At 39.9% G+C, this 67695-nt stretch overlaps 1 protein-coding gene across 1 annotated transcript; it reads right to left on the bottom strand.

Moving 5' to 3' along the window:
• Positions 1-13455: 13455 nt before the first annotated feature.
• Positions 13456-63885, bottom strand: ntf3 (neurotrophin 3). The gene is made up of 2 exons (XM_042511514.2): positions 63728-63885; positions 13456-22484 (listed from the first exon to the last, which is right to left on the bottom strand). Exons 1-2 carry the CDS (start codon positions 63743-63745, stop codon positions 21600-21602), a joined length of 903 nt encoding a protein of 300 aa, XP_042367448.1. The 5' UTR covers positions 63746-63885; the 3' UTR covers positions 13456-21599.
• Between the last annotated feature and the right edge of the window lie 3810 nt (positions 63886-67695).

Below are 67695 nucleotides of genomic sequence, written 5' to 3'. Positions count from 1 at the left end.
AGTAAATCAATAAATTATGTTGACTGATGATCTCAATTAGACTGAACAGCGCATTTTGTTCCTGTCTGCAGTTCTGTAAACATTCTGCCTGCCTGAAGTTTGATCACAACACAAGTATCCAATAAGCAGGAAAAATGTTGCAGTACATTTTAAAAACATAGTTACACTTGCGGTCACAAACCACAAAGGGTACTTATGGCGTCCACATGTTCTCAAAAACACAGACAGGAACACACAACCTACAGTCTTGCATCACTTCACACAACCTCTGTACATTCAGCACTCTCAAAGCAGCCAACAAGCTGTGATCTTTGACCTTTGGTCCCTGAACGTCCCTGATGCCCTGAAATCACTCATCAGCCTGCTCATAACAGGAAACAGTTCTGGCTTGTCAGCGCTTCCCCCAGTGAATACATGAAATAACCCTTTAACAAATGCAAAACAATTATTATACACATAATTTTAACACTGGAGGGATTCATTACAAGTTTTAGTTTGTGTTAGTTTGTGTAAATAGGTGACTTTGGTGTTTTAAAGGGGAATCACCTAAGTCACATAATAAGATAAACATACTACGGAGTAGGACAGTAGTAGATCAGCAGTTTCCATGTTCAGTGAAGTAAAATTACTGTTATGTCCTGTAGGGTCTGACTTTGGAGAGAGCATATATAATTTCACTCTCCATTCAGTTCCCAGGAAAAGGCTGTTTGTTTTGGAAGTGATCAAGAATTTTCTGAGTTTTTGGATACTTTGTTCACTGTGGAAGCACAAGTGAAAAACAAAGCTTTCCTCATGAATTCAGTATAACACGGAGTGGGCAAGGGACACATCGCCTTCGCTGGTTGAAGTATTCCTTGAAGCTCCATATATGGTCTTTGTATTCAGTCACCATCGTTGCTACCCCTTGGACTCATGCTACTGTAATCCATTTTTAATAGCACAGCTCTTAACATGGTCTTATTTGGACATGTGGGACAAAATGCAGATAACAGCGATGCTTCAGTTTTTGCTTCATTGCTACACCTCTGCTGCATCTTTAAATTTCTATTAATTTTCGTTTCTGCTGCACAGTGGATGCCTGAATCTACTGACTTTTAATACATTTGAGTACCACAGTGTGAAATGTTCTTTAGCATATTGGTAAGTTTATGGTCGTGAGATTGCTTGTGTATTTTGAAAAGAAAATGACTCCAGGCTCAAGTCAGAATCTCAAAGTGCCACTGGGCTTGAGTTATACTTTCTATCCATCCTTTTTTGACAGTTTGTGTCACAGTGGCAGCAGGCTAAGCAAGGTATTCCAGAAGTCATTGTGCTCTGTCACATCCTGCAACTTCTCCTGGGGGATCCCAAAACATTCGAGACTGTCCTTTAGAGAGGAACAACCAAATCAGTTGTTTCGACAAATGGCCTAAAAAGACGACAACAATGTAAATGTTGCATGGACAAAGCCCTGTAGCTGTGCAATAATGTAATGCAAAGGAAAAAGTCAGGTGACGACAAGTGACAAAATCTGCATTGGTAGGAAGTTGGAGTGCATAGATGGGTTATTGTAACCAGGATGGCAAAGTTCCCCCTTACCTAAACCGAGTACTTATTTGAACCTAAACCACTCTTTCCCTAAACAAAAAAAAAAATGGCGTTTTGTGCTTAAACGGGACCAAATCATAATCATAGCATTGTCACATCATAAAACTACATTTGTTTTACAGTGATGTGCAACAGTTTTGAAAGTCAGATGCCCCACCAATCAGAGCGTCAGATCAGAAAATGACTCAGTTGTTCCAAAGGACTGTTACGTATGTTGATGCTTTATGCAGCACACTTGTTGAGACCCTTCTAGACTATATAATCCCTCCAGCATGCTAGGGGTGAGCGTCTTCTCTCCTGGGAAGGAGTGTCTTCTTAGTTGGCATGCCCGGTAACCCTTTAAAGAAAAGAATCTAAGGAAAGCTCTTTACCCAATCTCCAAATGTGAGGGCAGCCATTAGGCATGGGCGGTATCATAGTATTACAGGTATACAGAAATCCTGAAGGTGTGGTTTTCAATACCGACAAAAATATGGACCCTCATTTTTTTCTATTAACTTTGTAAATGAGAGGTTGAAATTCTAGGAAGGTATGGAGGTATGAAAAAAAGATACTGCCCAAGCCTAGCAGCCATCCTTCAAAGGAATTTGGCTTGCTTGTATCAATGAACTCATTCTTTTTTAGCAATACCCAAAACTCATGATCATAGCTAGGGTTTGGAAATTGATGGACTGGTAAATGGAGAGCTTTGCCTTAAGGCTCAGCTGCCTCCTTGCAGATCCACTTAATTCAGTTTGGCAATTTTCTTCACTATGGATGTACTGAGGTACTAGGAGAAACATCTACTCTTGCTCCTACCAAAGAGAGTGGAAGTACTTTTATCTACTGTGCTCTGACCTTTTTAATGGCTCGTCCTTCTCTTGTAATCAGGGTAGGCACAAGAATATAGGGCTGAAGAAAGATTATTTAAAGTTCTGTTAGTTGTTTTATGATGGCCCCCAACAGCTACCGATCAACTTTGACAGCTGTGTTATAGATCAGACGAAGAGTACGACAAAGTCTTCCTAAGTGCAAATATCAGCCGAAGTGACCCAAGAGCAAAGTGCATCACAGCTGTTGCACGGTGCCTGCGTGACATCACATCCTTTTCACTCCAAAGATCTAATTCGATGACTGACATCAGATGTGAGCTGGCTGCTGTTTGGTGACCCGGAGTGACTTTGTAAAAGCTCTTGTCATGAAGGATTCTTAACACGCCTTGTGTCTTAATGCCTGATCCCTCGGCCGCTAAGTCATCGACCGCAAGAGGCTTAACTCCTCCTCAGTACCCATTGTCCAGCACGGTTCTAGGCCTTGGGGAACTCGGCTCAACGCCCGGGACACTCATTATAGTGCAAGTGTACGTATGTGTTTGGGTGTGTGAGCCCACAGATGGGGAACATAGGGTTCTGCAACTTTCTTCTTTGTCTTTTTTAAGGCATGTATGTTGTACATGTGTGTTTGTGTGTGTATATCTTGTTTTGTTATAGGAGATAGAGTAATGTTGTGAATGTTGTTGGCAGTGACAGTGTTCGGACAGTCCCCTGACCTCAATCTCTCTTGGGGCAGGAGTGAGTATGGATACTTGAATGTAGTTGTATGTATGCTGGATGCTTAAGGCTGTGTTGAACATCATCCCAATCCCTTCTGAAAAACTGGATCTGCACCAAAGATGCGTGTGTATGGGCTTATTTTTTGATCAAGACCTTTCATTACATAAAGAGAGTATGATTTGGGTCTTGAGAGTTCCTTATGACTGCTCAAACTAAAATATTCCAACTTGAGGTGGAACACAAGACTAAACACACCTGAACATGTCTAATTGGGCTGCCAGCTAAATAATTTCTTCAGGTTATGATCTTCTTATGTGCATGGCTTATTAGGCAAAGTTTTAAGAGGAACACCTCTGGCAACAGCAATTACAATGTTGGTAAATGGAATTCTGTTCATGATGCTGTACAGCCATGCTAGCTGTTCTCTGTGGCTGTTTTAAGGCACAGTAGTGCTTGGAGCTGAATGCTACAACAGCAATATAATGTGCTCACAATAGCAATGCAAATATGCTGATGTTTAGCAGGTATAATGTTTAAATGTATTGTGGATATGTCTTGTATTTATTTTATAGCTTTATCACAGAGCTAGCAGTAGAGAGAAAGCTGGAAATTAGTAGAGGCACCTTAAACCCTAGGCCAATAAGCACTAAACACAAAGTACTATAACGTAGGCTGATGGTAATTTTATTAGCCACTGGACATTTTGTGATTACGGAATTGTAATACATTCACTTTAGGAAAAAAAGTTGCCCTGTTTTTCTGAATTAACAAGATTATTAGCCTATGTCAGGATTTTGGGAAAATTTTAGGGAATAAATAATTGCTTGTTTTTCCAAATTAACAAACTAATCTAGTTAATTCAGAAAAATTAGCATCTAAGCACCAAAGTATCATACATTAAGATTTACCAACACGCCAAACAAGATCCGCCTGACCTGTCAGTCATGGTGGAAAATTCTCTTGTTGTGGAATTAAGTAACCCATTAAAACCAAACTTACCCGAAAAACAATCACTTCAACAAGCTATCTTAAATGACAGAAACCACCTTTGGGGAAAAATATATGGAATGTACTTGGAGATTTTAGTTTGGCCCAGGTGGGCTTCATGGTCTGTACTGCAGCCAGACACCAGGGGTGATCCAGATGTTTAAGCTTCACTTTGAGGATGCAGTCATGTCGTCCATTTTTATATACAGTCTATGTTTTGATGTTGGGCTCTCTCTCTCTTTCTCTCTCTCTCTCTCAGTGCGTAAAGTTTGTTCTTGATACCTCTCCACAAAACTACATAAAATGAATGATTTGTGGGTGATATGTCATTTGCCTAATTCTTACACAAGTATTATTAATATTGGTTTAAGTAAACAATTTGACAGTTTCACATCTTTGCTGAGCAAGAGTTTTGGGCAAAGACTTTAAAGTAACTCAAAACAACATATGTCAACCTCATGATAACGCTAAAAGAAAAATTGGGGAATTGTATACTGTCGATATGATCCATCCTCCGGGAACCAAGAGTGTCTTTACCAAATTTCAGCCCAATCCATCCCATACTTGATAAAAAAATTCAGTCTGGACCAGCGTGGTGGACTGACAAATGATATTGCCATTCCTCGAGCCAGGCCACTAGCATGGGTAAAAATTTAAAAGTGACGTATTTTCCCAAAGGTCTCCTGGTTACCCAAGATGATCCACAGACCTTGCCATAAACAGTTTTCACAGTACCTCTTTCCTCTCACTTTCTACCAGAGAAATAATCCCAATAAAAACTGACATTGTGTACCGTGGAATATCAAGAGCCACAGGGACTCCCTGTAAAACCATTTTGTTGATAAGATGTAGCTCAACAAACATACTTTGTATATTTATGCTTTCCAAAAAAACTGTTTGACCACCATAAAAATTTTCCACTTGCGTGTAAAAAGAAGGAATATACATTTTAGTCATGTTTATCTGGTAGCCAGACTACGTGATTAATGACATCGTCCCTCGATGAGCTGCAGTTAAATTAATTATATTTCTTGTGGTGATTCATCTGCTTCAGAGACCGAGGTTGCCGTTTTTTGTTACTTTAAAAGATAAACATGAGTTTTTATGACCAAAACTGGGGCACTCAAGCTGTGAGAGAAACAGGCAAGGTATTATTTAGAGTGACCGGGTTATGACACTACTTTAACAGGGACTAAAATAACATTATGTCAGAGAGTTATGGGAACAGGAGTGCTGTGGAGAGGATCTCTGTCTCTCTCTGTTGAAGCTGGGAGCTCACATTTCCGTTTCACACCCTTGTCATATCCTAGACATGGGAAACGGACCAGCACGTAAGACATGACACACTGCAAAAACTCCTCAAGGTTTTTCTTTGTCAAATCCCACTGCCGAGCTGTAAAGAATTTAAAATAACAAGCACAGAAAAAAACTATTATATGGAGTGTAGAATATACCATTACAAGCTTAAGAACTTGATGAATGATTCCTGTAAAAACAATTTACCATATTTAATGTCATTTTTGAAGGTAAGCTGAGAAGTCGGAGGACTCGCTTAGGCTTTTATGCATATTATGAAAACTAGTGTTAGACATTTATTCCCCACGCACCATAAAGTAGTAGCTTTTACGAAAGTCCACCTGGATGTATTAGCCTTCATCTGTCCTGCATTATTGCCATCAGACAATCTGTCATACCGTCCTCTCTTTGCACACAGACTTTTTCACATTTCTCATTATAGGGACAAATCACCACCAAATTAAAAAAACACATTTTTCCTCTTACATGTTATTATGCTATGCTAGAATGATAAATAGTATTTATCATTCTAGATTGTTTTGGTGTGAGGTGCCAAGTGTTTCAAGGTATCGGCTTTAAGGATTTTGACCTCCCCAATATAATGGAACTAGGTGGCACTTGGCTTGTGGTGCTCAATGCACTAAAAAATCGTTTGAAAAACCAAACAGTGATGTCTCTTTCCAGAAGTCATGACCTGATTACATGTAAGCAGTTTCATTTCTTTTTACTGAACTACACCGGCCAAACCAATCATCGTGCAGAAGGAAGCAAAGAAGTTTGTTTCTCCAAGCTCTTCAAGAAAATTCAATTCATCAAATACATCAAATATAGAAGGAGAGGCAGTGATTGCTACAATTAACTTGAAAGAAACAAAAGTGTAACCCAGGTCATTTTTTGTAGCTACGTAATACAGAGGACACCTAAACATCTCAAATGTGGACTAGCCATGCATATTACAGTTTTATCAAAGTTCCCAAAAGCAGTGGTTCCCAACTGGTCCAGCCATGGGGTCTAAATTTCTCTGTAGTCATTAGTTCAAGGTTCACATGTAAGATAAATTACCACACACTCAGTTTCATTGCAAGAAAGGTAAACAACATGTGGGCTTAGAACACAATTTACTAAAGTATATTGAAATAATGAAGTGCAGTTACTAAAACTTAGTAAATAAATAGCTATGCAACCAAAAAGTGCATATAATTACTTCAAGACCAGTGACATAAAAATGCTGCAGAGGCGCAGCATGTTATTCGGCCAAGTAATACCAAGAACCGAGCACAAATGTAGTTGCTGTTCTTTTAAAAAACAGGTCAGCATGATAAACGAGGCCCTTAACAGTTTTTAGGGCTGTACTACAAAGTAAAGTGTGTTTTTTACTAATCTGACACATTCACGAGTCACTTGCAGTCCATTCAGAATAGACCCACGACCCACTTTTAGACAGCGACCCACTAGTTGGGAACCACTGCCCTAAACGTCTGATTTGCATGTTAGTGCTGCTGGTAGCAATAGGCATTTGTTATGTCTAGCAACATCTTATTAGCCTGTAGACAAGCATGTTACATCAGGCTACTCTTTTACAATCAACATTTCAACATATTGTTCTAAGTTGCTAATGATTCACAGTCAAAATTAGCAGAGGGAGGCACACAGGTATTGCTCAGGTATTTTTCGAGCGATGCTACTATTCAGATGGGATTTCCTTGCTCTTTAAATGTTGCTAAAATCTAGGGTAATGACCAGCAATATATGCCTACAGCACCTGTAAAGTGGAGTAATACATGGTTTAAACGTCCCAGTGAAGTTGTACTGTATATCAGCACTCATGGAATGCCTTTTGAATTTTGAAAATTGCTTGGTTGGAACTAACTGTTGTATAAGAATCAATATTGTATTGAATCTGGACCCAAAGAATTAAAATCAAAATCGAATTGTGATATACCAAAAGATTCCCTAATATATTGATTCAAATATTTGGGTATTTGTGGTAAGCACTATCGCCTCACAGCAAGAGAGTATTGGCTTCGAATTGGAAGGCCTTCTTCTGCCCTTTTCTGTGGAATTTACTGTTCTCCCCATCCCAGCGTGGGTTTTTTTTTTTAGCTTCCTTCTCTGCAGGTTTTGGTGACTTTGGTGACTCTAAATAAGCCGTAGGTGTGATTGTGAGCATGAATGGTTGTCTGTCTGCATGCATCAGTCCTGTGGTAGTCTGGCAACCTGTCCAGGGTGTACCCGCCTGTCGCCCAGTCACAGCTGGGATAGGCTCCAGCCCCCCTGCAACCCTTAACAGGATAAGCAGTTACAGATAATGAATGAATGAATGTTTGACACAAACAGAAACGGACACTGTTACAGCTGTGAGGGAAAAAGTGCTGGCTCTTGTCTGAGAGGAGCGTTCTTTCAAGTTTCAGTTGCATTATTCACCAGAAAGAGGACATTTTACCCTTAGAATGGAGATTTTACTGGCATCCTTCCCGGTTGTTCTTATTCCTCCTGTAGAGCTTAGAATATTGAGTGATCAATCAGAGCTCTGCATAGTCGATCAGACATGGGTCACTTTACATTTTGAAATGCTGAACAGCAGTGTGAACTGAACACACCTTCAAGTCTTTGCCAGAGGAAAACAAAAGCATACAATCTGTATGCTCTGAGGATTTCTTACCATAATATGACCCTGGACATTCAACACATACAAGGATTTGGATAGTTGTGAATCACCAGCCAGTGAAGTACTTAAACACACTAGTGTCAGCTTTACTGAACAACAAACACCACACAGAAAAATACTAAAATAGAGACCTGTCATATTGCATTAACACGCATAAAATTCGAAATGTCTGGGGGGTGATGAGAGAGGGGTGAAGAGGGGAACACACAAAGAATCTTTTGATTAGTTTTTTTTTTTTTACTTTTGGCACATTCCTCTGATTCTGTTGGTCTTTGAGACACATTTGGTAAGAAGAGGCAGGAGACATCCATTCATTGCACTGGAGTAGGATCTGGAGGCGTGACTGATGGTTTATAGGCGCAAAACAGTGCTGGGGTAACTGTGTATCTGCAGGGATTAATGAAATGTCCAGTGGGCAGGCAGAGGAGGTGGCTACTGGGGCATCTTTCTGCAATACCTTTAATACCTTACATTTTTGGTAATTTCTTTTCATTCTTTCGGACAGGACCGGTAAATCCGTGGAGCAAAAGTTCTATTACTTCTCTATTAGTAATGCTATTTTTGCCAAGTACCTTACCTATATTATGTAACTTAGAAATAGAAACATCAGATGATTTTAACCTCGTTTTATGTGGCAGGAGGGGACATTTCTCTAATAAAGTTCATCTAAGCTTAGCTTAGCATAGTTTATCTTAGGTTAGCATAGCTTAGTTTAGCTTAGCTTAGTTTATCTAACCTGGCTGGAGAACTAAAAGATACAAAATGGGACGTAGCCTCTAGAGGGTGTTTTTTTTTTCCCTTGGCAACTTTGTTTTTCCACTATGATGTACAGATTTTAGGCATCCCATGATATCAAATGGTTTGAAAAAAAGAGCATATAGCTGTCATAAATGAAAATAAAAAAGCATACCCCTAGGTTTAGGTTGGGCCCCAAATGTTTACAATGTCGTCTCAGCCCTTCCATTAAAATTGTAGATGAAATACAATTTAACACTGTAACATAGTTAAATTACACAGCCAGCAATCAGTGATCAATTGTTGGCTTAATCAATGATTGAAATATAATTGTAAACATATATGAAGATTAACAACCCAAGAGGACGTTAAACAGGCCCCCAGGAAAGCAGCTAAGCCTTGCTTTCAATTTTTTTCTTCAATGGCCACTCATGGTATTGAAGTCAAAAGTACCCCTACAGCCTGAAAAGCATGTTCCCATAGACCACCAGAAGAGACATCTGTAAAACTGTTGACAGGACAGCTCGATTTGCAAATAAGTTTAATTATGACTTTCTCTTATGATGTTTTGAACCATGGAGGTTTTATATTTTCAAAATCTGTCACGATGTAAAGTCTGTGGGTCTTTAATGGGCTGCATGCCTTGGAGGTAAACCCAGAAGCTAGAAACTTTTTTGGCATTTGTGCAAAGCGAGCAGTTCCAGTGAACTGAATAGGTGCCATCTTGGGTCCGGTATCTAATTATCGTTATACATCTATGTATCAAAAAACAGACAAGACCTCCTCTCCTACATGGAGACCTGGACAGACCTGAAAAGAGGAAACAACAAAGAGGTAATAAAAGTTACAGAAGAGGTTTTGTAGGTAATGATTACTGATTTTAATGTCAGTCGAAAGCGAATGCTGTAAAATTTATTTTTTGTAATCCACATATTGTAGCAGTTAGGTCAAACGAATATATCCAATGGGCCATCTTTTGAGAAATATTTGTAGTTTGATCACCACCCTTTCTTTGTTTTTCTTTGAAAGGATTTCATTAGGAATACAGTCATCGAAGTTGGTCAACACACAATAATGCTTATTTCAAGTAAAAACAGGAAAATTCGCCCCATATTATTTTTTTTTCTACAGTCACAGTTATATGATCTCATAGTTGACAAATGTGTTTGCACTTTGCATTTTCTGTGCTGTCAATTTTGGGCAATGAGATTTTTATTTTATTTTTTATGTGGCACTTTTGAGCGTTGGGTGTGTTGTGTGTGCTGATTTTGGATGGCCCAAACTCTTAAAAAGTTCATTGTCCAGCTGTGTTGTTTTACTGTCACGCTGTATATTGCTGGATTGTCTGTTTAAATTAGATGTGACAGTTTAAAATTGCAACATATAGGTGGATATTGTTAAGGAGACCCCAGGGGCTACTTATGTGTGTGTGTGATCACCTCTCCTCCAATAGGAATCCATAATTAAAGGAACAACACTCCTTATGGTCTCCACGCTCTAAAAAAAGCCCTATACATTGCTATACAAAGCAAAGCTTCTCGCCCCCGTGCTCCCTCTCTCTCTTTCTCTCTTCCCCATACACACACACACACACACACACACACAGACAGACACAGACAAACACAAACACACATAGACCCACTTACACATATGCACACAGACGCAGTGGGTGGTCAATGCTGCATTTAACACCAGATGTTCACACTGCAGATTAGCTAAGAAAAGGCCTCACATCCCAAAATTTCACCTGTCAATCATCTCACCGAAAAGCACCTTCTCATTTCCTCTATTTCCTCTTTTCTAATCCCCTGATGTGTGTGTGTGTGTGTGTGTGTGTGTGTGTGTGTGTGTGTATGTGTGTGTGCACGTGCATGCATGCACGCTCACCAATATGGACTCACTCTCTGCCGTGTACATAGGCCTCCCATTTTTACCCAATTAAATGTCTCCATGTGGAACGACTTCTCTCAACCACTGCCTGTGTCAATATTAAATGTACTGTAGCTTTAAAACCCCTTAAAACTTTGACGTTTTCCCTTTCTGATCAAGCATTTGGCAATGATTCTGTTTTTCTTTTGCCTTCCAATGTCAGGGAGCTCTGACAGCACTAACGCTGTGTGACATGCTGATTGAGAGGAAAGCACATTACGGGATCATTATTGTGTACACTGCAGCTTAAGAAACATGGCTCAAGTTTTGTGTGCCACTATAACACCAATGTGTGGTAGTTTCAGTTTTCTTAGGGGATAATTCTTGATTAAATAGGTCAAAATGAACAGTTCCAAGTATGGAGAAAAAAGTGAATCAGTGGCAGGAATGCATTAGCTCCTGCAGGAAATGTCACAGTAAATATGTTGCTGTACAGCTTTGCAAACTCAATTTGTAAATTAAATTGTATGCCTGGCTTTAAATATGTTTATGTCTGCAGCCTTCAAATGACCTTAAACCTAATTTAATTAAGTTGCCTCTGTTTTGCAGCATAACGGGTGACTTATCTCACCATTATAAGCATTTAAAGAATGGCTCAGCATACATAGATAGATTTAAAATGTATAGCAGAACATGCCTATTTTGGGCAATACTGTGAGTTGACCCCCCTGAGGACCATATTAGGACTTGTGTCTTGGAATACTTGGGAGTTTAAAAACATGGTATTAGTGGATCCCTCAAAGCCGTAGTGTGGAATGTCTGATGTTGAACGAAGCACTTGCTCTGGGTATGACCTGGTCCTGTAAAGCACTGCATAATCCTTGGAAATTCAGAGCTTTTGGCATGAGAAATATAAGTTTGATAGGGCTCCCACACGCAATGAAAATCCTTGAATGTTTGAGGGTTTGAGAGCTAAAGGTCACATCAGCGAACCAAGATGCTCACAAAGCTTTGCATCACATTAATATCTGAAATGACCATGACGTAGCAGCAAAAGGGTCCCTGGTTCGATCCCGGTTGGGATGGGGTTCGGTCCATGGGCGGGGATCCTTCTTTTCAGAGTTTGCATGTTCTCCCTCTGCCTGCGTGGGTTCTCTCTGGGGTCTCCGGCTTAATCTGGGATTGGCTCCAGCCCCCCCCCAGCGACCCTTGTGAGGATAAGCGGTTACGGACAATGATTGACTATTAGCGTCGCATTACATGGTGGTGGCCCGTAATGTGTTTAAGTCAATGCTGGCACCATGAAAACGATGCCAAGAGAGAGTCAATTAGCCCTCTTTGAGGAAGACAAAAAATTCCTGAACAGCTTCATGCAGTATAGGTACTATCATGGGTGCAAGCTTGTTACTCTTCTGTGAGAATTGCTGTTTTGAATCCAAAATAGGTCATTTGTGTGATTCCCACAGATCTGATGAGTTTTTGTAATGGAAGGGGGATATGGTGGGAAGGAATGAGGCCAGGCTGCTGTAATAAACCTACGTCACTGCAAACTCTCCTCACTACAAAACAGAAATTGACTGATGGTGTTTTGTTTTGCATTGACTCTACTCCGCTGTGTGGCGGAATGCAATGTATGACCATCAATAATAACATTGCAATTCTTTATTTGACCCTTGCTTTCCACAGTCGCTGCAATGAAGTTTACTTTATCGAGTGTGCTGCTGGCTCACTTGTCAGTGGCACTGGTTGCCTATGTGATTATTATTATGTGATGGCACACTGCTAAAGTTCAATTACAAGTAAATTTACAAAAAATCAGCACTTTTCAGATAAGTGGGTGAGGAAAGATTTACAGCAATGCCAATGCAATGAGTGGCAGCATGTTCTGCAGGTAGCTGTCAAGTAGGCAGTGCTGGATGCAGTATTCAGATCTTGTACTGCAGTAGAGATAGGCTACTAATAATACCACTGTGAAAATAGTGAACTGCAGGGGGAAGTCTTGAATTTTAAGTCATAATTTGGTAAAAGTAGGCCTAACATTTTTTTTCTGCAAAGTGCAGTCTACTGAAACGTAAAAGTACTCACTGTGCAGAAAAATGGTTCCCAAGGGTGTTTCATTATTGAATCTGATGTATTTCAATTGTTCCTAGTTGACTTTCATTGGCATTGATTCTATGGTGCCAGCATATAATTTTAACACTTTACATGGCACCACCACATAATGCATTGTTAAGAGCTCATGGTCATTTCACATATTTCTATGACATTAGGTTGGCTGACAATGATAGTGTTAGAATGTTGATGTTTAGCAAGTATAATGTTCACCATTGTTGTTTTAGCATGCTTATGAGCACTAACCACAGTGTAGCTGAGGCTGATGGAAACATCATTGGTTTTGGCCATCAACTAAAGTATTTTTACAACATTTTGACCTGATGATGGCACTAGATTTAAGGTTTCACTCCTCAAATAACTTCTCTTGTATTTACTTTCCGTATAAATCATGCAGCCTCCTTGGAGAATCTCCAAATCCAGTAGCTGATTTTATTGCTCAATCATTTATCTTTTTCCATTGAAAGTTCATGACTTCTAAAATATGACCGGAAAACTTCATATCTCAGTTTTACTCAGTAGAGCACAAATGTTCTGTATTGTTGAAAAGTTCTCAAAGGCCTTCAGTTTCCATAATGGTCTATGTTTATTTTCTAACCTTTGATTTGCTGATAAAATAAGCCAACGCTCACACTTGGCTTGGAACAATCACACCACCACTAAACCTCATACAGCAAAAAAAATATGTGTTTTATTTTGGAAATCACCAACATCTTATCAGCAAAAACACCAAATTCCAATCGTTTTTGAGATGTCTTGAAAACAGATAAATACGAGTGAAAACAAATCTTCTTTTGAACATTTTGGCAGAGGTCTTCAAAGTTTAAGTTTGTTGGCTTAGAAGCAGTTTACTGGTTTTAAGACCTAAAGGACTGCAGACAGAAATACAGTAACAACAATGAGCTTGACTGACAGTTTCCAAATCTCATCTACACCTCTTATCCTTGATGTGATCCTGCCATCTGTAAATACTTGTGACCCCTGACCTTCAGGCTGTCAGCAGGCTCTAGGACTGTATCAAAACCCCCAAATAGCTTTCAGTGCCTTAGTTCACGACAGGGATCTCACGCACTGCTCAGCATGAACAGCCTGGTCCAGGACACAGAATACCCTTCTCTCCAAATCCCCCCTACAGGTACCAACACAAGACTGAAAAAAAAAAAACCTCTTGAAGTTCAGCAACCCCTCATACCCACGTTTGTCAAGCTGGTTTTGTCCAATGCTGAAAGAATCCTATGTCCTGGCTGTTGTCTAATGTCTGTTCATGGTTGTCAAGCATGCAACAGGGATACACGTTAAGACCCTTACAGCCAAGCTAAGCAGCTGTGCTGTCTGAAGGGGTATCTGCAATAGGTGGGCTATATGTGGACAAGAGAGGGGAGTTTTTTGCAATAGATCTTTTCCTTTTGATATCTGATGACATAGCTGGGTAGTTGGAAAGGCACATCCCTACATGAAAAAAAAAAACAACAAAAAACCCCCAAAGAGAATATTAACTCTTTAAAACCATTTGAAATGTTGTCCAGGATGTTTCCTTGAGCTTTTAGACTCAAATGCCCCTGATTTTCTGATATTTCTGTCAATGAAAACATGTAAAAGGAAGGTTTAGGAGTGATTCTCTCTGGTTACAAGGGATATTCTTTCAGCAACGCCTCTCTTTGTGGCTATGTAATCTTTCTGGCTGCTCTTACAATCACCTTTGCCATGTTCCCCTACTAATACTGTCTGGAGCTGTACGTTGGTGTGACATCACAGATTAGACGTGTTGGCCGTGTCTGCACTTTTAGCCCTGGCAGTAAGAGAGCTGAAAGAGCCACTGAGAGACAGAAGGACCTAGTTATGCAGGTTTTTGGAGCGTACTTAGGGTTTCTGTGTGCAAAACTGATACATTATAATCCCTAATATTTGGCAGCTAAACTCTTTGGGCAGCTACTCTACTCTCAGGAAGTAGTGGACCAGTTGAGATTTATGAAAGGCAAAATTGATGTCAACTTCAATATTTTCTGTCAGTATTACCAAGATGTTTATTGCTGCTCAGTCCTTACCCAGGGAGCGCCAGTCCGCCCAAGGGTTTAGTTTCTGTCATGCGCTAAGATTTGCCCTTTACACCTAACACACGTTAAATGTAAGCACACATTCAGTCAGCACACTGATCTGCTCCCCTCTGCAACCTGACAAGTGGTAAGCTTCTCTTAGAATAGGAGATTACTGCTTCAAATCCCAGCTCTGCATGTATGTACATCTCCTTAAGTCAGCTTTACCCTTCTGTAAAACCCCTGGGTCATTAGAGACGGCACATTCTGCTGCTCCCCTCCTACCCTTTTCCTCACCTGCCTTACATTGATAACAAATCAAAGACCCCTGTAGGTTCTGCATGAATAGGCTTCAGAAGGGGTGCGTGTCTATTCACACATCTAGTTGGGGGGGACAATATGAAGAAACTGTCTCTTGCCAGAGGGCAATGGGGTTGGTGGGAGACAGAGAGGGGTGATGGATAATCATGGGAGGTCTAATTGATGTTGTCACATTTTGTGACAAGCTCTGGTGAGAGATAATTAGCAGTGGATGACCTCATGACATAGCTGACATCACTGCCAAGCTTCGTGTCTGTTATCATTTCCATCAAAGTCTGTCAGGAACAAAATATGCCGCAGTAGAAACTTCAAAAGACAAGAATCTTCTGTGTGAATACTGTCTCATCTGCGTAAATCAACCAAAGTGGAGGTAGAAACGTGGTTAAATTCATGATCACAGTACATTTTTCAACAGTACATGTTGGACTCCGTTGGGTTGTCTCAGTCACGGTACAAATCTGCTTTGAGTTCATCAGTATACAAAAGTAACACCACAATTTCCTACTGTTGGATGATTCTGCAGAACTCCGGATTATTTTCAATAAGAATGAGTCAATGATTTTCACATCCAATGCAGATGTTTTTAAAATTCTTACCAGTTAGACCTGCACACAGAAATTATGGAAGGTTTCATAAAAGAATATGATTATTGATGATTATTGCAGATATGGCTATGGTAAAGCTCCCAGTGTACTTCATCATAACCACTAATGTGATGGATGGCTTTGGAAACCTCCTTGCTCCACACCTATTTGATGTTGTAATTTGATTGGCAGGGTGCTTCTTGTCTATTCATGACCCCAAACTTCATAACCTTACTTTCTGCCTTGCTATAAGGCACTCTACTCCTTGCATTGGCACTGAACATTAGCATCGGGCGTAAATCACAATGTGCAAAATCATCCAAAACTGACGTACTTTCCAGAATCCTTCAAACTAGACTAGCAAGAACTGATTCTCTGCAGTTCAAAATAACTAGCAAAGCAGTACTGTATGGCAAAACATATGAATATATTCATCACTCAGCACCCAGTGCAACCAAAGGAAGAGATGCCACACTCTCATTCAGTGTTTTTAATCAGTAAATATGGAAAACCAGTGCTTCAGAATGACTGAAACCAGTTCTTTACTTTGTTTTACAACCAGCTGCAGAAAATATGTATGTCTGCTCTGAGTTCACAAAGTTCAGTGTCTTAATAACCAAACGCCTGGAGCAGACACTTATAGAACTTAATAAAAGTTGCATAAGAACTTTATATACCTTAATATAGACTGTACAGTATCTGTATGTTATGGCACAGTCTGACAGATGCAACTGTACTGCCACTTACAGATGCTGTTGGAGTTGGGTATAATGAAATGGACTAATGTGGGAAGGTAAAGTAAGGCACTTAAAGGGAAAATCCACCTTCAGTAGTTAAGTGTGTTGTTGACTCCATTTAGGGCTTCTTTGTCACTTCCTTGATCATTTTTGAATTCCATTAATGCATTTTCTGAATTATTGAATGTTATCTGATCTGTAATTTATTTATTTCCCATTAGCATTACCCCTAAATTGTTTTTGTGCAGCTAATAGCCTGTCAGTAAATCAAGCTTTGGTGGATCATCAGAGTATTTAGTAGCAATGCTAGCTCAATGTCACCTGGCAGCAAACACATGGTTGTGGTAATGGTTAGTGGAGTTTGAAGCAATTGTGCTTCTGTACTTTTCTGAAGTAATTTTGGGTTTTAATTTTACCTTTTTTTTATTGTAGCCTACCAACAGTGTGACCTGCATCAATTTTTGAATTACTACATAATTTCCTAGAGAGCCTTTCAGCAGCCCCATAACATACCAGAACTTGTTGAAATCAGATCTAAGAATTGTGTTGAAATGAGGAAGACAAATCGCAACACTGCATTGTTACCTGGTCTATTTTGTTCTTCTTTGGGTGTCTAAATGATGAGTACCTTTTTGTAGCATAGATTTTTCTCCATGGAATTGCTAACTATTGATACATATCCTCAGCTTTAGAAAGAAGCCTTTACTTTTTAAATTTTCAAATCTTCATTGGAACTCTTGGAAACTTCTGGACTGGATGTCACACATTTGACTAATGGTCCATGACCAATAACCAATTGTCATTAACTTTGCGTCATTGCGTTTAAAGTGGATTTTTCCTTTAAAACCCAAAGATTCATTGACAAAGATCAAATGCATACCAAGCTAATTCCCCCAAGATAATGGCTGTGTTAGCCCAGCAGCGGTCTCTTCGAGAGATTGTTTGATACTGTATATTCATTTTAAAAAACCTGTATTCCTGGAAATCAATCCATTTTTGCAGCAATACCGTGGAGTCTTAAAAGTGACACTCACTGCTTTGACTGACACTCAAAATGCCTCATACCTCATGGTAACCCCAGACTGGGTTGCTGTCATGCTAGCATTTATTTCCTTCTTAGTATCTTCTGACTGAAATCTTCCTGAAGCCTCACATACCATCTAATGCACAGCATACCTTTACTCTTAACCCATACAGCCTCTGATCTGCAGTGACCTTTTTTGAGGGATTTGACAATGACTGAGTCATATCTTTGTCAATCACATTGCCTCTGGCCTTATTCTGTCTCACTGCACATTTGGGGATTTGCTTAATTAGATTTTTCAGTTTCTGTTTTTTTTTCCTCTGACATTTGTCTGATGTGTCTCTTTACATTTATGTTCTCTCTGTTGAGCTCCTACTCTACTCTTAGACAGTTTTACCATGTTGCTTCAGATATGAGGACTTTTTATAAAGGCTGCAGGTTGTTGGCATGAAATCAGATTTGTTTCTGAGCTCTGCTAAATTTCACATTAATTACCCTATTTTTACACATTCTTTTTCTCTACTTAAGATTTTTGTGAAACCTCCTCCTCTGAGGCAAGGTTTGTTCTGTTTTCCATGTCTTGGGCTTGATTGGGACCTATTTTTATGTAGTAGCAGTTAAACAGTAAAAAACATTATGACTCCGGTTGGTTTGCTTCTGAATTTTACCCTTAAGTTCAGGCTTTGAACCAAAAAGGCTTCTGGGTTTTCAATACTCTAAAACTGTGACTAATATCAGATAACAAGGATGCCATGGCGATAACCATCACTGCAGTTCAACTTTGAGGTCACTGATTTTAGCCCACATTAATGCTGCACACAGTGGAAACCATTGTAGTAGTTGTTCTAGAACAATACATACTGCAATGTGAGAGAAATTATGTGACGAAGCAGGGCCTTTGGCTCTAAAGCACACTGTTATAGACACACGGGTTCCTTCCCACACACTCCTTACCCCTACCACTTAGCCCTGACCCCTCCTTTTTGCCTGTTCCTGTCTAAGGAAGGATATCCCAAGCATTGTTGAGATAGAGGGGTTGGGCAAAGTGTGAGAGCTACATGGCTACAGGCTTTGGATACACACACAGTAGAATGAACAGTTCATTGTTGGTCTTTTCATGGGATTTGTTGATGATAAGAAAAACATACAATATCTCAAGTAGACTTGGGCAGTATGTAATACTTCATACCACACACCTTCCTGAAATTTCACCGGGCTATATGGCGGCAAGTACACTACTTACTTTCAGCTTTTTCAGACTAATAAATACACAACAGTAACCCACAAAATGTTAAGTAAAGTTATATTCTCACTCATATTTTCCTTTAAAAAAAAAAAAAAAAGAAATACATCTATACACTTTTTGAATTCAACTTTGTCTCAGTCAGGAAAGACTGTTGATGCTTTTCTTGTTTTCTCTTGTTAGTAATCGAGTTAGTAAGTCCACTGTTTGGTCAAAATAAATCAGTCAGTTCCCCACAGCCGCCAGCTGTTTACAGTCCTGTAACTTATGCCTCCATAAATAGGTGTCGTGGTGTCTTTCAGCTCAACTGCCTGTTCCACCAGTAGAGACCAAAGACTGAGCTCTGGTGGTACGTGATGTGCAGTACATACAATGAGTATAATAGAAAGAACACCTCTTGACCTTTGGTATTTTTGAATACCCTGGTATTCTCTAAAAACCAGGATACCGCCCAAGCCTAATCTTCAGACTTTTGAATTTTCCATAAACCATAAAAATAATTGAGCTGCTTACATAGGAAAACCTCACAATTCCACACAGCCTGACTATAGTTCAGGGAGCTTAATCTTGGCTCTGATGTAAAATGCACATGTAAAATAAAAACATTTCACGGTCACAAATCCTGTAGCAAAGCTTTGTCACAGAGATGGCAAATTTTACAGATTACACTTTTAGACACAACAGCAGGATTAACCAAACTCCAGTTTAAAGAAGCAGAGTGAGGGATTTCTGCAATAGCTGCTCCTGCACACCAACTAATTTTTGGCTGTGTAAGGAAATGTGTCTGCTTTTACCCTTTGTACTTCATCCTGGAAATGATAATGCAAGGTCGAAAGCAGTTGGTCAAAATATATTTTGGAGTACAACTGCATGACTTATTTAAACTATAAAATATTGACTGAACAAAAATTACATGCAACACTTGTTTTTTCTCCCATTTTCAAAGCTTTAAGTTAAAGATCTAAGCTTTTTTGATGCACTCAATATTGCTCCAACATTGCTCCCAAAATGTGTACACAAATCTGTTAAAATCTGTGATAGTCAGCAATTCTCTTTCACAAGATAATTCATCTACTGACAGGTGTGGCATATCAAAATGCTAATTAAACACCATCATCACTACACGGGTGTGTCTTGGGATGGTCACAATCAAAAGCCACTCTAAGATGTGTAGTCTGATCACACAACACGATGCCACAGATGTCCGAAGTTTTAAGGGAGGGTGCCAATGGCATGCTGACTGCAGGAATGTCCTCCAGAGCTGTTGCCTGTGTCGTTTCCCCTGAGTTTGGCAGTGCATCCAAACGGCCTCACAACCACACAAGTTGGTTACAATTAAGAACTGCTGTCAGGTCAGTACCCTGGTGAGAACGATGAGTATTCAGATGAGCTTCCCTGAGACAGTTTCTGATGTTTGTGCAGAAATTCTTTGGTTGTGCAAATGTGGATGTGGAGGTCCTGAGCTGGTGGGGTGATATATGGTCTGCGCCTGTGAGGCCGGTTGAAAGTACTGCCAAATTAACAGAAACAGCAGTTGAGACAGTTTATGGTAGTAAAATAAACATTCAGTTCATAGGCAACAGCTTCACTGCACACTAATGCAAATGGCACGCTCCCTAAAACTTCAGACATCCATGGCATCAAACACACAGTAATGATGCTCTTTTAATAGCATCTTGATATGCCACACCTATCAGACCGTTGGATTATCTTGGCAAAGGAGAAGTTCTCATTAACACATATTTTAATAAATTTGTGACCAAAGTTTGAGAGAAATGCATCTTTTGTGTGCATAGAAAAAGTTTGAGATCTTTAACTTTCACCTGCAAAAACAAAAGTGTTACAGTTGAATTTTTGTTCAGTATAATGTCACTAAAGTAATGAAAACTTTGTCACCATATTGCTTCTTTCAAAATTTGTAAATGGTATTTGTTAATAAAATGTTTCCAACTTTAAGAAATATATTTTTTTTATTTATGGGAAGAAACAAAAACAGCTCATGATAACAGTTGAGAGTTAAACATGGTGAACAGAGTCAAGGTGGTCTGATGACCGTCAGACACTGCCAGCAGATTCCACAAGACAAATTCTTTTTTTTGTCAAAACTGTCTCCCAGAGGAATAAATGGACTTGTGGTGTCTTACAACATACAATAAAAATATGGTAAATTGTGGGCGCCGTGAGAAACCTCAAATCCGTGTTTTTGTTCATAGGATGCCTTATATCTCATTAAGGGGCAATGCTAAAAATTTGGTCCGCAGGGCAGGACAGGTCCCAGTCACTTTTTTAGGTTTGCCCCCAAAACACTTGCGGCAACTGTTGCCTGTGAGTTACCATGTCCTATCTTTCTGCTCTGCAGCCACACTGGTCAAGGCACATGTAAAGTCTTACTGTGGAGCACCTTTGCAGCCCAGCTTAGTGTTATAGTCTCACAATGAGTTGTTTCATTCCTTTTTTATAAACATTTTCTTCCTTTTGAAGAAGACCTCTTTCAATAAATAACACAATATATTCATACATCATATATAGATAGATAAACATGTAAAAACTACATGCATTTCATATAATTTAAATAATTTATATATACAGTCCCCCCTCACACACTCCCTCCCTCCCTCCACAGTCCCTCTCAAATGAGTTCTGCGATAACAGCGGCGCTGCACCGGCTTGTGGATTTGCAGCACATTAATGTGAAATATCATTTAAGTGGACCCAAGATTTCTTCAGTAGAAGCATCATTTTATAGCAGAGTGTTGCTTTTCACTACCATGACGCATAATCCTGTGGTGGAGAGCACTGTCAATAGGTAATAAAATCCTATACAGGAAGTAGAATCCCAATCAGGTAGTCCCCTGGCTTGTATTGTTTTGTTTATGTCCTATGACGTTTCCTTGACAACGCACAGACGCAGGAAGTGTCTATACGTATCCACTTCCAGGTCACTAAATTGCCAATCTGCACTAGCGCTCGAACGTATGTCTGCGTCGTCTTGCACTGCGAGTTCCAGTTCTTGTCATCAATGCCCCTGCAGCCGCCTTTGAAGGGCCGGGGGGTCCGACAGCGTGTCTCATAAAAGTACTGTTTTACGTCCCTCGTGGGACTAGCTTTAATTATGCCCAAAACAGTAACGGACTGCCCCCTGGTGTCCACTGCTTGGGTTTTATCTGTCACCCACTGGCTCTCGCTGTCGCACACAGAATACTCCCCACGATAGCTCCTGTGCTCAGCGTGGCGCTTCTTTCGTGTCTTGTTACCCGCTGCCCCACCATCCAGTCCGCTGCTCACGTAATCGTCCGCGGGGTACAGCGGCGGCGGCTGCAGTGGTGGCCGGTCGCTCAGCAGCACCCGAGGTGAGGTGTACCGCTTGTGCTGCCTGAGAAGGTCTGAGTTCAACAGCGTCAGCTGCTGGTCCACCACGCCGTCGCTGCTCCCGCCACTGCGACCTCCTGTTCCCCACTGCTCTGCATCACTCTGCTCCTCTAGAGGAAAGTTGTCACTGAGGAGAGGAGGAAGCGTGTCCTGAGGCTCGGTGTCCCTGCTTTTCCCCTGTTGGCTCTGGTTCCCCCTAGTCTTCCCCTTCATCAGGTCGGCCTGAAGCAGCTGGATTATAAGTGAGTTTAAGGGGTCGGGACTCGGCTGCTGCTGCTGCTGTTGCCCCTGGCGACTGCTGTCCATGTTGGTTGCCTGGATACCATAGAGGTACACGAGGACCATCACATACAGCAGGATGGACATCACTAGATTCACCTGTAAAATCTGCCAAGACAGAAAGAGAGAAACTTATAAGATATGCTATACATGAATTCCATATTTCCCCACACATTCAGTTATTCGTGGCGGCCCGCCACGATTAATACATCTGCCGCCACATATTGGTTTTTCTATTTTTGGAGCTGAACTGTCATTAGAAGCACTATTTAAATATTTATACCATTCAGTTATTGATTGCTGTAGTTAGGTCTGCCGATTTTGCCACTTACTAACATGGTCAGCAGCTGCTGAGTAAAAAAATGTTTAACTTCAGAACTTGCCTGGGAATCATCAAGTTTTCCTCAGCATCAAAGATCCACTGATACTTATCTGTACATTCATGTTCACATGACGGAGATCTGTAATTGCTAATTCAGCATATGTTTGTGGCTTTGTGGGAATGCAGTTTGAACTCAGTTACCACATTGTAAATAAAAGCAGCAGCATGTGTGTCTTGATAGGAATACAGTTATGGGAACTAACGTGCTGCTACATGTACAACTTTCCATATGGCTATAAAACAGTCATGATTCTGTTTGGCGTTTTCCACAATAATGCATCAATTATTATAATTATATAGGCTCCAGTATCTGAAATGGACCATTCTGCATGATAAATACTTCTACCTCTACCTCAGGTATTTCAACTATGCTTGAGCTTTATGTTAGTGTTATGTTATATGTTAGTATTTTAGAATATTAAGTGTCATTTTTCGCTCATGCAGCCTGTTTTCATACACAGTTGATGCAGTGCAGTGCGTGCATTGATCACTTCTCCATCATCTGCAGCCGCCTGCCTGTTCCTCTCTCTTTGCTGTCACGTTGAGAACAAAGTCAGTTCACACACAGAGTTTTCTCCGATCGTACAATGAATGTGTGAACCAGCTCGTTTTGGGTAACGTCATGTAACGTGACTTCTGACAGAAAACGTCAGAAGAAAACACTGAACACTCACGACTCTTGTCTTGCTGTCTGTGAAATTCTTGGTATGTACTTTCCAAAATTATGGAAAAAAAAACAAAACAAATGCTTTTTTGCAGTACTTTTGGAAATATTGGTCAGGAATGCATCAGATCACCACAGCTGCTTTGCCATAGCTCTTACTAGTTCCTGCTGAAGCCAAAAATGTTACAAAGACAAGCCCTGCCTGAAGTGTCTATTCTTACTAGAGTGTATCTTGGCTCAGGTTATGCTTTGAGCCCTGGTGCCCTGAACAGTAAGATTTACTCAGTCATCTGCTCAAACCTGAATGAGCTCCAGCTTTTTCAGTTTGTTTGTGTCTTTTAAAGATGATCACTCCCAGAAGAGTTTAAAAACCCTGCAGTGATCAGTAGGAGATCTGAAATTCCAAGTATACAATCATGTCAGTGAGGAAATTTCTCTGATGTTTGTGTATGTCATGCACACAATAGCAGATGTTTCAGCACCACATGCTCTTTCCCAATCAGCATGAGTCAGGATGTGCTGGTGGTGAACACCTCAGGGAAGAGTTATTACCACTTCTTAGGGCTCAGAAAAGCTGTTTCTGTCCTTGTTTTTTGCTAAAGCTGACGGGCCTCATTCATACAGTTCCACATATTAGCCCCTAACTGCAGCCACTGTCTTCTATTTTTGGCAACTGAACAGTTTGACTAGGGGGATAGTTTTTGGGAGGAGCGTGCTCTTCATTAAATTCAATTGGCCAGCTTTTCATAGTCAGTCTGTATTTCTCTTCCACCTTTAAGCCTGCAGTCACTGATATTTCAGGCACTGGGCGCAGTGGAAATAAACCGTAAACACAACACCAACTTATATTCACATGAAAAGTTCATAGGGTAAACTCTTTTGCAAGTATCCTTACTCGAGCATCCAGCAGACACAGAGCAAAATTACTATGCGTTTACAGTGATGTTTGTGGACACCTGACAAATGAAACTCCAAAATGCACTATCCTTTTGGCTCTATTTTTGGTCCCCGCCAACTCCTGAGGAAAGGCACAATAAACAAGTTTGGTAACCTTTGTCTGTGACCAAACTGACAAATCCTCATTCAACTTAGTCAGTGTTTTCGTTTGTGGTTTGTGAGAATGATGTCTGTTATGTTGAATGAAGTAAAGCACACCTGCCTATGTGCAGTGTATTTACAGCTGTTGTACATCAGCCTGGTTTGACTCCCAGGGTGTTAAAAATGCAGCTTGGGCAGTGGCCCTCTGTGTCCAATATGGACGTACAATGCACCCTTTAGCCTCAGTTAAAGATGCAGTGTAAACCCATCTGAATTCAGTGACACAGATGTAGCATTAAGCGCGAGAAAGTCCACTTATGGTGGCTGGGAGGGGAAATGGATGGTTCAAACAAGCACAGGACTTTGACCTAGGAAACCAGGGTTTGTGTCTCTATGAAACTAAAAGCTGATGTTGAGTTATTTTGTCATGTTACTCAGTGTTGAGTTTTTTTTTATCTTTCCTAACCCTTATGAAGTAGGCCAGATCTGTCACTTAAATCTTACTTGCTGAGTCCTTGCCTTAAAGGCTGCCCCCTGCATCACTATAATGACCCAGGGGGCAGCCTTTTGTTTGGTATCTTGGCTTTGGCCCAGGCAACAAAATATAATGAGTAGGGATGTGATCATGTAAACGTGTACATGTAAACTGCCTTGAAGTAACTCAATTTCTCCACAGTAGTTTTATCACAAAGATGCTCCACTCTCCCCCATCAGAAATATTTGAAAAATTCTCCTCAGCTGTTGCAAGAATGATTCTCTTCCTCTGACTTATGCAATATGAAACCACGCAACTCTTTACTCCAACTTTTCAGGTGCTTTACAATCCTAAAAGATGAGTTGTTCTTTTGCTGTAATGCAGCCAAAATGACTAGTTGGTTTGACGCAGTAGAGTGTTGTGTAACCACAGGGGTTTCCCAGCTGTTGTCAGGAGTGGGCCACCTCTACTAAGTTAACGATAACCTCAAATTTGTTTTATTTTGCTGTCAACTACGACAAAAAAGACAAGGCTTTTCTGTTTCTCACAGGACAGGTCATAGGAGGCTTTAATCTAGGAACAAAATTAAACACGAAATTTAAGATTTGCTAATCCTAAACCATAAACAAAAAGGTTTACTCAGTGATTGTCTGAAGAAGGACCGATTTTAACTCTGGAATCTGTGTAATGTGGACAGCTGAACATCAGCAGGATTGTGGTTATGTCAGGCAGCTACACGAAGTGAATGTGTTTGTGTGAATTTGAAAAGTATTGCTCAAAAAAGGAATGTTACACACTATTTCCTCGCTTAAACACTCATTTAAAGAACATACCAATATGTTCTTGCTTTAATAAAGTTTTTTAAAAATTAGCTTTTAATCCTAGTTTGACGTAACCTGTCGTCATGACTAATAAACACCTGCATTCCCCTTCAAGGACAATGTTTACAATTTATGACAAAGTCAAGAACAAAATGATATATTAGCATACTTTTCTTCTGTGTAATGAGTAATTATAGTATTTCCAGAGATAAACAGGTGCTGATGTACGTTTTACGTTTGAGGGAAGTTTTTAATGTTGCCAGCCACAACAACATGTTCACTAAAACTCTCTGCACGAGTAAAGGTCTACATGTCTTTCAGAGAGAGGACAAACAGACAGCTGCGAACAAAAAGGTGATTTGTTCCCATCAGCGATGTTATAGCTGGATGATACAGCTGTTGCATGGAGGGAGAAAGGGAGGGGCATCTGTTCAGCAGCAATGTCACCTTACAATCAACGGCTCAGAAAAGACATGAACACACACACACACACACACACACAGGCACGCACGGCTCATCTCATCTCTCTGTGCTTCAGTACAAAAAGAAGTTTAATGAAATAATGGAAACTCTGCACAAAGTCATGCTCTCACACACACTGTCACACTCATTAACATAAAACATTTGTACATACTCTAACACTGTCAGTTCGTCTTAACCCTCAAATAACCCCAGTGTCATAAAGCTGTCAAATATGAATGCACAGACATAATACACACACTGCTGGAATGTTCACTTCAGTTCAACGCCCTTAAATCCACTCTCTGACTCACAAATGACAGTTTAAAAACTACAAGGATCAATGCAGCAACACCAGAGATAAAGTTTCTTTTTTGGACCCACAGTGCAGCTCAACCACCAGCTGAATGTATTAGGGATTAACTCATTGTTGCTGAATTATTCATTCATCTATAAGTGGTAATGAGCTAACACACAAAACAGCCTGGACAAAGATACTGGCACAAAGTTAGCAGTGGCACTAAATCGACAAGAATTTAATTATTTTGAAAAATATGAATTAAAGAGTAAAACATGCAAAAAACAACAAAAGAAAAAAAACCCACACCATCTGCCTTTAAAGGCCTACTTCAACCAAAAAAAGACCATTTGTATATCAATTAGTCACCCTGTGTTACATTGAATTTGTGGACCAAAAAAGAAACCCTTTTTTTCTCGCTTGCCTCCACCCTGAATGAAGAATCCAAAAACTGACAACATTTTTGATAAATTGAAGTAAAGGGGGTCCATGTTTAACAGCAGCAAAACTACATCAAAACTTTGTTTACAAACTCTCACACAACTCGTGTAGTAAATGGATGCCTTCATATAGATTTGCTGTTGTTAAAAATGCCCCCCTTTAATTCATTGATAATTTTCTCTATTTTTGGATTCTTCATTTACCGTGGAGGCATGTAAAAAAAAACAGTTTTCTTTACAAAAATCAATGAAGCAGGGTGAGTAATTGGTAAATACATGGTCATTTTGTGGGTGAAGCACCACTTTAAAAGCACATGTGGGTGCTATAAACTTCTGCTTGTTCCCTGCTAATCTGCTCGTCAGCTTGAAACAACCTGCCCTCAAGAGAAGCAGATGTGATTAGCCCCTCGTGGCATTTTGACAATGTGATATTAACCACTTACTGATACTGACACAACCACGTTTTTACTGAATTTCTTTGCCTCTGCTCTGATGATTAAATCCAAATGTACGAATAAGGATCTCTTTGTAAATCAGGCGCCTGGCCCATGAAAACTGCATCTAGTGAGACAAATTAATTTTTCCCTCCTGCTGCCATAATCAGTGCCATAAAAGCCTTGACTGTAGTTTATGATGCTGACATTCAGACTCGCAGAGGCTAACGAAGCAGTCAGTGGGTGAGCGATAACTTTCTCAGTGGGCAGGGTGACAATGAGACTGTGTATTTGTGCTGTATGAATGCCTATGTGGGAAATGAGGAAACACCTCCCCACTGAGGACTCTTTGCCCGTTCTCACCTCTGCAAGAAGTTATTTTAGGACAAGGACTTGAGTTTAGAGTTAGGCTTATAATTGGGTGTTGGTTTAAGGTAGGTGAAAGTCAAACTGCGCGTGTGAGAGAGAGAGAGATAAAGGAAAAAAGAACAAGTCTGACAGATGTTAATGCTCCCCAAAGATAAAATGCAATAAAATATATCGGTGTGCAGCCACAGATTGTCAAGATATTATGAGTCCACCTGTTTCAAAGGCATCAAGGCGAATCTATTTACAGACACTCTGCACTACATTTTGTGTAACCATAGGTAATGACTGACAAAATCTGCTTGTGTCCCTGTCTTTCAGTTGGCCTGTGCATAAGACTCTGATCTGGAGGCAGAATGAAGACGGATAACGGCACATGTTGGTGGAAGCACAACAAGGTATTTGGAAAGACCATGCTGTGATGTTGTTAGCTACGATTAAGAAATGAGTATGCTTCACATGAAGTGCTTGTTGGAGTGTCTGAGAAAGTGTCAGGTGCACTACCACCACCCTCTGGATTCAAATAAGATTAGATAAAATTAGAATTGTTGTGCAGCAGTTTTAGTACAAAGAAGGAAAGAGTGCAGTTTGAGTAGAAATATAAAATACACAATAAGGTACAATTCTAAAATGTAAAATGTAAAAAAAAATAAAAACAGGTTTACAGTAAGAATATACATATGAATTTACAACACCAAGTCTGACCATCATTAAGTGTATACGGAACCAGTCATATACAGTACCAGCCCAGTCTCAGGTGGGTCCAGGGACATTTTAGCTAAGCAACTTTCAACTAAAAGAATGCCTAAAAAATTGTTCATCATTTAGATATAATGTTGTGGTGGTTAGCACTGTTGCCTCACAGCAAGAGGAACCCAGGTTCAAACCCAGGGTGGGGGGTTTGCACTGTGTGGGTTTTCTCCAGGTTCTCCAGCTTCCTTCCACAATCCTAAGACGTGCAGGTTAACTGGTGACTCTAAATTGGTTGTAGGTGTGAATGTGAGTGTCAGTGGTTTTCCGTCTCTATGTGTCAGCCCTGTGGTAGTCTGGCAACCTGTCCAGGGTGTAGTTGCCAAGGGAAAAATAAATGCTGTAGAACCTGCCTCCTCTTTAGTAACTGCTCTTGGACTGTCTTCTTTATTCTGAATCTATAACACAACGAATGTTGAGGATGGATCATTTTCTTTACGTGACATAGGTAGGGTACAAATTTGGTACACGCAGCGTTACTTACAGAGAAGTAATCGAACTTTTGCTCCATTGATTTATTAGTACTGTCGAAGAGACTAAGACTGAGGGACACCCCTGATTGTGTCCGAAACTGGAGCACTGGTTCAACTTAGTACCGATCTTGATTTGTACATTGTCCGTGAAAACCGAGAGGGATTGCAATCAAAGTTGTAATTTAGCGAACATAGAAGCATGAGTAAACAAAGGCGTTTTATATCACATCTGGATTTTATTCGAAAATGAGTCTTGAAGTGTTGTTTGTTTCAAGTCTGCTCAAACCTTTCCCCACTGCAATTGTTGACCTCGCTGTCAGTTGAAAGCTGATGAGGTTTAAGCCTGGGTGACATCTTTGTGACTCCAAATTGTTGAATTTCTTAGAAGTGATAAAAGCAGCATTGCCTCAAGCTTGAGGTCTAAGCAAGTTCCAGATTTTCTGGGGCATTGATATTAATCCAAAAGAGGTCAGAACCTTTTCTCAGCCCACTGAGGTCCTTAGCTGTGGCAATCACCAAAACGTTGCCTCCACTGAATCTGATTCAGAGCGTGTTGGCTACCTGTGCTGAGAAAATAGAGTAAATAACTACAAGAGCAGGTTTGGGCAAGAAGCATCCGAACCCTCAGGTATCTCAGGATTCCTCACATTCACCTACAATCGATGTTTCAGTGTTCAGGACAGGAAATGTATAACTCATTACAAGCCTGTTTTAGGGTGAGGTCACCGTCAGTCATGTCTTTCCCTTAAACTGACTTCCCCCCCAAACAAGAGGGGATTTGACACAGTAAGCGTGTTGACAACAAATTTACCATGCCCCTCAGAGCTTTGTGCTTCACACTCAAATGGGTAATTGCTCAAGGAAAATATATTTTTCATGTGACATTCAGATGGTACTGCGGCCTGAAAATAGGCACAGAACTGGATGAAACTGGAATGCAGGGTTTTGGGGCTTTGTCGCTTTGCACCACCACCGCAACGCCCCATGTGACTGCCGATACTTTGACATGAATATTGGCTAAAAGTTTTTTTAAATCGTTATATGTAATTCCATGTTACGGAAATGGTATACTTGGTGGTATATGGTATTTATACGTATGTCACCATACAGTCATTTTTCTATAAATTCCCCTGACAATGTAGCAGTATAAAAACGAGAAGCGTCATTAGCATAGTCCTGTGATTGGGCGTGGCCTCCGCTCTTCCAGCGGACACGACCCCAGCGTTTCAGATCAGAGAATACTGTGCATTTTTCCATAATTTGGGATCTTCTTTTACATACATTTCAAATTTTTTGGTCATTCAAATTTGGTCAGGTGTTTAATAACACATCTCTTTGTGATGTGACAAACTCAGAACACATTTTAATTATCACTTTACCCGAATTTTAAGACAGGGGTCCTCATTGTTTTCTCAGGCCAAGGACCCCTTAGCTCAAAGAGACTCGCAGCAGGGACCACATACTACATATACTGTGTGAAACACACTTGAGATAGTTCTTTGAATATTTTCAAGTCTTCTCGTGTTTGTGCTTGCCTGTTGCTGCAAAGACAGCAGCACTTGTGGCATGGCTAGGTGCATTAGGCTTACCCTGTGCACTTTTGGTTTTTGACTTGGAAAGTGCGTCAGAGTCTCTTTCTCTAAAAGTTACAAAACAATCCATTGTGGCCCACAAGAATGTCTGTATACTTGAAATAAAGATACAGCTACTTGGCTAATATGTAAAAGAAAAAGGTGCTGCACAGTAATTAAGCTAGCTCACATGATTACCACAGTGCTGTGTGATGTAAATGAAATAGGTTTTATGATTAGACCAATATATCTTTGATAATAATTTGTTAGATTCATGTCATGGCAAACTGCGGTCCTGGTAACACCAATTGAAACAGGAACTACTGTTTTGAGTAATTTGCCAGGTGATTGTCTGTCTGTGGATAAAATTTGTCAGCACAATAGTGTTGCAGCTGCAGCAAGATGCAGTCACAAAGTGTTACAGGTGTGTAGCTGAGATTAAAATTAAGGTTGGGCGAGAGGATGGGCGTGTTCCGAGCGAGGGGACTAGAAGGGTCCATTGTCCCCCACTTTACGCTGCTGGTTGACAAGGCTTAGGTTGCTGTATTGCAGCTAGAGATTTCCCTTTACACAATGCTCTCTCTAGTCTTCTTTTAATTTACTTCCATACAAAAAATAGACAAAAAATAACCCCAGCCATCTGTTCTCTGATCTCCGTCCGGAGAGCAATAATTTCAAGTGTTGCAGGTTTATGTATTTAAACCTTCACTCTCGTCCTCCACGTCTGTCCAAATCATTATTACCGAGCGAGACAGCTGAATTTGTGAAATCACAAGATCACACAAGAATCCAGCCCAGACTTACTACATAGCCCCGAATAGCTGCCCCAGTAAAAAGCGCTCAATACCAAATTTTAGCCCGCTGACAATCTAAACTGAGATGGTGAACATGTTAATTATTTCCTGCCAAACATCAATATGTTAGCATTGTCATTTTGAGTACAGTAACTACTCAGCACCCACCGCTTCACAGATCCGACTCTGAGGGCATGTCTGCACCGGCGGTGTTTCAGTTTTTTAGTCGACCAACTTTAGTTATGTCTGACGGACTTTACACTTCTATTTCAACCAGTCCAGCTGTCTGCACAGGCCACATTACTGCTTATGTGCCACTTGTGCTGTTGACTTATTGTACATTTTGTATTTTGCAGTGGTCAGGATAGCTTTTCAACATGCAAACTGTGTACAGTTTATTCAACACAGGAATCATATATCATATACATTATACGTTACTTTTCTCTTCTGCCTAACTATAATCATGTATCATGTACATCTATGCCCCTAGCCAATGATAAAATATAATTTTCAGTACTGGTTGTCTTTGATAAATTCATCACTACCACACTCAAGTAAAGCCTTTGAAACCTGAGCAAATAATCTGAGTAAAAAAGAAAGCAATGAGCAACAAAAGAAGAAATAACTAAAAAAACAGCAAGAAATTAATAAAAAAAAAAAAGTACAAGAAAATTACCTAAAAAACAACAACAACAAAAGCTAAGAAATTAAGTAAATAAACAAGGAAATGACTTAAATTATTTAAAAAATTGAAACATAATTTTAAATATTTAATTTTAATAATTGCAAATATGTTTCTGGCTGTTTCCTTTAATTAAACATTTTTCCCTAGCTTTTTAAAAATAGTTTTCTAAATCTACTAATTTCTTGAAATTTGTAAAACATTTCTTCCCCAGTTGTTCATAGACTTTCCCTTTTTACATGTTTTTGAAAGAAATCAAACCAATGTACTCAGGGTTCAAGGGCTAAAAACTTGTGAAAGGCATCTAAAAGCAGCAAAAGAAAAGTGATGTTGCTCAGTGTTTCAAAGGGTTAACTGCATCCTGGGAGTGCAATAAAATGACTCCCGCAGATAAAACAAAAAGACAAAAAAATCTAAGGCATCAATAGGTAGACATGAACAAATACAAGGGTTTCTCTCTGGCAGCCAAATTGCAGATGTGTCGGTTTCAGAACAGTTCCTGCTAACAATGATCCCTTCAGAAATACTGAAGACAGATAGATATCGCGTGAGACATCCTGCAAAGATGACTTAATTCAGGCACTTATATCTACTGTCTCATCTTCTCAGTGACTAAACCAGAGCTCATGACCATAGATGAGGGTTTGAATGTAATTGGGCAGCAAATTGAAAGATTAGCTTTAAGACTCAGCTTTGTCTTCAACATAGCAGTCCAAATAAGGCTGGATCTCTTCGGCCGCTGCAGCACCTTACCTTAACCCCACCTTATCACCCTACCCTCACTCGAAGGATAAACTTGCCCAGACATTTAGAGCTGATGAATCTCAGCGTGAGACATAGATCCAAACCTGAAGCATTCCTTCATGTTGTGACAGCTCATTAGCTGCCACATGACTAAGGATGAAGTGTTTTAGCTTTTTGAGTCACTGTCACTGAAAGACAAGACAGAGATTTGAGCAAAGGTCACGGCTTTTACTAAAGTGTTGGCTCCATTGTCCTAAAGTTTTACAAAAAGGGACCTGTTTTCTTTATTCAAATGTCAGAATCATTCGGGTCATTGTTCAGCTCAGGCGCTGTTGAAGGACAGAGAAGAAGAAAGGTTGGTAGTTTGAAGTAAAGAAAGGTGCAAAGGAAAGGGTGAAATTAGGGAATAAACCACACTGAAGATAAAAGGGAGAGGTCTGAGTGTTGCATCATGAGGGCAGTTAGTATAAATCGTCACATTAGATTGGTGAAAATGTATTGTGTAATCTAGTTTAATGGCTGGTTTGTCACTGGGCGTGTGACTGGTTGTTTTTTTCCACTGTGAAAAACCTACTATAAAGGAATTTAAATTGTGCCATGTTTTGCAAGCATGTCTAACTCTGTCCAAAGGTAACAGTGATCAACCTACAGGCGCCTCTAAGGCTCACCGGTTAACGCATTTGTTTAATGAGATAGAAGGTGTGAATTGGGGATAATGTGCAAGACTATTTCTGGTTCCGACTGGACTATGTAATGCCACAGTTATCTGATGTAACTGTTCTCTGTGCATTTTAAGATAAGTACACCTGGCTTAAACAAGAGGCGGATACACCCCTAACTAAAATCCTGCTGCCAAGGTTACTTCTAGAAACTTTATTACTTTACACAGTTTATATATAATACCAACAGAGATAGTGCACATTCAATGTGAAAAGAGCAGCCCGGGCAAACAATTTTCTGGTAAAACTGTTATATTTAACAGGGATACATGTACTAAGTGAAAACTTGAGGAGCAAGCAGAGTAACTGTTAGCTTTTATAATAAACTAAATGACAAGTGCAACACCAATCTCATTTTTTTCTACCTGTTGCCCTTCAACTTTCTTCCTTTATTCTTTTAAGTAATACATCCTTATGTCTCTTCTAAAATATCTAATTTAATGCCCTTTACCAGAAAACAAAAATCATTACATTTCATTCATTAAATTAAATTCGATGTTATTTTTCCCCCCCTTACTCAGGCCATTATCTAATAACTTCAGCCAGACAGGGCGGCACACAATGACCTGACCCCCATCACAAGTCCTGTTTTTTATTTCACTGATAATTCAGAAGCTTTTCAGAATGATCACTGAAGGCAGCTGTGTGGGTTTAAGTCCAAATGAACAGATATTTATTGAAAAAAAAAACATTTAAAAAAACTAAACAAAGTTAGCAGTGTTGTCTCACCCTTTTGCTCCTTTCATATGTTCAGCTTAGAAGGCTCAAGTCCCATTAGGTCAGTGTCCAGCCCGCCTCCCCATGGCGCTAACATTATCCCCCGTTCATCCGCTCATCTTCTCAAATGCCTATCCGCCCATATTCATCCTCAGTCCACTCCTTTTTCCTCTTTACTTTCTTTATCTGCTTGTTCTTTCATCATCCTCTTAAGCTCCGTGCACACACAAGATGAGTATTACGTAATTTATTAAAACCCCTGCAACCTTTAATAAGCTCCTTGTTTTTGCACAATCTATAGAATTTTGTCAATTTGCTTTTTTTTCCAAAAATGTTGAAGCAACTTTTTTTTTTACTTTGCAAATCAAACATCATCCAGCATTGAAAACACGATCTCCACTATTAACACAAATCATTAAATGCACCCAAATCATTAGTCCAATGCAAACACGGTCTATAAAGGCACCAGTGTGTATGTTTGTAACTGCTGAAGCTCTTACTCCATCAGTCAGTTTTCCCTCTACGTGTCCAAAATACCTGTGCTAATCACTCCCTAGCAAACAGAGCTGGGTAAATTGCCAGGATCCCTGGCTTGTCTGCTCTCCGCGCTCACTGAAGCTGGTAATCTGGCGCAAGCTTGTGTCTAAGCTTAGAGCTGCCACATGGAGAAATGCACATCATGAAAAATACAGAGTGAGCAGACGCAAATGTGAGAAAGCAGATGGGGCGATGAGGTTAAACTTTCAACAGTGCGCCTCTTTCATGCAGTTAGAGCTGCAGGTAGACGCTGCAGGCTCATGCCCTCTGAGCTGTTAACTCCTGACGGATTGCTGCAGATAATCAGTCTCAGTGTGGCAGCGTCTTAGCAGCACAGACGGGTTTCCTCAGCAGTGACGTACTGGACGGTAGCACACACTTTGTGTTTTTATCTGCAAAGACTCTTCCCTCCACTTGCATTTAATTGCATTTTATTTTCTTCTTATTTTGCCGTGGTCACAACTTCTCTGGCACAGTGTACAGGTGAGGGACTTTATAAAAAGGTAGCAACCAGGTGCTAGACCGTGAGCACCACGCTTCATAACTCACATAACACTGCACTGAAATATAGGAGGGCAGAAGTAGCTTCGTCAGTATTTTCAGTGAATCTGGGGTTAACCCGACAGTTCCTGCAAAGTATACCTTTGAACTGGTAACATCTTCCCAAATTCTATGAGCATGAATGGTGTAAAATCTACATAAAGATTTTGCCCAATATGTGTGCAGCACACATAAGAAGTGTAAATAAAGGGGTAGGGTGTCTGTGTTCAGAGAGGACATTGCTGATCACTGAACAATTTCAGATGCTTTTTAGATATTTTGTGACTTTACACGACTATTTCTTTCAATGGCATGAATAACATCCTGGAGTGACTGCCTGAAAGCGTCCTTATATCACTCCATAGTTACTTTTCACCCTGTCTACAAGGGTACTTTTGCTCTTCAACATAATTCCTTTATTCTCTCCTCTTCAGTATTACATGATCAGCTGCCTTTTCTGCACCTTCTAATTTCTGGTTTCTTTTTCCTTACTGTCTCTTCCATCATCAAGATGTTTTGCAGGAATCTTTTTCTCCGCTTCAATCTTTTACTGCAAAACGATGATGCCATTTTAATAGTAAAGATATGCTTGTAATCGGCTTACTTCCTACTGTGAGTGTGCATAGGTGTAGTGCAGTATCAGTGTAGGGAGCTTGGTTTTGCCACGTGTTTATATTTCATTTTCTCTTGCTTTTTTGTAAACGAAACATTTCACCACAAATCAAGATAAATAAGTAGCTAAAATGATCTTCTGCGGCAACGCACCATTACGTACAGCAAGAAGGAGAAAGTGTGTGTGTGTATGTGTTGTCAGTGGAGCCTGTGGCAGTGTAAGCCAGATCATGTCGGGGTATGTACGGTCTGTGTGTGTGTGTGTGTGTGTGTGCGTGCGTGCGTGTGAGATTGATCTGGCCTACCACAAGGAATGTAAACCTAACACACATGAAAGAGCGGCCTCAAACACACAAAGAAAAAGTGTGTGTGTGTAACTCTTGTGAGCAAGTGCATGCACATCATGTCTCTAAATCTACTGTTGATCAGACTTGGTGCCAAGATAACTGTAGAGCAATAAATGAATCAGAACAGCAGGTGTGTGTGTGCACACCTCAGAGTGAGCCTGAAAAACAACCCTCCTGTCTGTGTGTCTGTGTGTGTGTCGATATGACAGTGTGTTCCTGTGATTTTGTGTGTGTGTGTGTGCATGTCGGGCTTGTTTGTTTTTTGTGTGCGTGGCGGATCATGATGGACGTGGACAGTTAGAACTACAAGCCAATTCAAACAAACATAGCACTGGCCTCATAGCTTCAAGGCAAAACACAGACACTTGATATATCTGCAATCAGATCATCGAAAATATTTGGAAATACGGCTAATTGGAGTTTGTCTGCTAAAATCCGGAACATCCTGGACCAGCGTTTGAATGTTTGCTGTTGTAAGGCGGGAAGATGGATCTTCCTTTATTTTAAATACTTAAGTGTAATGTGTATTTATTTTAAAGGTGCTTCTTCCAATCTGTCTTTAATATGCATAAAAAAAAAAAAGAAAAGGTACATGCACACCTTCATCCCTGCAGCATAGAAGATCTATACAATCAGCACAGTTTCAAGGTGGACACCAAAGATTCATTATCAGGCCAAACGTCTCCCCTTCTGTTCCTGAGGTATGACGTTAGAACTGGCCAGAAAAGTGTTTTCTCAGAACATTAGAATATCACAATTAAATTGGCCTTTGACCTTTTGGATATAAATTGTCATCATTTTAATTCTAATAATTCTAATAATATTTAATAATATTAGCAAATTCATTCTTGAGTTATGACTAAAAACATGTTTGTTCAGATATCGTGTTCATGAGAACGGGACAGATGGGAGTTTACACTGACCTTGAGCTTTGACCACCAAAATCTAATAAGTTCATTCAAGTGAACATTTGTGCCAAAAATGAAGAAATTCATACATTATTTTACTCATAATGTCTCCCTGAATATACCTGTATTCACCGTCTGAAATACTCAGTTTTAGTGCATGTCTCTGTAGTAACCCTCCTACCGAACAAGCCCAGTCTGCTCTGATTGATCAGTGTTTTAGGGCCTTCCACCTTTGCACTCTCTGCGTCTCTGCACCTTCATTGCAGCCGGGGAATATATGCAACTACACTGTAACGGCACTTTATATCTTCATTGACTGGTTAACGGGAATGCATTGCTAGGAAAAAGCTCAGGTGCATGTCTGCTTCTTGTCAGCTAATGTCATTCACAAACATTCAGACAGAAAATACTAAGAGATGTATTTTAAATGTTTATTTTTCATGTTTTAAAGGGCCTGTATAGTTGTGACATCACAACTTCAACAAAGTCCAGACGACTTGTGTAAAGGCACAGATTCTGAATTGTGCAATTTTTTGTAGATTGAGGGTTTTGATACTTGATACAGTGTTTTTATAGCACTTATACCTGCTTTATAAAAAAAAAAAGACAGGGAAATCTGAATTTTACAATATGGGATCTTTAAATAGTTTTTTTCTCTACAGTTTGAAAGGCTTGAGAGCGGTACCTGACTACTTATGTGTGTGTCCCTGGGTGTGACTCACAGTTTACAGTGCAGATGTCATGTAACCTCACTGGGGTGTGGTGGTGATAATATGTCCCTACCTGGCAAAAGTTTTGAACACTCACCCCCCTCAGCGACATCCGGGTGTAAAGGGCATGAAAAGGATAAGTGGTGTTTACTGGCAGTAGCGGAGTAGCATGTTAGAGCAAGACAGACACCAGCACATCTGTCTGATTGATATAAAAAAAAGACAGAAGGAGCACGGTCGATGTCTGGCAGTGAGGCAGCAGGCAGGGAGCCAACAGGTGGAGAAATGCCAATATTGGGAGTCGGAGGATGAAAGGGAAGAAAAGGGAAAAAAAAAGAAAATACAACTGCATTTTAGGATCTTTTTTTGTTTTGTTTTCCAACCTGAAAACTCCTCTAATCATTCTCAGTAGTGTCAGATAAAGCTGTATAAACCCACTGTACAGTACCTGCACAGCATCAAACAGATACCCATAGTTAGAGACTAGCTGGTGAACATAGTGGAGCATTTAGCCCAGGCATACGCAAATTGTTAAGATCCCTGTATTGTCCAGGCCAATGCCATCAAAATGCACCAACATAAATATAAAGGTTTCCTTAAAAAAAAAGAAAAATTGACCTACACAAAAGTAATCCATTTTAATCATCACTTACAACTCACTAGAAGTGTGTGGTGGTGTATTTATCTGCACAGACTCGGCCTGTATTTTCTTATTTTCCTCTAATTTCTTGGTTTGTAGCCACCAGCAAACAACAATGCTCAGGTGAGGTCAGGCCTGACCGTAAGCAGCACACAGCTAACACATAGCTACAAAAATCACAAACACAATGCTGAAAAATGCAAAAAGTTGGGGTCGGCTTTGACTTTCTCTGGCAAGCACTGAAGAAGAAGATGGGGGTGAAGAGCAAGGCAGAGTTGGCCTGTTTTAAATTGGACATGTAGATGCTAGCAGTTAGCTTGGTAAGGCATTGGCTTTTCCATTATTGCAAATGTTTCATTCCTACAATAGTAGCTTGCAGTGAAGGAGCGCAAGCCAATTTTAAGTGTTGTGTTTACAAACTATGACCAACTATTCCTGTATATTATACCTTTACCTAGGGCTGGGTATGGCGCCTGATTTACTGAATCAATTTGATTCCAATTTCAAATTTGATTCCATTCAGTGCAAAATTGGTTCAATTAGGGAAATTTCAGTGACAAGATTCTAAGACAACTAATGTCAATTGTATAAATTATTTTCTAAAAATAAATTATTCAGAGCAGATTTAGAATTGAATATTTTAAATATAGGTAAATGTTGATTCTAGTTCGACAATAGTCATGTTTACAACAGCAAAGTCACTTTGTAAACTCAAATCTAAAATGTCAGTATAATAAATTGCATTCCTGACATGACAATAATAAGGTAAACTTTCATGAGTTTCAGAAGAGGGTCAAGATGTGTAAGATAACCAAATGCAGTTGGCAGTCATTTGTCAGCACAAAAAACCTTGGCTGTAATTATATTTTTGGGGTGGGATATTCAAATATCCTCAAAATTTTCCTTCCAATATATAATGTATATAAATTTGGCTTTTCTAGGACAAGCATCAACGCAATGCTGTCCGAAATAATCAGTAGAAAATGTAATAATAATCACAATTGAACTCAACAAATGGCCATTATTATGATCATCAGATGCTTCGAAATGGTCAGTTTAGCTGTTAAGTTTCCCCCCTTGGAGGGATTGGGTTGTGGAAGCTGTAAATTGAAAATGGTCCCCCCAAATTTTAAGTAGACTACGGCTCTGCAAAAAACTGATGTGTGCTGTCAGTTAGGTACTGTAATATATACAGTGTAAACTGGAGAATGATAAAAATAAGAGGAATAAAATGATGATGAAAATGGGAAACGATATGAAATGGGGTAAGAAAAGAGAGCTCCCCAAGGTTCATAAATATAGTGCAATTTATTGGACAATCCGCAGAGGTTTTGGGAAGACAAAATGTTTTAATTAGAATATTGCAGGGAGGCAAAAAGAAGCTGAAGCGGAATAAAAGTGAGAGAAGATTAAGCTATTTTAAGAGGTTAGGACGAAAACGACAGTGACCAGCAAATCACTGTCTAACCTCTGAACTGATTGTAACTGGGACGCTAGCCTCGTAATCTACTGGCAGTAATGCTTAATAAGGCAAGCCAACTGCTGTCAAACGCCACAGGAGGAGGGGAAGAAAATAAACTCAGACTTTTGGGCATCTGACCTACTATTTTAGTCCCTCATACAACAGTCAAAATGTTTTGCTAGATATAAATCAGGAGGCAGACATTATGAGCGGTCAAACTTATATTTATCCTGGCACCAAATCCGAATCTTGTGATATCATTCGGCAGTGTAGAGATCTCCCAAATCCCAGTGGCGGAAATAAACCCTGAATTCTGCATTAATTTAACTTTTCGCTTGTCCTGATTTGTGACAGCGAACGAGCATGTTTTCAGGTGGATGTTTGCTCTCGGTGTCTTCAGGTGTTCTATTGACTCAGTTACACAACAGGCACTTTCAGCAAGCAATTGGATTAGTCCAACAGGTTCCCACTAATTCAAGCACAGCTATATGTGCATCACAGTTGCTCTGCCAACTCCTGCGGTTACCGACTAGGAAATCACAGCCTTTTTTTGTGTTAAATACTACACCTAACACCTCTAGCTGGTTTCAGCCATATGCTTTCAGCAAAAAAGTAAAAAACGATTAACATCTCATGTATGAGCTTAAAAAAAAGATGCTGTAGTTGGATAAAAATAATCTCATTATCAGCGTGTAAGGTATAACTGTCATGTTGAAGGCTGTGGAGGGGTGTGCTTAATATTTGCGCCTCCAAGTTCTTTCTTTAGTTTGACTATGACAAAATTGCCGAAAAACAAAGTTTAAGTTTGATGAACCTAACACAACTGCACAAAAAGTCGTTGTCTTATTTCTTTGAGTTTTATCAACTTCTATATTTCTAAACTGTACAGTCTGTTGAGTCAGTAAAACACACTCAAAATCAGGAACCCTCTTTCACTTTACAGATATACTAAGCCAACAAACAGCTGGGGAAAAATAACCAGAATCGCTGCTGATGAAATGTTTGATAAAACTGTGGTTAGTTGAGTTTGATATGGTAACAAAAACAAGAAGTTTCTCATGTCATTTACACTGTAATGGGGTATTATGTATGACAACTGCATAACTGAACGAATTTTAAAATAAGACAGCCACTACGTTAAAACCCATACAAAGAGTCACAGAAACTGCAGTGCAGAAAAAAAGGGTTGGTAAAAAGGGAATAAGAGGAGAGAACAGAAGATGTGGATTTGTAGAGAGAAATATTTATCTATTCAAAAAGTAAATCAATTGAATGCAAGACAAATATTAATTAAAAGTAAGAATAAAACCAGTTGTCATAAAAAAAAATACCCTATGTCTCCTCTCTAAATTTAGATTCTGACTCCAGTGACATACTGTGTTGCCTGAGGTTCCCTGGACCCAAGTTTGGTAAACACACACTGGGGTTGAGAGACTGCTGTCCAGTCTGGACCACCAACAGTGTCTGGTCTGTTTTTTCTTGAAACACTGTAAACCACTGTAGTCCAAACACAGCGGGGCTTTAGGCACAAAAATTAAATGTGCCAATAGGGGTAAAATGTCTTTGATGTCTGTATTGACTCAGGTAACATAAGGCAAACCTAGCAGCTGCACTCATAATCAGTATAGGCAAGATTATTTAGAACCAAAAATAATCCCCTGACGCATTTGTTAAGACCTTGTGGTTCCGATCAGAAACATGCTGGTTCAGGAAACCACAACTGTGTCAAACTTGAGGAGGTGGGGATGGACAGTGTGCGCAGCAGTTACCGTGGAGACCCCGGTGATGATGCAGCTCGGGCGCTTAGTGATGGGGCTTAGTGAGTAGTGTGCCAAGCCAGCAAATCCTCCACAGGGATTTTCACCCGGCGATGTCTGAGCCCTAATGCTGTCCAATTGACTCCAGATGTTACGGCACAGAGAGGAAGAGAGTGAAAATGACAGATAGAGATCTGGTCTGTAGCTCAGTTTCCAGCCAAGTATTTGTTCTGGAAATTATAATTCATCAACACAGAAAAACCGAACAGACATATCAGCACTTGAATGTCATTAGTGGCCAAAAAGAGATTTGCAGGAGGTGTCAACCCAAACGGTAACAATGCGAGTATTACTGTTTGGCACAGCATTACTGCTTGGAATCGATGGTATGTTGTAAAGCTCCTTTTAATTACACAACTATTTACAAGTGGCTTCTGTGGCACTGAAATGACTGCAGAAAAGCTGATGAAAGCCAAACTTTCTGCATCATTTACAAAACTCAAATACAATTAACTTGTTAAGACCCAAGTTTAAACATTTCTAATGTTGAGCATGTGTAAGAGAGACAGAATAATACCAATAGGAAGCGGATTGCAACTGATTCATCTGAATTTTTTAATCTCAAACTCCCTACCATCTGGTCTATTTTGAGGGAGACAGTAAAGGAAATCAGAAAAAAAAAAGATGAGTTTTGCAGGTTTTCCACTAATCAAAGAATTCCTAGAATCACCGTGGATTTCCAAGCATTGGATTCCACGTGAGGGAAACTTGTGGTGCAAGTCAAGGGATTATAAAGGAATTTGAAAAATGGTGCTTTCACACTTTTGTTCTATTGGAAACCTCAATGATATATGCCCAGAAAGCAGGTGGAAATACAGTTCAAACGTATAAGAGTGCTTTAGTCAGCCTGTGAATTTAAAAAAAGGTTGTGGTGGAACGCTTTCAGTGTGACAGTTTCACATTGTGACAAACTTTGGATATTTTTCCACTGTCTGCAGTAAAATCTCTTTTCATTTCTCTCACTGTCTTTCTCCTGGGTGCCATGCCATTGTTCCAAGAGCCCCAAATTCTGAAGCTCCATTGGTCTAAAAAAAAAATTCAATTTGACCAAAAGGCCATTTCTTCTACAGTCAATTGTCCCAAAAACAAATGGCTACTGCTCCTGTCTCCGAAAATCACACTCCAAGCAGTTAGTTTCAGTTCCCCGGCATCATTTGAGCCACCAATCCCAGGTGTTTTTTCTGACCCTTTGCAGTGTTTATAAATGGTGTTTGAGCCACTGATTTCAGGTGTTTTTACAGCCCCTTTACAGTGTTTCCAAGCTTCATTTCAGCCACCAACCCTGGTTGGCGGTTGCTGCTTTTACAGTGACTTTTGTGCAGCCAAATGTAAGTGTTTTAAGCCAAAACACGATCTCTTCTGAACTATAACCAAGTGTTTTTTGTGCCTAAACCTAAGCACACGTTCACTACAAGATGTAAAGTTTAATGTATTTGCAAAATAATCTCCAAATGTAATCTAACTATTATTTACAGAAAGGTACAATGCAAGTATTTTTTCGTAAATTTGGTTGTCTAGCTGCAGTGAGCATGTATTTTTGGAGAAATGGGACTTCAAAGCAAGGAGCATTTGTTTTTGTAAAAATGGGCTTTTGGTCTTTGGCTTTCGCACTAACATAGCCTTGGAATTTTGGCCATTGGAACAATACGCAGCTCCCTTCTTCTGTTGCCTGCCCCTCTTTAGCATCATCATAATCTAGCTTAAACAACACGGCTCTCCTTTTCTAAAAAAAAAAAAAAGTGAAAGTAATGCTTCTGCATTTTGGGAATTAGGCTTCTAATCTTTCCTGCAGTGAGTGAGATTATGAGATTGATACTACTCTTATGTCAGTGTGCTTAATGTGAAGTTTTTCCCAGAGGCTAGTTAGTATAGGTTAATATATTTTGTTGAAACTGTGCAAAAAGCATTCTATAAAAACAACATGTTGCACCTCTATATACTGCTGTTAACTTCTGCTGGGTTCCTCACAGCATCACAGTGATTCAGCATCACAAGATTCCAACGTGTAACTGCAACTTCTTAACAAATAACCTCTTCAACTTTACACATCAAAAACAAAACAACAAAAAATATGTAATGTGTCAATAAGTGAGCTTTACAGATACTGGTTTTGTTACATTGGCCAGGGTAGATGTATCCCTCTGTTTCCAGTCTTTGTGCCTAGATAAGCTAACCTGCCACAGGTAATAGCTTGGCATATAGACATGAAGGTGGTACTTATCTTCTTTTCTGAACCTCAGCAAAAAGTGAAATATTTTTTTCTTGCTTGCTGTGACCATACCTACCACTTTTTTAAGCAGAGTACATTTGAAACCCCACTTGGTGATTAAGGCTGTTAAGACAGGCGGCTTATCCTCCTTGTCGTCCTCCACCTCCCACCTTGCTCTCTTTTCAGCCCCAGGGTAAATAAAGGGAAGGGCAGAATTCCAATCATAACATTGAATTAACCTCTGCATGTTTTGCTGTCTCTAGCCAGGTGAGTCATTTGCAGTATCCCTCGAGCAAACTAGTTTGTGTACATGTGTGGTTGCAAAAGCAAGAGTCTTTGGTGTGGTGTGCGTTTGTGTGTACATTTTAAAAGAATGAAAGCGATGTGTGTCAGACTTGTGTGTTAAAAGCTGGCGTCGAAAGAGGAAGATAGCATGTTGTCATCAAAGTGCATGTGTGTGCGCACAATATAAGTTCTTACAAAGAGTACATGTACATACATATGTAAACACTACAAGGACACACACCTTGAAGCCAATCTGACTGCATTAACCCATGAGAGAAGGCAAAATTTTTCTGTTGATTCTCCAATTGCGTGATTATTGTTATTCCCAGTGCACATGTCAAATAACACAAGCTGTAAACCATTTAAATTCCAAATGCAACAAGTCAGAGTCTAATGGGTTTCAGTGGTTGCATAATGATCCCCAATTAGTGTCTTTACTTGTGATTGCAACAAATGTTGAAAAGTGTGTTGTTTTCAAACGTGACCCCATATTATCGTGAAATGTCCGATGTGACTTGATGCAGTAATTGGCCACTGTATGGAGTTGAGAAAGGAGATCTGAGTGCGTAAAACTGAAATAACATTATTCTTGTTTGGCCAGGAAGGAAAAGTCTGTTGCCCTGGCAGGACAACAGACTTGTTGGTTACTGTCTGTCAGCAAGTTCATCCATTAGCTAAAACCCACAATAAGTATCAAACAAACTTGATTGTTCTTCAAAGATTGATCCCCTCATAAATCATATTATCACTAGAGCTTTAGCTTTGGGCAAAACCCAGACTGAGCCCAAACCACCACAGCAGACCCATTTCTCATGTCTCATTTTTATTCTGGTTTTTGGGATCTTTTGGCATCTTTTTAAAGCTTGTGTGTCTCTTTTGTATCATTCTGTGTCACTTCTCTAAAATCTGAGTTTTTTTGCAGGTCCATGAGCGCAGCACAGCAGCTCTCCATGACTTTATATTTTCCTCAGCAGCAGTTTGTCACTTGTGGGGTGGATGATTAATCTCTTGATCCATTCACAGCTGATCAGATCACATTGATGGATGATAGGTGAAAAAGGAGAGGAATAAGTGAGTGCAAACTTTTAGAGCCAGCAGAATGAATGGTTATGCGCCTGACATTCTGGTCTTAGATGAGCTATAAATAACCAGACGGTGTGTGTTCCAATTGTGGCGGCCTGCCACAATTAAATGAATGTGTTGGAAAGCCTGATATATTTTAAATATTAAAACATTTATTATAAGCTAAGGAATGATGTGTTTCCATGCACCACCTCTCCTTCTTCTCTTCCCTCTCTTCTTTCAATAGTTCAGGGTTTCCCACACATTCACTTGTTTGTGGCTGCCTGCCATGAATAAAACATCTACCGCCACATATTGATTTTATGTTTTTGGAGCTGAACTGCGCCATTGGAAAATATATACCATTCAGGCAATGATTGCACAACACTCTCAGAGTGCAGGGTGTACTCTGGGCACAGACGAAGCTGCAGAATGTCAGGTGCAGTGAAAGTGAAATTCAGTTGTGCTGAGTCTAAAAGTCTGCAGCCGCTGCTCTTATTAACCAACGATCTGATCAGCTCTGTCTGAATCTACAGATCAATAATCCACACGGAGGCTCATACTCGTACAACTGCCGTTGAGGGAAAAACTCATGGCAAGTTCTGCCTTTGCTGCGGACATGGACAAGCAAATCCATCTGAATTTGGAGAGGCAACACAATGATTTAAAAAAAAAATAAAAAATCAGGGAGATTGACCCCTTGAGAATCAAAGTTCTAGCTTTCACCCATGACAGATCTGAAATGAACCCAAGTAAAACAGCAGTGCAATCCAAAACTAACATTTTAGAATTGCCAGTCAAATTAATCCTATGATTTCACCTTATAACTCTGAGAAAATAAAGTTAGTGGCTCCAAATGGCAATGATTTGTAACTGAGAACTTTGAATATTGACACTTGAACTTTGACATCAGAAAACTGCACATAAACCCTGTTGGTAAGCGAAGGAGTAAAACATCTTAAGTCCATCAAAAAGGTCACTTCAAGGCACCCTGTGGAGTTTTTGACCCCAAGTAGTGCCATGGAGAAATGTTTTTGCCAGTTTTTTGTTTTTGTGCCTGTGCATGAGGATCCACATGCAGAATGCAATACTCATTCTTGCCAATGCTTTTACCTTACTCACTGATCTACAACATGCCAAGAAATGCAGCGATACAAAAAGGCTGCAGGCAACATGGATGCAGGTTTTCGAAAAAAAAATTGTGAAGTACCTCTTAGATAAGACCCCACCCATAAACCACAATGTCTCTGGTGCGAGTCATGTCATTCTCTCTCTCTCTCCCCCTCATTTCCTGTCAGCTTCATTAAAGCTATAAAATCAAATCCCAAAAATCTGTTACAGGAAATGTGCTTTGCAAATGTTAAATGAGGAAGGAAATGGATTCAACACGTGTGCTGGTCCTTAAGGATGCACAAAAGGTGTTTTCTCTTAGCTCTGGTTAATTTAGCTCTTTGTGTGGAATGAAAATCATCTATAACACGCCCTAAAAATTGGTGGAGATGTGGTGATCTGCTTTGTTGTAAACCTATTGTGTGTTTTAGATTAAAAAGTGTAGGATTTAGCAGACCTCTATTGGCAGAAATGGGACTGTAGTGAGAAAAGTGTGGTGCTAATCCATGGCTAGGTTGCCATGTACCACTGAGAGGTCAGTATGCAGGTAAAATCATACTTAACACTATGTGACTAAAACGCAGCGCTGTTTATCTGAGCCTTCAGGCTTCAAACTGAGAAGTTGAGTGAAACCAGTTGCTGAAGTGTTTCGGTGGCAAAGCAAACCTGCAGGCTCCGGACTATCGTTGGCACATGTCTGTCCTCGACTGGTCTGTCGGATAAACTAGTGCAGCAGTGCTAACACTCGTCTGTTTAGTCCTCATGTGACAAAGAGAGTTAGAAATAGAGCCTCTATCAATTTTCGTCTTACACAACAGACCAGACAGACACAGCAGGACTGGCCGCAGGGATAGATTTCTGCAGTTCGCTAAGAGTGAAGGAAACACTTTGTTTCTTAGATGTGGTTTTCATAATGACCTACATCTGACAAGGTCCACTCTGATTTCACATACACACAGACACACACCACACATGCACACGCACACACAAACAGAAACACGCAGAGCAGACATCCTCGCTCTTTCCTCCAGTTCCTGCGTCTTTTGTTGCACTTTTGTTTCAACATTTGTGTTATAAAATCACTCTGAAGTTACATTTAAATAGACCTTGCGTCATATCACACCAACACTGAAACCCACAACTTCTCCAGAGAGTGAAGAAAACCAGAACACAGCAGCAGGTTGACAAATGAGAAGTGTGTGATCCGAACACTCGATCACTTTGTGAGAGATGTGCTGGGTGTGTGAGTGAGAGAGACAGAGCAGTAATGGGTTATAATAACCAACCCAAATCAGCTGCAGAGATCAGGGAAGCTAATCCGGTGCCAAGCCTAATAGAATCACAGTCACAGGAATAGACTGCAGGGCTCAACAGTGGCTTTGACCTTGCGTCAATGTGTGTGTAAGAGTGTGTGTATGTGTGTGTGTTTGTGTGCGATGGCAGTATTCCCTGGATTATTGATTCAGGGGTCTAGGCTGGATTACCAAACAGGAAAAGTGGGCAACTGCCCCTGAGCTCCAGAACTACAAAGACCCCCAAAAAGTTGACTGTATTTTGGCATATTGCAGAGAGCAGTACAGTACCCACACGAGGAGACCCTTTAACTCTGTATTAGGTGCAAAATGATTTATCAAGTAAGGTTTACAAGCAGACTCAATAGACGATATTTAGCTAAAACTGGAGTAGATCTTGACTGTGCACACTAGAGGTTTTCACAGGTCCTAAACTATGGACCCAAACCCTAATGGACCCTTAACATTTTTTCCAAGTTCTAATTTGACTCAGTTATTTAAAGAAACAAACAAACATATACCCAACCTGTTTTTTACCAAAGATATTACAGAATTGACCTGATGCATGTTCAGGAGGAGAGATACCCGGGTCTCGGATCTATTTTTTGTACCCAACAAACCCCGTAATTTAAATTTCTACTAAAAAGGCCATTCTGCTGCTAAAAATGTTTATCATTTTGGATTCAACATACTGTCCTAATCAATTTTACTGTATATAATGTTTACTAGGGACGTAATAATGCATTGTGAGGCAGTTAAAAATCGATAGAAAATATGTGAGAGTCAAATCGGTGAGATGAAAAATGAACCGTGATTCTTTTTTTGAACAGCGGAGGGAGTCATTTTTACTATGCTTGCTTGACGTGTCATGTCACTACTTGTTCAACGTTCTACGTCATGCCCAAGACTGGAGTCATCTCTCGATATTGAACGAGAAGATGCACCTTCCAGTTTCAAGAAGTGTGGCGGCATTTAAGCTTCCTTAAATCAGAAAGTAATTCAGGCGAGAGGATAACAGAAAAAACAAAAACAGTCTGCAGATATTGCAAGAGAGTGTTGAACTACATAAATAGTACAACTAACATGATGCAGCATGTGAGCCGGCATCATAGTGAGGAGCTCCAGTCAGCTCCGCCTACGCATGTTCCTCCTTAAAGACAACTACGCGGCCAAACCACACTGACAAGCACATTTGAAAACCCCAAAACGAGTACAAGAGCCAAAGAGAGAGCACAGCTTATCAACAATGAGTAGGAAATGCCCAACTTCGTTCTTGCCCTCTTTGCTTTCCCCTCTAGCAAAAGCAAACGTTTCCACACCAGCTACCTCTGTTCCAGTGAAAGGGGTTCTCTAACAGCAGGGGACATTGTGAATGTCCAGAGATGCATTCATTGCATATTTTGTGTTTTGCCTTTATACCCTACCTCAGATATAATAAGGGATTCTTTAATTTGATATAGAGAATAAGAGAAAATTCAGTATTTTGTATAGTTTTTGTTTGAAATAATTCAAATAATATTTTTTAGCCGTATTTTTTCTGTAATCTCATTTAAAAAATTGTGAGAAAATCGTATCATGAACCCAGCATCGTGAATCGTATTGAATTGTGAGTTAAGGGGATTGTTACGTCCCTAATGTTTACTAATGTTTGTTAATGTTTCAGGTGTCTTGTTTTTTTTTAAATTTTATTCTTTTGTCTCTTATTTTGTTGTTGTGATGCGAGGTCCTTGAAATGCCTGAATTTCTGGAACTCACTGACCATCTTTTCGCAGTCTCGCTGACACTGCTACTCAACATTTCTTTTATTCTGCTTTACTTTCACTCTTGTAATCTGATCCTAAATCATCCACGGTCATTACACAAGTTACACTCACTGGGCTTATGCGTTACTCTTGTGAACAGTGCTGATCACGGGTCTTCTCTGATCCAGTCAGGTAATACACTCAATGATACACAGACCCAAGACCCACGCTAATAGAATGGGACCTGACCTGGACCTGATTGACCATAATAAAATGTGGACCCGAATCCATATGGGTCCTGAGTTGGGTCTCCGGTTGCAGGGTCTGGGTGGATCTTCGAAGACCTATAGTGTACAGGCTGTCTTAGCCGGTTTAAACATCCAGACTCGTTTTAACCACCATTTTAAGCCCTATTCAGGGATGGACTCTTCCTCTGCATTTTGCTGCGTCACAACACCATCGGTTCAAATTTGCATCATGTGTGCCCCGGTTTTCATGCTTGTAGGTCTAGTTTAGTTGTAAATTTCACGTTGGGTTCTTCCTTATTTCTGGATCTTAAAGAAGGTCCTTATGTCAAAATCTTTTTTTAAGACCATGGTGATTTCCGTGTAGCTTGAAAGTTTCATTTTCCGGAGTCAATGCAATTAATTAGAGCGGGGGAATTTGGGGCAAACAGGGGTTATAAAAGGCACTACTAGGGATCCTGAAGTATTAAGCATTATTTGTACTGAGATAACAGCTATAAGCTTTTATAAAACTTAGTTTTTTCATTTTTTTTTCTCTACAGTATCACCAACAAAAGTAAATTCCAATCCCATATTCACCCTTGTTTACAACTTTTGCATTTTTTCAGCACTTCGTCAGTGATGTTGTAGCTTCTGCTCAAATGTGAGCTGCGTCTGGCACCAAGTTGCTTTTTTAAAAAAAAAAAAAAAAAAAATCCTGACATTACTTGCACGCTGTGCCCAGGAACGCCTCAAGCATAATAAGAGGAAAAAAAGAAAATACAGGTGGAGGGTAGGGACTGAACATAAATACACTGCCACACACTTCTAGTAAGTCTATAGTAATAATTTAGGTGGATTTATTCTGTATAAGACATTGTTTTTTAGGAAAATCCTGCATAGCATATCTTTACTGCTAACATAAATGTTTGCCTTTCCGCAAACGTATGAGGTTCCTGATGTCAAGTGGGAGAAATCCAAGCTCTTAAATTAAATTTGCACATCCCTCTCTTGTAATTGCCATTAATTAGCTCTCAAAGCATGGTAGATTAGATATGGATCACATGAGTCATTAACACAATGTATCACATGCAGCCCACATGAACAAATCTCCCCTAAGTGATAAAAGAATGAACTGCATAAATGTTTCGCAAGCGTGTAAACAACAACAGCAGACAATGAGCTTGCGGAATAAAAGTCATGATGAAATTCCTCACGATAGGATCTGTTCTTCTGTTCTCCCTGGCACTATTTATCATCTGACTGAGATCCCAAAATAATTTTTCAACTACTCGTGTATCTCATGGTTAAGGAAAGATGTAGAAAATTGGACCAACAACTTTTTTCACTCTTTTTGTCCTATATGTCTAAATCAAACTAGGTTTAAGTGAGTGTAAAGGTTTGGGTATGAATACTGCCATTGTACGTCATCAAAAGTCACTAAAACATACATGTTTATGTGTATTCCACTGGGGCTACCTTTTCTAAAACAACCTGCACTAACTGTGCTGTCAGGCACTTTGGATAAAAGCTTCCCCGAACCAATTTATATGTTATGTGTGTGCACATATATGTGTTTACACTGTAAAACATTTACTGCCTGAAATACATCAATATTTCAAAATGTTTCTGGCTCCCAAAACAGCCATTTTGAGGTCAAAGGTGTTACAATGAGTCATATCTTTAATGGCACCTACTTGCCGTTACTTTTTTGCCAGTATAGAATACAGCATAAGCTCACATGTTGGCCCTTCTGTCCCACTTCATCTAAAGATCTTTTCCACACAATGAGATACAAAACGGTCACTTGGCGGGGATTGCCGTCATTAGTCAGAAAAATGTCCCACTGGACTGAAAGCCCATTTTTCCAGCAGCCTGTTATCCCAAAAACGGACGCTCATTCCTCTGAAGTCCAGTCTCTCCAAAAATATACACTTCCAGTGTTTTGGCAACTGAATCATATATTTATACTGAATCATATCATATATTTCTGTAAACCACAGATATCTTAACAGCGCTATGCCGAACGTGGTTTTGAAAAACATCATGTTCCAGCTTAAAGCATCCATCGATGATTGGTGGCACAAAAGGTACTGGAAAAGCAGGGGCAGGTCCATAAAAAGACTCGAGCTTGGTGGCTCAAATGCTGCTAGGAAATACTGCAAGCGGTCAGTAAAAATACCTGGGATCATTATCTCAAGAGCTGTCGCAAAGGTATAGTAAAGCCCCAGGGACCGTTGGCTCAAAAGCCATCGGGAAATGTCACAAATGGGTGGTAAAACACCTGGCATCAGTGGCTCAAACGCCACTGTGAAACACTGTGAGTGGTTTGTAAAAAATAACCCACATCATTGGGTCAAACACTGCTGAGAAACGCTGCAAAAACACCCTGGATTGGTGGCTAAAACTTTGCTAGGAAGGGTCAAAGGGATCTGTAGGGAGTGCGTATTTTTGGAGACACAGAACTTTACAGCAATGAGCGTTTGTTTTTAGGTTGATGAGCTGGAGAAATGGGCTTTCGGTCTAATGGAATATTTATTGAATACGGCTTTGGAATTTAGAAAGATGGCATGGCACACAAGCAGCACCAGGTGAACATTTTATGATGGAAGGCTAATACTTTCATCTCTTTATCCAGGAGACAAATCCTAACTTGAATCTTATCATAAAATGAGTCAGTACCTGAGAATACCCATTACTGTTTGAAGACAGTATTTCAGTTTTGTTCCTTCCATCACTGTCAGAGTGGACATTACTTTTGCTAAACATCAGGCATGTTTAGCTTTTTGATCTCAGAGCAGAGAACATCACAAGTTGGATGATTTATGGCCTGTCAAGAGTTTGTCTGTAGATCATTTTGGTTTGGCAAATAGATGGCCTGCTGAAATATTGCTGTTTTGTGTCTCAAACACTCCAAGCAGTATCTGCTTACACTAAAGTTTCACTGTGCCCACAAAACTGCCATGTGCTGACAAGGTATTGTTTAAAGATAGAAGAAGTTGGCAGCAAATGCACATCTTGTCAGTGTACTCAGTATGTCAAAACAGATATAATCCCCCCCCCCAAAAAAAAATAATAAAATATATATATATATATATATATATATATATATATATATATATATATATATATATATATATATATATATATATATACATATATATATATATATATATATATATATATATATATATATATATATATATATATATATATATATATATATATATATATACATATATATATATACATGTATATATATATATATATACAAAGTTGATGAAATAAACCTTCACTTTCAAGATTCTGAATATGCAGTTTTATAAGGATGTTTTGGCAGCAAGGCCGCTGCCCACAATGTCAAATTATAATTTTCACCAGCTCTTGTGTTTTAGCGCCTACTTTTCCTGACTTTACAGCCAGCTATCACTTTGTAAGTAGAGATGTCCTATTTTCAAATGGATCCAAACTCTCTTGAAATGTTTTTTTCTTCTCCCATAAAACACTGCAAGCGTTCTCTGTCCAAACCAGCACTTACGCACTTTCAAAATAGCACAAACACATGGACTGACTTTTATCATCTAGTCACTTTCAGTCACACCAGGATGAAAAATGGCAAGATTAAGTAGAAAGAAACTTGAGTAATTGTAACAAAATAGGCCACATCCATTTTTCGTCTTAAACCGCTGTGTTCACAATGCACACATTCAGACTGTGAGGACTCTGTCCAAAAAACAAGTCATTTGTCTTTCTTTTTATGACTGCGTCCTGTCTTTTGTCCCAATTCTAGTTATTCAAGCTGCTAAAACTTAGAAAATCTGCTCAGTTGAATTAAAGTTCACTTAGTTCAAGTTTCACCATATCTGACAAGCATCATGCTGTCACAGAGTCACAGACTGCTGCAGTGTCCTAACTAGAATACAAAGTGCAGTTTTATTTGTGTTTATACTAAAGTCTGAGTCACATGCAGGGCAGAGTTAACATTGACCAAAGTGAGCTATCTGCATACACACTGGATTTTTCTAGCCAGGCTAACGGTATGGTTGGAGGGATGGGAATGTCAGTTTGCCAGTGCACCACTTTGATCCAAGCTTTATAACCTTGATAAATATTGGATGGATTACCATAAAAATTGTACAGACATTTATGGTCCCTGAAGGATGAATCCTACTTTAATGATCCTCTGACTTTTTGCCTAGCACCATCCCAAAAAAAAACCTTTGGTACAGACATTCATGCCTCCCTTATGATGAATCTTCTGACCTTGATGATCCGCAGACTTTTACTGGTGTGTTATAACATTTAAAGTTTTGTTTTTTTATTTACAATATCTCAAAAAGACTATTCAATGGATTGCCATAAAATTAGGAAGAAACGTTTATATTCTCCAGAGGATGAATTTAAAAAAAGATTGATCCCTTAACATTTCATAGAGCACCTGTCAGTCAAAATGTAAATTTATCTAATACTTATTTACTGGTTTGTGACGCTATTCCTGCAAAACTAACAGCATTCCAATCAGCCTCAGCTGTACTTTGTAATTCGTACTTATTAGCAAATGTTAGCACGCTAACATGCTAAACTAAGATTGTTAAGTCCTTTTGGTGTACGACCGGCCATTGGTCTGGTATCAAAGTGTACACATACAAAAAATGATTTACTTCAACGCATTCTTTAAATTTAAATTTAGACATTTGAATATCAAATACGCTCGGAACCATCTGAAATACATTTTTGCATGCTGCCAAGTTTGACATGTTTTATCATAGAAGTTATCAAATTTCATGCAAATAACAGACACTTAGATGTGCATGTACGCCAGGAGACTAAAATGCACTCCACTGGTAATAATGGAGGAGAGAAATGTGGTGGAAAAGGCAGCTACCAACAAGTGCAGTGCTTGGAATACCATCAGGCAGTGTTTGATGCAAACAACCACTAATTTACCTGAACTGTATTCCTTCTGAAAAAAGTCTTTCCAAAATAAAAGCTTTCTCTTTAATTGTGGGGAACAGCATTGTTATAAATATACAGTATATCTTGAGGATCAGGCATGGAAAACCACTGACACGCACTGGAAAGAGCTAACCACTCAGGCTGTCACGTTACACCTTCCACTCATGATACTTACTATTGTTTATTGTATTCATTCATTTGAATGAACACAGCTATTTGAATTTACCATGAAGGTTTCATTTGCCTGCGCATGATTTTACTGTAACACCTCTGTTGACTGTTAAGCTCTCTTTGTCTCATGCAATGAACCTCTAGTACAAAGGTGGTCATGCTTTTCCCACAAGTAGTCCCTATTTTCTCCTTTGTGTTTTGCAATGCTTATTAGATGTAAATAAACTGATACTCTCCATTGTGGCAAGAAGTTGTGCCATTCAATATCACAACCATATTATGCAGTTGGGTTTTCTTTCCCTCTGGTTTTCACTTCAGTGCTGTGTCACGTTACTCCTCCATCTATCCTGCACATGTGCTTAATTCGGGCCTTTCATGCTTGAATAGTTAACATGAAACTCAATAATAGGGTTAAATCTGGTTTATATTGCATTTTGGAACAAAACATTTTTGTGTTTAAGGATATTTTAAAACCACAAATGGCTATATTGAGATGAAAGGAAAATAGCTGCAATAGACATGTCAAACACAGTGAAGAAAGTAAAAATACACAAAAACAGCTCTCAATTTGAGTCCCATTAATACTGCTACATTAAGGATTTACACTGTACATACAATGGCTACATGCATAGCTACATCTCAAACTATACGTTAGGGTGATGGCGGCAAAAGATGTACCTTTTGTTCCCTACTAGTTTCAGAAGCAAGTGGAGCCTGTTGAGAGTGGAGACAATGTTAATAAAGTTGAAGAAAGACTCAGCAGTGTCCGAAATTAACTTTTGTATACACTGACCAAGCGTATTTTTTACTGGTAAATGTAATATATTGCCTATTTCTGTCAGATAACTGTTTCAGCATATTGCAATGAGAGGGATTATGTTGAATACAAACTTAAAGAAGAGGCCAGAGTAAAATCTGGACCAAAATTATTTAATATATTAAACAAGTCATCACCACGGCCTTAGCATGTGAATAAGCTTCACAGAGTTTATTAAATCAGTTCCATAGAAAACATTGAGCTTTTGCTGCCTTAACAATAAGAAGCATTCAGGGGTGACTACGTCCATTGTCAAAATTCATACATTATTCCTATAGTTTAAGACAGTCCAAAAATATTGGTAAACATGGACAACACTCTCCCAAATCCAAAAGCTAGGGTTCTAAAACTCAAGTTTGTGATGTCAGAGGGTATAAAGTCCGGAGCTGCTCTGTAGACAGTAAAGGGTTAAAGATGTTCTAGATGACACTGAAGGGAACGTTCTGAGTATATGGGAACATTTTCTGTTTCACAACTGGAAACACAACAATACAATAAAGATCATTTGGGTATAAAAAATATTCTGTGTCCAAAGAATCAAGCTTCTTTTCATTATCCATAGAGCAGACGTTATACCCTACGACATCCTAAGTTAGAGACTTAATTCTCAATTATTATTCAAACTTTGCCAGGCAGAGGAAATACCATTCTTAAATTTACACTGTGTTCAACGTGAATACCTCTTCTGCCTATCCACCATTCCCAGACCTTCACAACAAGACACACAACTCCAAAGTCTCAGACGTCAGAGCCTCCAATTAGCACATAAATGCACTACATCGGCACACTTTGCTTTCGAGGGTATTATCACCAAACTGAAGTACGAAGTGTCCATTTATGGTATGATAAAACCCTCATACTTGAGCTAACGCACCCAAAAGAACTCATGATTAGACACCCCTGAGGATATTTTGCAACCGCAATCCTCACTTCCTCAAGGGCTGTGTCTAGGGTAAGAATTTTGGCTTAAGGATAGAGATTAAAGTTAAGATTAGTCTCATGTTAGGGTTAAAGTTTAACCAAATGAGGGGACAAGTGGGGATTGGGTCTTTGTGTGTGGTGTATGCGTGGTGTGGTTTAAACTTTAAGGAGCAGGTTTCACCCTCAGGCTGACTGAACATCTGTCGGCTCAGATATCAAAGGTGGCCACTGACCTGACACATCAGTCCACACAGGTGTCACCTATAGGCATCTCATTCTATAAGGAGAAAATGAAGGTGGCCGCTCCCAAGTCTTTGAGCTGTGATTATACAACCGGTAGTTTCAGACAAGTGACCTGACACAGTGAAGCATTAGAAACATGTAAAACAGGGGAATCCGTCCTCTGTGCCTCTCTCTTAATACTGCTATGAAGGAATCATCTATGTGACAGCAGGAGAAACACCAAAGTCCTTATAGTAAAATGTGGGTCTTCCCCCTTTTTCATGGATTGACACATATGGCCAAAACAACATCTCCTTCTCTCGGTTAATGATACAATGGCCATTTAATTTGTGGACTTGGAAAACATAGCGGATTACCAAGAAATCGCTCTGACTGTGTAAATCTGTGCTGAAACTGACAGCTCTTCAGTAAATTTGACTTGACTCTGGTCATAGTTTCATAGTTATAAGTACAAAATGGTAATCGTCTTAGTGACATAAAGGCCCAGACTGAATCTGATATAATCCACTTGCACACTGGATAAAGCTGACTCAGCTAACTTTTTTAGAAAGTCATCTGTTAGTCAGACTTATCAGCAGTTGCATGTATAACTTTTTTGGCAGATTGAATATTTTAGTGGCTGAAGTGCATTTACCCAAGAGTGGTTAAGTTAAATTTTGAGGTACATGTACTTTATTAGTTTTTCAATTTTATTTACATTTTAGACAAGATGATGATGTGTAAAAATCTGTGCATCATCTGGGAAAAAACTGTTATTTTTGTATTTTATTGTTCTCCAACTGTCCTCATCATTCTGAAACTATAACAGAACAAATGTTTAGGATGATTAATGTCATAAAAAAGAGGCAAAACCTCTGATGTTACTGTTGTTTAGTTACATGAGGTAAGGTGGGAATTTGTTGTGAAAAGCAAAGGGAGGTGGTCAGGGTGGATTAATGGGTCAAACAAACCCAGGACTTTGACCCAGGAGACTGCTGTTTGTGTCCATTTAATTAAGGAACAAGACTCTTTTCTTCTGCGTATTCTACATATATTTCACAATCTTGAGGTGCAGGTTAATGTGGGTATAAAAGATGGACAATAATGTACATAATCTATCACTAGGTTATAATCTACATTAAAAAATCAACCAACTCTATAGCGGTATATAAGTAAAAGACAAGTAGGCTTGTACGGGAATTCATCCCAGTTGACACTATCAGTCATCAGCTGAATCAGGATGGAGATGTTATCAGGAGGTCACTGAGTGTACCTTGTAATGTGGAAATGGAGAGAGTGTAAAGACGAAGAGGCAGGAGGGGGAGTCTGAGATAGGATGTAAAAAGAGAGGGAAGAAAAAAAGAGGCCCATAAAGATCCAGACAGTGAATGTGAGGGAGATAAAGAAAATCGTTGAGACAGAGAGGCAGATTACCGGGTCAGAATGGACAGAAAGAGGAGGGCTGACCCGTCATATGACTGAACTGCTGGGAAGGCCAAGCATCACCTTGAAAGCTGCATGACCTCTTATCTGCTCTTTCTCAGGGAATTGTGAGAAAGGCAAGGAGAGATGTTTGTTTCTGCGTAAGGATTTCAGTTAAGATTTAAACTTGTTTACATCAGGGTAAGTGTTTAGGTTACAGGTTAAAGGAATGAATTCCCTGAATGAATGTCTTCTCATGTATATGTGTGTTTCTGCACAGAGCTCCTCTGCACTGTGCCGTCTCTGTTTCCACAGAGTATAGTGCACCGCCTAAACCAGATCCTTACGCAGTGTTTTGCTCTAACTAGCCGTAAGAATGTGCAGCGTATAAACACTGGGCTAAATGTGTAAACCATCCTGGAGCAGGCAGGGCTGTGAAAGTGTGACCATATAGAATGAAGGGAACAGCTTGATCCACACAGAAGAGCGAGGGAACTATGGAAAGAAAGCCAAATTTTTTTTCCTACACACAATCTTTTGGCTCTCTCATCCCTTTGGAATGAAACATAGCAGAAGCACAGAACATCTCTGTATTTAGGTTTTATCTTCAGATTTAAAGGACTTCAGAAACACCCAGATATCTCTTAAATGTCACTCATGTTCAGTATCCTGCTTGGAAAAAAAGGCCCTACAATACAAACCCTTAAGGTGCTTGACCCGAGTAGTCCTGCAAACACAATATTTAACACAGATCCATTAGAAAAGTACTTGAGCTCCACTTGACTTTAATTACAAAACCCTTCAATGTCTTGAAAAGCAGAAACATCAAGCAAGGAAGTGCTGAGTGATGGGTGTACAAAACATCAGTGGCAGGATAGGGTAATTTTCTAATTCCAGTGTCTCACCCGCCGACGTTTTTCTCTTTCATTGTTTCAATGAAAAATGCTTTTCAAACATCTAATTCAGAGCTCGTGGTTGGATGACTTGTTACCAGTCAGACTAGATTTTCCTCAAATGCAGCACTACGGTGATGTGGGTAGAAGATAAAAGTGCCTGATATAAATGATCTTCATCAATACTGAAATCAGATTATCCTGCAGTCATGGGAAAGTGGTTAACAAATTTTGGCTGAAGGATAATTTCCCAATTTCCTTACTTTTCTGTCTTGAAAACAATCGTCAAGTGCAATTTTGCCTGCAGTGTATTGTAAAGTTTATCTGAAGTTAATATGAGGCTCCAGCAGTCTTAGTTGAACAAACCAGGTAATTATCTTCCATAGTTATTGTCATGTAAGTACAGAACTCCCTTCGCTGCAGCTTTTCGAAAACACTGCCTGTAGAATCTTGTACAAAACAGATTTTGTAAGAAATTAACTTGATTTGTCTTTGTTTTGTTTTTGATTGACTTTGATTGTCTCAGACTGCAAAAGTCTATTTTATTATTTATATCCATATTTTAAAGCTGGACTGCAGCATGCGAGGCCAGCTTTAAAACGTGAAACTGTCCATGAGTGACTGACTGACCGAGTGAAGCTGCAGCACTGATCAGAGTGACTGATGGTGCAACATTACTGTTTCCCCGTAGGCTGTTGTTCTTTGAAGTAAATAGGCACAGACAAGGTGGACAAGTGGACAGGTCAGTTTTGAAGACACAAGCCTTACATTTATTTAAATGTTATGAACTAATACGTGTTGCATTGTCAGAGTGGATGCTGCTAGGGTTACAAAGAAGAAGAAAATCAGACACTGATTGAAACTGAAGTGAATATTACAGGTGCTGACACAATGACAGAATTCTCCGTTTGGGAATCAGCAGTTATAAGCCGGTTCACACGGTATCAGCGGAGCTTGGCTCTGATAACATCCAAAGCAACGCAGCCTCCGCCGGTCACACTGGGTCATTCATGCCCCCACCCAAAGCGGAAGATGGGGAAGTGTTAAATGATCAAGGGGTATAGCTCCAGAGAAAGCAGGCCCTGTCTGCTGTGTGTTTAACATGTATTTAGGCTAATTGATTTTTCTGTGGTCCACAACAATGTGTTTCACACACTTGTGGTTATTCTTTTATTTCTATTTAAATAGCCTGTCTCTAAAATGGAAAGACGACCTTGAAGGTGATGGTGATTATGAGTTCTTTGCAACCCCTGTCTATAGTCTTTACTGAGTTCTAACAACATCCACTTTTTGGCAGGGCCGGATTTACCCGTGAACCTGCTCTGGGGTAAGATCTGTTGTTGGGCACCTTCTGACCTTCCCACCCACCCCCCGCTGTGCATTGTGTATGGACCCCGTCAATTTCAGGTACCTAGTCAAGTGCAATAGATAGTCCTATGCTAGAAGAATACTTCATTAGCGTTGAGGCCTTTACACACCAGGGCAGTGATGAAGAAATTACACAAAAATGTGAAATGGTTGGCTGGAAATATATTACATTAAACCAATTCATACCAGCAGCAATATGGATTTGCAGTTACAACAGGTCTTCCATTGTTATAATGCTGTAACATGAAGTGCACTCTGCACAACATAACTAGCTAATGCTTTTTTTTTATCAGCAAAAGCTCAGAAAAATCAACCTCACTCACTTTTTTGTCACCCAGTATTATGTTCTGTTTTAAAGTAATTATGACAAAAACAACAGATAAAAAATAAATAGTGATGTGCAAATTAATTTCACAGAAAAAAAAAGCCCCAGTGCGTAAAGGTCTGAAGTTTGTGGTAATCTGATAAAACACAACTTTATTTCGGAATATGCACCATGTAAGCATGATATAAACAAAAATGATTCATGTATTGATCTGTGAATATAAGACAAAAATCTTAGCTACGCAGCTGCTTTTGTGATGTTTACGTTGCATTCTTTGTGTTATCAGTATAATTGGTCCAACAGGTTTAGATTCCAACTTTAGGGACAAGGGCACTTGGCCTGGTGGAGCAACTGGTAGAAAAGGAAAAAACAAAAACATGCAGATAGCGGGGCACCAAGGCCACAGCTGCTGATGGGCATGCGATTTTCAGAGGGGCATTGGGGCCAGAAATTCCTGTCCTGGTCTGGCTGATACTCTGATCCATTACGAGTTTATAAGTAACCAACATTATAAGTTAAATGGGAGAAAAGGAAACGTCTTTCTTTAAGCCTATTTTAAGTAAGGGAAAGTGTATTTTCCCACAATCCCCCCTTGACAGGTTCACCAGCAACGCTTCTACGTAACCACGCTATACTCCTAAAAACCGCAGCAGTTAATTGCAAAAGAATGAAAACTAATCAGATGTCTCATGAGATGTCTTCCAAGGTGCAGTTTGCATCATTTAATACACATTTTGAATAATGTCCTCTCTCACTGGTACCTCAATAGTTGCTCGTTTGTTTTTTCCCTCACATTTTCTCGTTTGTCTGGAAATTTAAAACGGTGCTTCCAAACTGCTTGGTTAACCTTGAGGCTAAGATTGATGTTGTTTATTTCTGTCATCTGGTGTTGCCAGACAAGTCCTGCGACATGAATAAAATAAGTTGGAGCAAGACATGAAACAGGAAAGGAAGAGTAAAGCAGAAAGAGGTGGGGAGAGCTGGAGCATACAAAAGTAAAGGTTGGAATTCTGAGCCAAAAGGGACAACAGGAACTCTCCATAGTAACATTAGCAGTTTATAACCACCTGGGAGCCATTTTGGCCCCTTTCTACCCTTATCTTCTTTAAATTCCTCCCATGAGCCAGGCTCCTAATCTGTTCACACCCCTCCCTCCTAATTTTTCTCTTTTCTCCTGCAGTAAAACACAAAATGAACGCTGTTAAAAAGAGTCGCCGCAGCTGCACTGCACTGAGCGCTCTAACATGCACGCAACAGCCCACAGCTGGAGAAGAAAGCTTTTCTCAGGGTGCCTTGGAGGCCATTTTTGACTCAAGTGCCCATAAAGGGAGTTACAGAGTGGATCTCTCCTCTCTAGCCTCCTTCCTTGCGTCCTAATTTCCTCGTCCTGCATGTCAGTAGAGGCTCTGCAGTCAAATCCGCTGCTGCAACAGCTGCTCCAGCGGCCACTGCATGCACATGCACACACTCGGACACATGCACGCGCACATACATAAGCGGACTCCCACAGCAGCAGGAAGGCATCCACCAAAGGCTCAAGACGCCCACTGATGCACGCCATTACGCAAAGCTGCCCAGACCACATGTCATGTCAGACATAAGGCCAGTACACAGAATTGAATCCATATTATGTTACCATACTGGACACACATCCGCACACACGCACAGTGTATTTTTGGGTTACTGTTACTGTACTATTTGGCTCTAATCCCATCAACAGCTCAAAACAGTCAAATTCTGGTGTCTAAAGGGAAAACTGTGCGTTTGGGTGAAAATAACGAGATAGAGCATGTATCCACACATGCTCTCCATGTTGCAAAACAAACTTCAGCTCCAATTCTGCACAGAAAACTTCAGCTCCATAAAGTGTGGATATTTCACATCTTATTTGGCCTATCCCGATAAAAAAATCCCCCCTTAAATATCCGCAAAAGTCCGCAACTGCACGTTACACTCACTTGTTCCAAGAATGATGAATTATTTAGTTGCATTTGTACCAAAAGAAAAGTTTCGGACTACAGGAGACATTGGATGGGATCTCTGCGCGCACAGGGGCCGTTCACTCTCTCCACCTCATGCGCGCACAGGCTATAGTTTACATGCATGCACAAACAAATATGCACGCATGCACACGGGGCAAAAGAAGGGAGGGAGGAAAAGAAAGCCGATTCAACGCACAGTCCGCCTTTGTGTCCGGAGTCAACTTTGACGTATCAGCTTTCACTCGCGCTAACCGCGAGCCGAGGCTCAATTAGCGCGTAGGTAATCTAAAGATACAAGCTGAACCACATCTGAACCGTTCCCGTGCGCACTGAGCCAGTCCCGCTCCCTCCAACGCGCCGCACACGCCTTTGCAAAAAGCGAGACTCCCGCGTGCATGCGAAAACAGCAGGAGCCTCTAATGTTTGAGTGCGTAAGCGAGCTTGGGAAAGACCCAGCCCTTTTGTCTACCTGTGCACACAGAGAGAGAGAGAGAGAGCGACGGGTACAAGAAGTGAGTTTGTCCGCGCTGGTTCGCCTTGGCGCGTCGCGTCTCACGTTCTACTTGTGTTTTACCTGCTAAAGCTCACGCTTAGAGATAAAAACAAGTCCCGGAACGTGTCATGCACCTCTTTAGTTGTACAAAAGTAGATATTTTAACTTGGAACACTTAATGTAGACGCATCTGTTGTGCCAATTTGAGTTATTCCCAAAACTTTTGAAAGCTGTTTGTGCAAGTTGTAACTCCAGCAGCTCCAAAGCTTTTCCTCACACATTAAGATGCGATAAAAAAAAAGTACAACATTGTGCGTCTTTGTCATCATTTAAAGTCAGATGAACATACTGAACACTCTGGGTCAGTCTCTGTCACTCCACTCGTGTCAGATTCTCCAAGAACCAAAACGACAACAAGGCTCTACGAAGCACCAAAAATGATTAAAGCGGTTCCTACCGTAATAAAGGTAACCATAGCATCGGCGGGTTAGTATCCAACAGAGTCGACATGAAGGTGATTAATTTTTTGACAGAATCCTTTGGCGAAAACTTCCCACTTTAAGAGGGCTGTCGCCTGTCTGTGCGCCACACTGGTTCTGTGTGGAGAGGATCAGGGTGTGCGTAATGCTCTCTCTCTCTCTCTCTCTCTCTCTCTCTCTCTCTCTCTCTCTTTCTCTTTCTCTCTCTCCCTGGACAACATAATCTACGCGGCTCTTTCTGTAACAGGACAGATGGCTCTTGGCGCATGCTGCTGCAGACCTGCATGCATGCTGCCACTGTCTGTCAGAGGAGCGAGCCTGCTGACATGAATTAGGACACAGAATTAGGAGCGTGTGTATCTCTGTGTGTGTGTGTGTGTGTGTGTGTGTGTGTGCGTGACTTAAGCAACCTTTGCGTCTTCATGTAGTGCTGGCTGACATTTGGCAGGTTCCCCAAGACTCAGAATTTCACATTAAATGGTATTATATTCCTTTAAGAATAAATACATCTTAATGAGCATCAGAGGCCATTAAATAACATAAAAAAAGTTCTATAGGTATATGGACAGAAATTAATTTCTACTTATTACTGATTAAAAATGCCACGTATATCAAGGTTTTCATAGGAGAAAACAAAAACCATAGCTTTCAGTGAAGTTACTGTAAAGTACAGACACATTAAAAGCTGTAACCATGGATGTCAAGCCCTACTTTCCCTGTGAGTGGCAAGTACTCATTGCCCATGTGGGCTGGATGGGTTAACTTAAGGCAAGAGGACTGGTTAGAGTTAGAATTTAAGGGTAAGCCAATCAGAGGCAGAGTAAGGCATGGTAAGGCTGGTTTGAACCAAAGCTAATATCTTTCTCACAAATGTTTTTGGAGAGAGCCTTTTCAACAGTGTGCACGTCATTTTGCATTATTTTCTTAAAAAGAAACCCATTCAGTTAGTTACTGGTAAAAAAGTGTCAGGATTTCAAAAGCAAAATTAACAAAAACTGACATCCCTAGTTGTAACTTTATATAAAATTTAGATGAAAAGTTTAAGTTGAATTTCCTAAAGTCTGTATGAATTAAAATGTTTGAAGTGGAGTATGGTTTATCCATATAATGTCTTCTTTATAGTTCTACTGCAGCAGCTGGAGGCATGATTCCTTGCTCAAATGCACTTGGTGTTTTAAGGAGTATTTTAAGATGACTTTAAGGGAGTGTAGCATATCCTCCAGCAGTCATATTGGAGATATTATCAGGTATTATATGTACAAACACTACAAAAAATTTTATTTTTCCAACTGAACTGATTATTTCAGCGCTCACTAGACTTACAGAAACATACAAAGTGGCAGACTTTGACTCGGAGGACAGTAGTTTGCATACGGTCTTTTACCAACAGTCCATGCTGGTATATTCAACCTTGACCATGAACTTCCTCTAACCTTAACCAAACAGTTCTGGTTGTCTAACCTTAACCAAAGCTAGACCATAGAGGAGGCAGATCTGTCATTTGCTCATCGGATGTCACTGTGTTGATGTGAACCCAGCTGACTCTGCAGTAGACCCACATGGTTTAATTCCATGGATGCGTGTTTGTGCATTCAGCTTATCTATACTTTTGGACCAACTCTTGTGTTTCTGTGTCTGAGCGGATTTCACAACCCAAGACATAAAAACACACTTGGCAGTGTCGCGTTAGCTGCACATCTGGTCTTCCTCCTTCATCTGTTGTCAATCTCAACACACATCTGGTAAAGCTATGAATGTTTTCTATTGGCCGGCACACACAAGCAAAATCTTACCTGACCCATAATTGGACAGGTGGGCAGTGAATGGACTGATACTGTTCAGATGTGACAAAAGTAGAAGGTAAAGTGGTGACAGGCGCACCCTCAGGCTGTGTACTAAAGCCCTGGCAATCAAATAGTTGGATTTAGTCTATGTTGATGGAGATTAAAGTTTGTGCCATTATCAGGTTTGAGCCTGCCAAACCACAACCATAAAGACAGATTTGCACTGTACACAGTCTGTTGGAAGATCTGCTTGAAAGGCTAAACTGAGGGCACAAAAGCCTCACTCCATGAGCAAACATAAGGAAAAAAAAGTCAAATAGACCCTGTGGAGTTTTTGACCACTGGGGACACTGTGGAGCCAAGAAACGAAATGATAATGTTTGGGCTCATGCAGTATGTTTTTTAGTGCATTCTTGCAAATTATGGGAAAAGAGGATGGAAATGTATACAAATAGCAGCTTATATATCCCCACAGACTGACCACTGCAGCAGAGGAAACTGCATCTGAAATTTATCCTTTGGGAAAAGCAGGTGTAAAATCTGTGGCACTGTTTTATTGGACACATCTGGAGGATAACAGACTAGAAACAGCGCATGAGAGCGAGAGAGAAAAAAACAATTCAAAATTGCACTGTAACGTTATGTACCAGAGCTCTGAGATGTTGGCGTTCTACATTCCCGCAAATCACAAATACGTTGTATTTGTACAATTTATAAGTATTGTACCATTGTTTGCAAAGTGATGTAATATATTCACTGACTTTGTTAGCAGAAGATGTAAATTACACTGTAGGTATTCTTCTGCATCTGCTGTTTCCGTTTTGGGATGCCGTTATCGTGATGTCAGTAAATGTACATGGTAGGATGACGCGGCACGTGGTTATGTTGAGGTAACAACAGCACAGTACGAAAACAAACAAACATGGTGGCACTGATAGTTAGGTTTAGATTCCCTTATGAAAGTCAGTTGTTCGTGAGACCCATCCAGCACCCTTCCTGCCCACTCTATAGGTGCCCTTACACTCCTTTACAGTGTTTCAACCTGCCAAAACCAAGCTTCTTAAACACCAAACGTGGGTTGTGGTGACCTGTTGCTGTTTTTCCAGCAGCTATTTAGGCACAGGGACATGGCTGTTATTCTCCCGAGAGAGCGGCTTTTCGTTAGCCATAACCAAATGGTATTTCTGCCTAAACCTCCATGCCAACATTTTTTCTGGCAATTGAGTTGCAGTCCAGCATCGAAACACAGCCAGGAGTACTTGCCCAGCCACACTACTTGGCCGTGTATGAGACCGTTTGTACAGGTTTTAAATTGTTATGCTTGTAATGAGCATACGCCTGGAGACTTGGACTCTACTGCAGGAATTGTTTGAGAGTTTGGAAAAGAATTTTTTAATATGGTTTTCCTGTTTTAAAACGTGTCCCTGTGTTCTGTAATTCATCAAGTGTGTTTGGGTTTTTTTTGGGATTATTCATTCAGTGTGGATGCATAAAAGAAAAACAAAGTTTTCTTTACAAATTTAAGGTAACGTGCAGTTTGTATTTGATAAACAAAAGGTCATTTTGCAGGTGAACTATTCCTTTAAAAAGATGGGCACAGGCCATAAAATGAGACAAAGGACCTAGTTTTAAGATTTAAAGAGGCTGCACTAACATGTGCGGTGCCAAGGAGTATGCTGACCAACAGAGGAGTCGTGTCAAACACCAAGTGGTTACCAGCTGTTTTGCATGGAACAACTTTGCGGCAAGAAGTGAATGTGTGTATGATTGACAAATAAGTGTCTAGACATGTAGGAATGATCCCTGGCATTTTATTTTAACTCAAGATTTGCATTTTATGTGTAATGTTTTTTGGGAAACAAAAGGAAAACACAGTAGTCAGAAAAGAGGGGGGAAAGCACAGTCAACTATTCTTTGATGATGCTTCCACATTTAAATCATGTGTAGTGTGATCTTTAAGGCAGTTTGCCTGTTTAACTTTTTAACTTTCATGCCTGTAATCCTGTGTTGCACTGATGTTACAGTGGCACCAACACAGACATCTTTATTTAAAAAAAAACAAAAAAAAACTGCATAGTTCAACCTCAGCCATTATTACAGCTCACGGTGAATTCTTACATTTTCACATGCCTTCAGCGAACAAAAAACACAGAACGCTCTTG

Source organism: Plectropomus leopardus, chromosome 22 (genome assembly GCF_026936395.1).
Source record: "Plectropomus leopardus strain MGB_pleo_1.0 chromosome 22, ASM2693639v1, whole genome shotgun sequence".
Classification (NCBI taxonomy): domain Eukaryota; kingdom Metazoa; phylum Chordata; class Actinopteri; order Perciformes; family Serranidae; genus Plectropomus; species Plectropomus leopardus.
The sequence above is the reverse complement of the archived record's forward strand: the minus strand, read 5'-3'. Positions and strand labels throughout refer to the sequence as shown.